This window comes from Leuresthes tenuis, unplaced genomic scaffold (genome assembly GCF_036924035.1).
Source record: "Leuresthes tenuis unplaced genomic scaffold, fLeuTen1.0.hap1 SCAF_18, whole genome shotgun sequence".
Classification (NCBI taxonomy): domain Eukaryota; kingdom Metazoa; phylum Chordata; class Actinopteri; order Atheriniformes; family Atherinopsidae; genus Leuresthes; species Leuresthes tenuis.
In genome coordinates this window covers 29,960,665-30,032,753 of record NW_027325372.1, presented here as the reverse complement: position 1 = coordinate 30,032,753, position 72,089 = coordinate 29,960,665, and the positions used below count along the sequence as shown (strand labels likewise).

Here is a 72,089-nt window from a genome sequence, read left to right as displayed (position 1 = left end):
TGCAAGAAGGTGTGAATGTCCGACTATATTTGGTGTAAAGCAGGTGAAGCAAGGTCTGAATGCCCAACCTTACATCATCAAAAGCGAGATCAGAGGTTTTTGGCTGCAAAAAGGCCATAGTTTGCCAAAAGCGGGTAAGGTGCGAATGACCGACTAAATATCATAAAAGTATGGTGGAGAGGAAGCTGTGAATGGCCGACCATAGTTTGCAAAAAGCGGGTGAGAAAAGGTGCGAATGTCCAACCATACATGATCAAAACAGGGAGCGGAGGTGTTTGGCTGCGACAAGGTGTGAATGTCCACCCATAATTAATAAAAAGCGGGCAACAAGTAGGTTCGAATGCCCAACCATACATCAACAAAAGCAGGAGTGGATGTGTTTGGCTACAAGAAGGTTTGAATGTCCGAGCATAGTTTGTAAAAAGCGGGTAAGAAAAGGTGCGACTGCCCGACAAAGTATTATCTAAAGAGGGAGTGGAGGTTTTCGGCTACAAGAAGGTTTGAATGTCCGACCATAGTTGGTAAAAAGCGGGTAAGAAAAGGTGCGAATGCCCGAACATACATCATCAAAAGAGGGAGCGGAGGTGTTACGCTGAAAGACGGTGTGAATGTCCGACCATAGTTGGTAAAAAGCGGGTAAGAAAAGGTTCGAATGCCCGAATATATACCATCAAAAGCGGAAGCGGAGGTGTTCGGCTGCAAGAAGGTGTGAACGTCCGACCATAGTTGGTAAAAAGCAGTTAAGAAAAGGTTCGAATATCCAACCAAACATAATCAAAAGTGGGAGCAGAGCTGTTCGACTGCAAGTAGGTGTGAATGTCCACCCATAATTCCTGAAAAATGGGTAAGAAAAGGTGCGAATGCCCAACCATACATCATCAAAAGAAGAACTGGATGTGTTCTGCTATAAGAAGGTTTGAATGTCCGACCATAGTTTGTAAAAAGTGGATAAGAAAAAGTTCGAATGCCCGAACATACACCATCAAAAGAGGGAGCGGAGGTGTTCCGCTGTAAGATGCTGCGAATGTCCGACCATAGTTGGTAAAAAGCGGGTAAGAAAAGGTTAAAAAACCCGACTGTACACAATCAATAGCGGGAGCGGAGTTGTTCGGCTACAAGAAGGTGTGAAAGTCCGACCATGGTTTGTAAAACGCGGGTAAGACAAGGTGTGAATGCCCGACAATGTATGATCAAAAGAGGTAGCAGAGTTGTTCGGCTGCAAGGTCTAAATTTCCAACCATAATTTGTAAACACCGTTGAAGAAAAGCCTCGAAAGCCCGACTATACACCATCAAAAGCGGGAGCGGAGGTGTTCAGCTGCAAGAAGGTCTGAATGTCCACCAATAATTACTGAAAAATGGGTAAGAAAAGGTGTGAATGCCCAACTATACATCATCAAAAGCAGAAGTGGATGTGTTCGGCCACAAGAAGGTTTGAATATCCGACCATAGTTTGTAAAAGGCGGGTAAGAAAAGGTTCGAATGCCCGAACATACACAATCAAAAGAGGGAGCGGAGGTGTTTCGCTGCAAGGTGTGAATGTCCGAGCATAGTTTGTAAAAAGTGGGTAAGAAAAGGTTCGAATGCCAGAACATACACCATCAAAAGGGGGAACGGAGGTGTTCCGCTGTAAGAAGGTGTGAATGTCCGACCATAGTTGGTAAAAAGCGGGTAAGAAAAGGTTAAAATACCCGACTCTACACAATCAATAGCGGGAGCGGAGTTGTTCGGCTAAAAGAAGTTGTGAAATTCCGACCATGGTTTGTAAAAAGCGGGTAAGAAAAGGTTTGAATGCCAAAATATACACCATCAAAAGCGGAAGCCGAGGTGTTCGGCTGCAAGTAGGTGTGAATGTCAGATCATAATTTGCAAAAAGCTGATGAGAAAGGTGTGAATGACCGACAATAATTGCTGAAAAATGTGTTAGAAAAGGTAAGAATGCCGGACCATTCATCATCAAAAGCGGGAGAAGAGGTGTTCGGCTGCAAGAAGCTGTGAATGTCCAGCCACAATTACTCAAAAACGGGTAAGAAAAGGTAGTATTGCCAGACCATAAATGATCAAAACAGGGAGCGGAGGTGTTCCGCTGTAAGAAGGTGTGAATGTCCGACCATAATTGGTAAAAAGCGGGTAAGAAAAGGTTAAAATACCCGACTGTACACAATCAATAGCGGTAGCGGAGTTGTTTGGCTAAAAGAAGGTGTGAAAGTCCGACCATGGTTTGTAAAAAGCGGGTAAGAAAAGGTGTGAATGCCCAACTATACATCATCACAAGCAGAAGTGGATGTGTTCGGCCACAAGAAGGTTTGAATGTCCGACCATAGTTTGTAAAAGGCGGGTAAGAAAAGGTTCGAATGCCCGAACATACACAATCAAAAGAGGGAGCGGAGGTGTTTCGCTGCAAGAAGGTGTGAATGTCCAAGCATAGTTTGTAAAAAGTGGGTAAGAAAAGGTTCGAATGCCAGAACATACACCATCAAAAGAAGTAGCGGAGGTGTTCCGCTGTAAGAAGGTGTGAATGTCCGACCATAGTTTGTAAAAAGCGGGTAAGAAAAGGTTGAAATACCCGACTCTACACAATCAATAGCGGGAGCGGAGTTGTTTGGCTAAAAGAAGGTGTGAAAGTCCGACCATGGTTTGTAAAAAGCGGGTAAGAAAAGGTGCAATTGCTGGACAATGTATGATCAAAAGAGGGAACGGAGGTGTTCAGCTGCAAGAAGGTGTGAATGTCCACCCATAATTCCTCAAAAATGGGTAAAAAAAGGTGCGAATGCCCAACCATACAACATCAAAAGCAGGTGTGAATGTCAGATCATAATTTGTAAAAACCTGATGAGAAATGGTGAGAATGCCCGACTATACACCATCAAATGCGGGAGCGGAGGTGTTCGGCTGTGAGTAGGTGTGAATGTCCGACCATACTTGCTGAAAAATATGACAAAGCAGTTTTCACTTGGTTTGAGTGAAGGAATTCATTTTATATCAAAATCCGAAATTGTGTAGAACTCGTGGAAATAAGTTTATTCTCGGATTTCTAAAGGTTTAGTGTTGTTCTTTGGTATACTGCAAAGTAATACTTTCTTTTTTGTTGAAACCGATTCAGACATGGATAAATATGAAGGACAAAGCAGTTTTAACTTGGTTTGAGTGAAGGAATTCATTTTATATCAAAATCCGAAATTGTGTAGAACTGGTGAAAAGAAGCTTATTCTCGGATTACTAAAGGTTTAGTGTTGTTCTTTGGTATACTGCAAAGTAATACTTTCTTTTTTGTTGAAACCTATTCAGACATGGATAAATATTAAGGACAAAGCAGTTTTAACTTGGTTTGAGTGAAGGAATTCATTTTATATCAAAATCCGGAATTGTGTAGAACTCATGAAAAGAAGCTTATTCTCGGATTCCTGAAAAAAATTAGTGTTATTCTTTCCTATCCTGCAAAGTACTACGTTCTTTTTTGTTTAAAGCTATTTAGACATGGGTAAATATGAAGGACAAAGCAGTTTTAACTTGGTTTGAGTGAAGGAATTCATTTTATATCAAAATCCGAAATTGTGTAGAACTGGTGACAAGAAGATTATTCTCGGATTCCTAAAGGTTTAGTGTTGTTCTTTGGTATACTGCAAAGTAATACTTTCTTTTTTGTTGAAACCTATTCAGACATGGATAAATATGAAGGAAAAAGCAGTTTTAACTTGGTTTGAGTGAAGGAATTCATTTTATATCAAAATCCGAAATTGTGTAGAACTCGTCAATCGACGCTTATTCTCGGATTCCTGAAAAGATTTAGAATTGTTCTTTCCTATCCTGCAAAGTACAACGTTCTTTTTTTGTTTAAAGCTATTTAGACTTGGATAAATATGAAGGACAAAGCAGTTTTAACTTGGTTTGAGTGAAGGAATTAATTTTATATCAAAATCCGAAATTGTGTAGAACTCGTGAAAATAAGATTATTCTCGGATTCCTAAAGGTTTAGTGTTGTTCTTTCCTATCCTGCAAAGTACAACGTTCTTTTTTTCTTTAAAGCTATTATGACATGGATAAATATGAAGGACAAAGCAGTTTTAACTTGGTTTGAGTGAAGGAATTCATTTTATATCAAAATCCAGAGTTGTGCATTATGGCAGCAGAATTGTAGTCTGCATACCTTTTATGCCAAACAGATTTGCCTTGCCAAGGGAAGTTTTATAAATGTTTATTGTTTATGTTTAAAATATATAAACTAGCAGAATAATTAATTCATCCGCCTGGTCCCTCCCACCCCGGAGAGGGCAGCCAGAGACTGGCTGCAATAGGCATCCCCGCAACCTGGGACCCAACACAGGGCAGGAGGGCCTTATGTTCACCAGGCTCAGGGCCCGCAGTCACCATATTCCGGGAGCTACTGTACCCACAGAAGGAACTGCTTTGTCCTTCATATTTATCCATGTCTAAATAGCTTTAAACAAAAAAAGAACGTTGTACTTTGCAGGATAGGAAAGAACAACTCTAAACCTTTTCAGGAATCCGAGAATATTTTCGGATTTTGATATAAAATTGAATTCCTTCACTCAAACCAAGTTAAAACTGCTTTGTCCTTGATATTTATCCATGTCTGAATCGGTTTCAACAAAATAGAAAGTATTACTTTGCAGTATACCAAAGAACAACACTAAACCTTTAGGAATCCGAGAATAAACTTATTTCCACGAGTTCTACACAATTTCGGATTTTGATATAAAATGAATTCCTTCACTAGAACCAAGTGAAAACTGCTTTGTCATATTTTTCAGCAAGTATGGTCGGACATTCACACCTACTCACAGCCGAACACCTCCGCTCCCGCATTTGATGGTGTATAGTCGGGCATTCTCACCATTTCTCATCAGGTTTTTGCAAATTATGATCTGACATTCACACCGGCTTTTGATGATGTATGGTTGGGCATTCGCACCTTTTTTTACAACACCTACTCTCTCGCATATGATCATGTGCGGTTTGATATTCGAAAATTTTCTTTCATGTTTTTTAGCAATTATTGATGGACATTGAGACCTTCTTGCAGCTGAACACCTCTGCTCCCGCTTTTGATTGTGTATAGTCGGGCTTTCGAGCCTTTTCTTCCCCGGTTTTTACAAATTATGGTTGGACATTCAGACCTTCTTGCAGCCGAAAACCTCCGTTCCCTCTTTTGATCATACATTGTCCGGCATTTACACCTTTTCTTACCCGCTTTTTACAAACCATGGTCGGACTTTCACACCTTTTAGTAGCCAAACAACTCCGCTACCGCTATTGATTGTGTAGAGTCGGGTATTTTAACCTTTTCTTACCCGCTTTTTACCAATTATGGTCGGACATTCAAACCTTCTTGTAGCAGAACACATCCACTTCTTCTTTTGATTGTGTATCTTCGGGCATTCGAACCTTTTCTTACCCGCCTTTTACAAACTATGGTCGGACATTCAAACCTTCTTGTGGCCGAACACATCCACTTCTGCTTTTGATGATGTATAGTTGGGCATTCACACCTTTACTTACCCCTTTTCCAGTAATTATTGATGGACATTCAGACCTTCTTGCAGCTGAACACCTCTGCTCCCGCTTTTGATGGTGTATAGTCGGGCTTTCGAGGCTTTTCTTCAACGGTGTTTACAAATTATGGTTGGAAATTCAGACCTTGCAGCCGAACACCTCCGCTCCCTCTTTTGATCATACATTGTCGGGCATTCGAACCTTTTCTTACCCGCCTTTTACAAACTATGGTCAGACATTCAAACCTTCTTGTGGCTGAACACCTCCGCTCCCTCTTTTGATCATACATTGTCGGGCATTCGAACCTTGTCTTACCCGCGTTTTACAAACCATGGTTGGACTTTCACACCTTCTTGTAGCCGAAAAACTCCGCTCCCACTATTGATTATGTACAGTCGGGTATTTTAACCTTTTCTTACCCGCTTTTTACCAACTATGGTCGGACATTGGCACCATCTTACAGCGGAACACCTCCGCTCCCTCTTTTGATGGTGTATGTTCGGGGATTCGCACCTTTTCTTACCCGCTTTTTACAAACTATGGTCGGACATTCAAACCTTCTTGTAGCCGAAAACCTCCACTCCCTCTTTTGATAATACATTGTCGGGCATTCGAACCTTTTCTTACCCACTTTTTACCAACTATGCTCGGACATTCAAACCTTCTTGTAGCCAAACACATCCACTCCTGCTTTTGTTGATGTATAGTTGGGCATTCGAACCTACTTGTTGCCCGCTTTTCATTAATTATGGGTGGACATTCACACCTTGTCGCAGCCAAACACCTCCGCTCCCTGTTTTGATCATGTATGGTTGGACATTCGCACCTTTTCTCACCCGCTTTTTGCAAACTATGGTCGGCCATTCACAGCTTCCTCTCCACCATACTTGTATGGTGGGATATTCACACCCACTTGCATCCGAAGACCTCCGCCCCCACTTTTGTTGATATTTAGTCGGTCATTCACACCTTACCCGTTTTCTTGCAGCCAAACACCTCTGATCTCGCTTTTGATGATGTAAGATTGGGCATTAAGACCTTGCTTTTCCTGCTTTTCACCAACTATAGACGGACATTCACACCTTCTTGCAGCCGAACACTTCCGCTCCACCTTTTAGGTTTCTATCACACCTTTTTTTTCACCGCATTTTATAGATTATGGTTGGAAATTCTCAACCACTCATCCGAAGACCTCTCCTCCCGCTTTTGTTAATATATTTGAACTTTAGTCAGACATTCACACCTACTTGCAGCCGAACACCACCTCTCTAGCTTTTGATGATGTATGGTCCGGCATTCTTACCGTTTCTAACACATTTTTCAGCAATTATGGTAGGACAGTCACACCTTCTTGCAGCTGAACACCTCCTCTCCCACTTATGATCATGTGCGGATTGATTTTCGAAAATTTTCCTTCATGTTTTCTAGCAATTAATGATGGACATTTAGACCTTCTTGCAGCTGAACACCTCCGCTCCCGCTTTTGATCATACATTGTCAAGCATTCGCACCTTGTCTTACCCGCTTTTTACAAACTTTTTGTCAAACATTCACACCTTTTTGCAGCCGAACACAGTTTTTTTCAGCCGAATTTGGGCATTCGAACCTTTTCATACCCACTTTTTACCAACTATGGTCGGACATTCACACCGTCTTACAGCGGAACACCTCCGCTCCCTCTTTTGATGGTGTATGTTCGGGCATTCGAACCTTTTCTTACCCGCTTTTTGCAAACTATGGTCGGCGATTCACAGCTTCCTCTCCACCATACTTGTATGGTGGGATATTCACACCCACTTGCATCCGAAGACCTCCGCCCCCACTTTTGTTGATATTTAGTCGGTCATTCGCACCTTACCCGCTTTTGGCAAACTATGGCCTTCTTGCGGCCAAAAACCTCTGATCTCGCTTTTGATGATGTAAGGTTGGGCATTCAGACCTTGCTTCACCTGCTTTTCACCAAATGTAGTCAGACATTCACACCTTCTTGCAGCCGAACACTTCCGCTCCACCTTTTAGTTTTCTATGGGGCATTCACACCTTTTTTTTCACCGCATTTTATAAAAACACCACAGGAATACCGTATTGAGGCTTTGTTCTGACCGCTCATTCGGTGTCGCGTTTCTTTCAAGCAATTCTCCTGGTTAGCCCGCACTCGGCTCGCTCCCAGAGCCGTGTTAAAGTCTACTTCGCATTCCGCACCTCCGCCCACCCGCTGCACTGAGCACTCTTCAGCCCTTTTAAATGGTATAACTTTACACTATCGCACGCTCCAGCGAGCACCATTCAAGCAACAACTTTGCACTCCAGCTTCGAACATCGGCACAGTCGCAACAAGTAAGGCGACTCTACTCAGAGAAGTCACTCTGCACAGTAACAAGATTTCTTTTGCACAGACAGAAAGGGCTTCATCCGCAAAGGTAAAGCCTGCCAAAAATAGAAACAACTCATTAGTGCTGCTCAACGTTGTACTTTGCAGTAAAAGAAAGAGCAAATCTAAAGATTCAGGAATCCGAGAATAAGCTTACTTCCATGAGTTCTTCACGATTTCGGATTTTGCTATAAAATGAATTCCTTCACTCAAACTAAATTAAAACTGCTAAACCGCTAATCTGTTACATGCAAGGCAGATGTCAAATTCACCGAAATAGGATCTAAGGGTATTTGGCCAATCGAGCTGTAGCAGCTTCTGTAAAAGAGTATAAGTTGAAGAGTTTGTGAATAAAGGTGTGCGCACACATAGTGAGTTGTAGGAAAATAGGCAGGGAGCAATGCCGGCTGGGGTATAGGTTCTTGTATGTTGTCTGACTGTTTGATTTGAATGTGTTGTGTAAGTGTCCTGTTGAATGTTACATGTTTGGGCTTTGACACGCTTCACTGTGGTTGTTAACTGTGTGGTGTGTCCTGAAATGTTATATGTTTGGGCTGTGTGACATGCTTAATGCTTTTCAGTAGCAACCCACTTATTCATATATAGCAACTGACAACATAAGAAGTCCGAACATACTTTGATAGTAGTTGTAGAAGTATCCTTATTGATAATAGATAAACTAATTCATAGTGATAGAACAGTAGATGAACAGGTGCCTGCACATGTCTCATGAAAATAAAATGGGTGTATGATTGCTGACGGCAGAGCAATACTGCCAAACTTATGAGTTCTTGTGGCAAACTTGATTCAGTGTCTTGACGTGTATACGCTGTTTCGCTGACTTGTCACAAGAAACAAAGTGTGTTTGATAAGATGCGACCATTTTATTACGGGAGGATCAGTATGTATGGATTCTGATGTGACTGATAAACCCATTCGTATCTTAAGCATAATCTAATACGTGAGACAACGCCCTGGCACACAATCAAAAAAAAAAAAAAAGAGAGAGCGGTTTTGTGTCCCCACAGTCCATAATGTAGAAAAGAGAGAAAAAAGCCTTTCTGATTTGTTGTGTGTGCTCACAGTGCAGAGTGTAGAGAAAAGAGAGAAAAGAAAGCCGTTTTGGTGTCACGGGTGTTGTGACTTACACACACACATTTCTGAATTGAGAAAGGAAATTATTTTAGAGGAAGCACTAGAGTTTAGATCCCACATTTGTTGATAGGCATTCATTTGATTTTTCTTTTAATCAGTTTTAAAGTGAATACTAACTGAGAAATGAAAAAGGTGAAGAGTTTAGAAGCTTGGTTCAAGAGCAAAACTTGGTTTATGATCAGCTGAGTCTCTAAACAGAACAGCAAAGGGCTTCATCGAACATTTAAAAAAGATTCAGATTGTTAGAATATCCAGAATTTATAGAAATGGTGGTGATTACTCTTATTTTCTAGAATGGAAATAACTGCACCATGTCTGTTTTATGAATTTAAGGGGCTAAAAAGTTTTGTTCCCGTTTTTCTATGATTAACCGAATGTATGTGAGAGTCCAAACAGACAGAAGGGTTACGGCCGAGCGCTGGACCTTCCAAAAAAGATGAGACAGGCTGGACCCGTGCCATACTAGTTAAGACCTGCCTGTGGATAACAGATTCTTTAAACTCTCACAAACTCACACACGTTCGCACACATACACCCATACACACACACATTCTTGAACTTGCTGCAAGATTAAACCTTTGCATTAACTGACTCCAGCAACTCTGAGTCTCATTGAGAGACTTTTCTCAACAATTGGGTCCTCAAACCAGATCTCAACGTTTTTTCCGCTTTCCAGGGTCGGAGCTGAAACCGTGCACGGGGGAGTCCAGTACTCCTAATGAAAGACCCCCTGCTGAATTGCGGTAATTAGGGGCCAGTGTCCACTGAAAGGGGGAAAAAGGGACGAGATCGTACTTTTGAATCAATGGCCAGAAGCCATTGGCAGTGCAGGCATCAACAATAATGGTGTTATTTCACCCATTAACACTTAAGGTACCTCATGCAGTGGCTGTGATATGGTTACTTAACAAAATATCTTTACCAGACATCTCTCCTACATAACAGTTCTTCTTTCACAGCCACACCTTGTTGTCGAGAGATGTGCTACACTTAATCCATCCACACTGCTACCTACCCCACAGATGGAAAGCCTCATGATTGCATGTCAGAAATAACCATCAGTGTTTTACCCAGGCCAGACTTAACTGATATACGTTATGAAAATGCAGAAATAACTATATTTATTCAACAGGTCAAGCAAAAAACCCTGATGGCACAAATGCTACAGGATTTGCAGTAGTAACAGAAACTGAAGTTTTCTTAAAACAACCACTACCAAAAAATAACTCTGTTCAAGCAGTCGAATTGGTAGCTTTAACTGAAGCTTGTAAATTAAATAACAAAAAGGTTGTTAACGTTTACACTGACAGTCAGTATGCCTTCTCAACTGTACATGTGTTAACACAGCATTGGAAAAACAGGTATGTTGACATCCACAGCTAAATGTATAAACTACAAATATTTTAGCATTATTAGATGTTATTCAATTGCCATCTACAATAGACTCGTATGAATGACCGGAAGGAAAACCATACTGCCAAAGAATTTGTTTAAATATGCTGCAGTATTGAGCCAGAGACCATGTCATGTCTCAACAGGAGGGATGGAAGCAATAATGAACAAGGTTTTTACAGCATATGGTTTTACTAATTATTGAAATTTTTTTTTTAGAATAAATAAATGAATAAAGTTTTGTCTAGCAGGTCAAATATGTGCAAAATACATTCCACAGGGCAATCTAAGACCAAAACGAAGATAATTCCCTAAGCCAGTGTATCTTTTTCAACATATTTGTTTGGATTTCATTATTTCATTATTGTGTAGATTTCATTGAACTAGATTAATGTTAAGGGAAACGATTCTGCTCAGTGACAACAGAGGTTTTTACCAAATGGTCTGAAATATTTCCACGTGCACAAGCAGATGCACATTGTGCCAGGAAGGGCCCTCGGACGTGAACCAGTGGACAGATATCGCTTATCGGCCTTTTGGCTAAGATCAAGTGTAGTATCTGTACTTATCAGTTTAATATGTGATATGTCTATGCAAGGACTACATATTAAATGGATTTGTATCAATAGGAGTTGAAAAAGGAGCTTGCTCCGTTCACTCCAAGCATCGACCCGGTACTGCAGTGCCGCTGGGAACGGTGCGCTCTCCTCTGCTCTTGTGAAAAAGCAAACAGTGGTACAGGATGGAAGTTTCAGGGAGCCCAAGATGAAACTTTCTTTTAGTCTGCTGAGAAAAGAGAGTGAATGCGAAGCAGACTTTAACACGGCTCTGGGAGCGAGCCGAGTGCGGGCTAACCAGGAGAATTGCTTGAAAGAAACGCGACACCGAATGAGCGTTCAGAACAAAGCCTCAATACGGTGTTCCTGTGGTGTTTTTATAAAATGCGGTGAAAAAAAAGGTGTGAATGCCCCATAGAAAACTAAAAGGTGGAGCGGAAGTGTTCGGCTGCAAGAAGGTGTGAATGTCCGACTATATTTGGTGAAAAGCAGGTGAAGCAAGGTCTGAATGCCCAACCTTACATCATCAAAAGCGAGATCAGAGGTTTTTGACTGCAAGAAGGCCATAGTTTGCCAAAAGCGGGTAAGGTGCGAATGACCGACTAAATATCAACAAAAGTGGGGGCGGAGGTCTTCGGATGCAAGTGGGTGTGAATATCCCACCATACAAGTATGGTGGAGAGGAAGCTGTGAATGGCCGACCATAGTTTGCAAAAAGGGGGTGAGAAAAGGTTCGAATGTCCAACCATACATGATCAAAACAGGGAGCGGAGGTGTTTGGCTGCGACGAGGTGTGAATGTCCACCCATAATTAATGAAAAGTGGGCCACAAGTAGGTTCGAATGCCCAACCATACATCATCAAAAGCAGGAGTGGATGTGTTCGGCTACAAGAAGGTTTGAATGTCCGACCATAGTTGGTAAAAAGTGGGTATGAAAAGGTTCGAATGCCCAAATTCGGCTGCAAAAAACTGTGTTCGACTGCAAAAAGGTGTGAATGTTTGACTAAAGTTTGTAAAAAGCGGGTAAGACAAGGTGCGAATGCCTGACAATGTATGATCAAAAGCGGGAGCGGAGATGTTCAGCTGCAAGAAGGTCTAAATGTCCATCATTAATTGCTAGAAAACATGAAAGAAAATTTTCGAAAATCAATCCGCACATGATCATAAGTTGGAGAGGAGGTGTTCAGCTGCAAGAAGGTGTGAATGTCCTACCATAATTGCTGAAAAATGTGTTAGAAACGGTAAGAATGCCGGACCATACATCATCAAAAGCTAGAGAGGTGGTGTTCGGCTGCAAGTAGGTGTGAATGTCTGACTAAAGTTCAAATATATTAACAAAAGCGGGAGGAGAGGTCTTCGGATGAGTGGTTGAGAATTTCCAACCATAATCTATAAAATGCGGTGAAAAAAAAGGTGTGATAGAAACCTAAAAGGTGGAGAGGAAGTGTTCGGCTGCAAGAAGATGTGAATGTCCGTCTATAGTTGGTGAAAAGCAGGAAAAGCAAGGTCTGAATGCCCAATCTTACATCATCAAAAGCGAGATCAGAGGTGTTTGGCTGCAAGAAAACGGGTAAGGTGTGAATGACCGACTAAATATCAACAAAAGTGGGGGCGGAGGTCTTCGGATGCAAGTGGGTGTGAATATCTCACCATACAAGTATGGTGGAGAGGAAGCTGTGAATGTCCGACCATGGTTTGTAAAACGCGGGTAAGACAAGGTGCGAATGCCCGACAATGTATGATCAAAAGAGGGAGCGGAGGTGTTCGGCTGCAAGGTCTGAATTTCCAACCATAATTTGTAAACACCGTTGAAGAAAAGCCTCGAAAGCCCGACTATTACACCATCAAAAGCGGGAGCAGAGGTGTTCAGCTGCAAGAAGGTCTGAATGTCCACCAATAATTACTGAAAAATGGGTAAGAAAAGGTGTGAATGCCCAACTATACATCATCAAAAGCAGAAGTGGATGTGTTCGGCCACAAGAAGGTTTGAATGTCCGACCATAGTTTGTAAAGGCGGGTAAGAAAAGGTTTGAATGCCCGAACATACACAATCAAAAGAGGAAACGGAGGTGTTTCGCTGCAAGAAGGTGTGAATGTCCGAGCATAGTTTGTAAAAAGTGGGTAAGAAAAGGTTCGAATGCCAGAACATACACCATTAAAAGAGGGAGCGGAGGTGTTCCGCTGTAAGAAGGTGTGAATGTCCGACCATAGTTGGTAAAAAGTGGGTAAGAAAAGGTTAAAATACCCGACTTTACACAATCAATAGCGGGAGCGGAGTTTTTCGGCTAAAACAAGGTGTGAAAGTCCGACCATGGTTTGTAAAAAGCGGGTAAGAAAAGGTTCAAATGCCAAAATATACACCATCAAAAGCGGAAGCCGAGGTGTTCGGCTGCAAGTAGGTGTGAATGTCAGATCATAATTTGCAAAAAGCTGATGAGAAAGGTGTGAATGACCGACAATAATTGCTGAAAAATGTGTTAGAAAAGGTAAGAATGCCGGACCATTCATCATCAAAAGCGGAGAAGAGTTGTTCGGCTGCAAGAAGCTGTGAATGTCCAGCCATAATTACTCAAAAACGGGTAAGAAAAGGTAGTATTGCCAGACCAGAAATGATCAAAACAGGGAGCGGAGGTGTTCCGCTGTAAGAAGGTGTGAATGTCCGACCATAATTGGTAAAAAGCGGGTAAGAAAAGGTTAAAATACCCGACTGTACACAATCAATACCGGGAGCTGAGTTGTTTGGCTACTAAAAGATGTGAAAGTCCGACCATACATCATCCAAAGCAGGACTGGATGTGTTCGGCTACAAGAAGGTTTGAATGTCCGACCATAGTTTGTAAAAAGCGGGTAAGAAAAGGTTCGAATGCCCAAACATACACCATCAAAAGAGGGAGCGGGGGTGTTCCGCCAAAAGAAGGTGTGAATGTCCGACCGTAGTTGGTAAAAAGTGGGTAAGAAAAGGTTAAAATACCCGACTGTACACAATCAATAGCGGGAGCGAATGTGTTCGGCTACAAGAAGGTGTGAAAGTCCGACCATGTTTTGTAAATAGCGGGTAAGAAAAGGTGCGAATGCCCGACAATGTATGATCAAAAGAGGGAGCGGAGGTGTTCCGCCATAAGAAGGTGTGAATGTCCGACCGTAGTTGGTAAAAAGCGGTTAAGAAAAGGTGCGAATGCCCGACAATGTATGATCAAAAGAGGGAGTGGAGGTTTTCGGCTGCAAGAAGGTCTGAATGTCCAACCATAATTTGTAAAAACCGGGGAAGAAAAGGCTCGGAAGCCCGACTATACACCATCAAAAGCGGGAGCAGAGGTGTTCAGCTGCAAGAAGGTCTCAATGTCCATCAATAATTGCTAAAAAACATGAAAGAAAATTTTCGAATATCAAACCGCACATGATCATATGCGGGAGAGGAGGTGTTCAGCTGCAAGAAGGTGTGAATGTCCACCCATAATTCCTGAAAAATGGGTAAAAAAAGGTGCGAATGCCCAACCATACAACATCAAAAGCAGGTGTGAATGTCAGATCATAATTTGCAAAAACCTGATGAGAAATGGTGAGAATGCCCGACTATACACCATCAAATGCGGGAGCGGAGGTGTTCGGCTGTGAGTAGGTGTGAATGTCCGACCATACTTGTTGAAAAATATGACAAAGCAGTTTTCACTTGGTTTGAGTGAAGGAATTCATTTTATATCAAAATCCGAAATTGTGTAGAACTCGTGGAAATAAGTTTATTCTCGGATTCCTAAAGGTTTAGTGTTGTTCTTTGGTATACTGCAAAGTAATACTTTCTATTTTGTTGAAACCGATTCAGACATGGATAAATATCAAGGACAAAGCAGTTTTAACTTGGTTTTAGTGAAGGAATTCATTTTATATCAAAATCCGGAATTGTGTAGAACTCGTGAAAAGAAGCTTATTCTCGGATTCCTGAAAAGGTTTAGAGTTGTTCTTTCCTATCCTGCAAAGTACAACGTTCTTTTTTTGTTTAAAGCTATTTAGACATGGATAAATATGAAGGACAAAGCAGTTCCTTCTGTGGGTACAGTAGCTCCCGGAATATGGTGACTGCAGGCCCTGAGCCTGGTGGACATAAGGCCCTCTTGCCCTGTGTTGGGTCCCAGGTTGCGGGGATGCCTATTGCAGCCAGTCTCTGGCTGCCCTCTCCGGGGTGGGAGGGACCAGGCGGATGAATTATTTATTCTACTAGTTTATATATTTTAAACATAAACAATAAACATTTATAAAACTTCCCTTGGCAAGGCAAATCTGTTTGGCATAAAAGGTGTTCAGACTAAAATTCTGCTGCCATAATGCACAACTCTGGATTTTGATATAAAATGAATTCCTTCACTCAAACCAAGTTAAAACTGCTTTGTCCTTCATATTTATCCATGTCATAATAGCTTTAAACAAAAAAAGAACGTTGTACTTTGCAGGAAAGGAAAGAACAACACTACACCTTTAGGAATCCGAGAATAATCTTATTTTCACGAGTTCTACACAATTTCGGATTTTGATATAAAATGAATTCCTTCACTCAATCCAAGTTAAAACTGCTTTGTCCTTAATATTTATCCATGTCTGAATAGGTTTGAACAAAAAAGAAAGTATTACTTTGCAGTATACCAAAGAACAACACTAAACCTTTAGTAATCCGAGAATAAGCTTCTTTTCACCAGTTCTACACAATTTCGGATTTTGATATAAAATGAATTCCTTCACTCAAACCAAGTTAAAACTGCGTTGTCCTTCATATTTATCCATGTCTGAATCGGTTTCAACAAAAAAGAATGTATTACTTTGCAGTATACCAAAGAACAACACTAAACCTTTAGGAATCCGAGAATAAGCTTCTTTTCACCAGTTCTACACAATTTCGGATTTTGATATAAAATGAATTCCTTCACTCAAACCAAGTTAAAACTGCTTTGTCCTTCATATTTACCCATGTCTAAATAGCTTTAAACAAAAAAGAACGTAGTACTTTGCAGGATAGGAAAGAACAACACTATTTTTTTTTCAGGAATCCGAGAATAAGCTTCTTTTCACGAGTTCTACACAATTCCGGATTTTGATATAAAATGAATTCCTTCACTCAAACCAAGTTAAAACTGCTTTGTCCTTCATATTTATCCATGTCTGAATAGGTTTCAACAAAAAAGAAAGTATTACTTTGCAGTATACCAAAGAACAACACTAAACCTTTAGGAATCCGAGAATAAGCTTCTTTTCACCAGTTCTACACAATTTCGGATTTTGATATAAAATGAATTCCTTCACTCAAACCAAGTTAAAACTGCTTTGTCCTTCATATTTATCCATGTCTGAATCGGTTTCAACAAAATAGAAAGTATTACTTTGCAGTATACCAAAGAACATCACTAAACCTTTAGGAATCCGAGAATAAGCTTCTTTTCACCAGTTCTACACAATTTCGGATTTTGATATAAAATGAATTCCTTCACTCAAACCAAGTTAAAACTGCTTTGTCCTTCATATTTATCCATGTCTGAATCGGTTTCAACAAAATAGAAAGTATTACTTTGCAGTATACCAAAGAACATCACTAAACCTTTAGGAATCCGAGAATAAACTTATTTCCACGAGTTCTACACAATTTCGGATTTTGATATAAAATGAATTCCTTCACTCAAACCAAGTGAAAACTGCTTTGTCATATTTTTCAGCAAGTATGGTCGGACATTCACACCTACTCACAGCCGAACACATCTGCTCCCGCATTTGATGGTGTATAGTCGGGCATTCTCACCATTTCTCATCAGGTTTTTGCAAATTATGATCTGACATTCACACCTGCTTTTGATGTTGTATGGTTGGGCATTCGCACCTTTTTTTACCCATTTTTCAGGAATTATGGGTGGACATTCACACCATCTTGCAGCTGAACACCTCCTCTCCCGCATATGATCATGTGCGGTTTGATATTCGAAAATTTTCTTTCATGTTTTCTAGCAATTATTGATGGACATTGAGACCTTCTTGCAGCTGAACACCTCTGCTCCCGCTTTTGATGGTGTATAGTCGGGCTTTCGAGTCTTTTCTTCCCCGGTTTTTACAAATTATGGTTGGACATTCAGACCTTGCAGCCGAAAACCTCCGCTCCCTCTTTTGATCATACATTGTCGGGCATTCGCACCTTTTCTTAACCGCTTTTTACAAAACATGGTTGGACTTTCACACCTTCTTGTAGCCGAACACATCCCTTCCCGCTATTGATTGTGTACAGTCGGGTATTTTAACCTTTTCTTACCCGCTTTTTACCAACTACGGTCGGACATTCACACCTTCTTATGGCGGAACACCTCCTCTCCCTCTTTTGATGGTGTATGTTCGGGCATTCGAACCTTTTCTTACCCGCTTTTTACAAACTATGCTCAGACATTCAAACCTTCTTGTAGCCGAACACATCCACTCCTGCTTTTGATGATGTATGGTTGGGCATTCGCACCTTTTTTTTACCCATTTTTGAGGAATTATGGGTGGACATTCACACCTTCTTACAGCGGAACACCTCCGCTCCTTCTTTTGATGGTGTATGTTCTGGCATTCGAACCTTTTCTTACCCACTTTTTACAAACTATGCTCGGACATTCACACCTTCTTGCAGCGAAACACCTCCGCTCCCTCTTTTGATGGTGTATGTTCGGGCATTCGAACCTTTTCTTACCCGCCTTTTACAAACTATGGTCGGACATTCAAACCTTCTTGTGGCCGAACACATCCACTTCTGCTTGTGATGATGTATAGTTGGGCATTCACACCTTTTCTTACCCATTTTTCAGTAATTATTGGTGGACATTCAGACCTTCTTGCAGCTGAACACCTCCGCTCCCGCTTTTGATGGTGTATAGTCGGGCTTTCGAGCCTTTTCTTCAACGGTGTTTACAAATTATGGTTGGAAATTCAGACCTTGCAGCCGAACAACTCCGCTCCCTCTTTTGATCATACATTGTCGGGCATTCGCACCTTGTCTTACCCGCGTTTTACAAACCATGGTCGGACTTTCACACCTTCTTGTAGCCGAACAACTCCGCTCCCGCTATTGATTGTGTACAGTCGGGTTTTTTAACCTTTTCTTACCCGCTTTTTACCAACTATGGTCGGACATTCGCAGCATCTTACAGCGGAACACCTCCGCTCCCTCTTTTGATGGTGTATGTTCGGGGATTCGCACCTTTTCTTACCCGCTTTTTACAAACTATGGTCGGACATTCAAACCTTCTTGTGGCCGAACACATCCACTTCTGCTTGTGATGATGTATAGTTGGGCATTCACACCTTTTCTTACCCGCTTTTTACAAACCATGGTCGGACTTTCACACCTTTTAGTAGCCAAACAACTCCGCTCCCGCTATTGATTGTGTACAGTCGGGTATTTTAACCTTTTCTTACCCGCTTTTTACCAATTATGGTCGGACATTCACACCTTCTTACAGCGGAACACCTCCGCTCCCTCTTTTGATGGTGTATTTTCGGGCATTCGAACTTTTTCTTACCCGCTTTTTACAAACTATGGTCGGACATTCAAACCTTCTTGTAGCAGAACACATCCACTTCTTCTTTTGATGATGTATGGTTGGGCATTCGCACCTTTTCTTACCCATTTTTCAGGAATTATGGGTGGACATTCACACCTACTTGCAGTCGAACAGCTCTGCTCCCACTTTTGATTATGTTTGGTTGGATATTCGAACCTTTTCTTGCCCGCTTTTTACCAACTATGGTCGGACATTCACACCGTCTTTCAGCGTAACACCTCCGCTCCCTCTTTTGATGGTGTATGTTCGGGCATTCGCACCTTTTCTTACCCGCTTTTTACAAACTATGGTCGGACATTCAAACCTTCTTGTAGCCGAAAACCTCCACTCCCTCTTTTGATCATACTTTGTCGGGCATTCGCACCTTTTCTTACCCGCTTTTTACAAACTATGCTCGGACATTCAAACCTTCTTGTAGCCGAACACATCCACTTCTGCTTTTGATGATGTATGGTTGGGCATTCGAACTTACTTGTTGTCCGCTTTTCATTAATTATGGGTGGACATTCACACCTTGTCTTAGCCAAACACCTCCGCTCCCTGTTTTGATCATGTATGGTTGGACATTCGCACCTTTTCTCACCCGCTTTTTGCAAACTATGGTCGGCCATTCACAGCTTCCTCTCCACCATACTTGTATGGTGGGATATTCACACCCACTTGCATCCGAAGACCTCCGCCCCCACTTTTGTTGATATTTAGTCGGTCATTCGCACCTTACCCGCTTTTGGCAAACTATGGCCTTCTTGCAGCCAAAAACCTCTGATCTCGCTTTTGATGATGTAAGGTTGGGCATTCAGACCTTGCTTCACCTGCTTTTCACCAAATATAGTCCGACATTCACACCTTCTCTCAGCCAAACACTTCCGCTCCACCTTTTAGTTTTCTATGGGGCATTCACACCTTTTTTTTCACCGCATTTTATAAAAACACCACAGGAACACCGTATTGAGGCTTTGTTCTGACCGCTCATTCGGTGTCGCGTTTCATTCAAGCAATTCTCCTGGTTAGCCCGCCCTCGGCTCGCTCCCAGAGCCGTGTTAAAGTCTACTTCGCATTCACTCTCTTTTCTCAGCAGACTAAAAGAAACTTCCATCCTGCACCGCTGTTTGCTTTTTCACAAGAGCAGTGGAGAGCGCACCGTTCCCAGCGGCACTGCAGTACCGGGTTGATGCTTGGAGTGAACGGAGCAAGCTCCTTTTTCAACTCCTATTGATAAAAATCCATTTAATATGTAGTCCTTGCATAGACATATCACATATTAAACTGATAAGTACAGATACTACACTTGATCTTAGCCAAAAGGCCGATAAGCGATACCTGTCCACTGGTTCACGTCCGAGGGCCCTTCCTGGCACAATGCACACTTGTAGCGGTGTTCTTTTTATGGCCATAGTGTCACTTTGCACCTCCACCCACCCGCTGCACTGAGCACTCTTCAACCCTTTTAAATGGTATAACTTTACACTACCGCACGCTCCAGCGAGCACCATTCAAGCAACAACTTTGCACTCCAGCTTCGAACCTCGGCACAGTCGCAACAAGTAAGGCGACTCTACTCAGAGAACTCACTCTGCACAGTAACAAGATTTCTTTTGCACAGACAGAAAGGGCTTCACCCGCAAAGGTAAAGCCTGCCAAAAATAGAAACAATTCATTAGTGCTGCTCTCCACGGAAGTCTTTAGTAAAAGGCGAAAGACTTGTACATTATGAAGAGAAACCAGAGTACGATTATCCATCACTGCGGGAGCAGGGCATCAGGCTAGTTGGCATAGCCACCTTCCCCATGGTGAGCTTTGCTTGGTTGAGACGCTTGATCCCCCCCCTTGCTCCTCGGCTGACCAAGTAGGAACAATCGGGCCCTATTCGATGGCTGCCTTGTCTTTTACTCTGTGCAAAAGACAAGGCAGCCACAAACAACACGGGAACACCGTATTGAGGCTTTGTTCTGACCGCTCATTCGGTGTCGCGTTTCTTTCAAGCAATTCTCCCGGTTAGCCCGCACTCGGCTCGCTCCCAGAGCCGTGTTAAAGTCTGCTTCGCATTCACTCTCTCTTCTCAGCAGATTAAAAGAAAGTTTCATCTTGGGCTCCCTGAAACTTCCATCCTGCACCGCTGTTTGCTTTTTCACAAGAGCAGAGGAGAGCGCACCGTTCCCAGCGGCACTGCAGTACCGGGTCGATGCTTGGAGTGAACGGAGCAAGCTCCTTTTTCAACTCCTATTGATAAAAATCCATTTAATATGTAGTCCTCACATAGAGGACATATCAGACATTAAACTGATAAGAACAGATACTACACTTGATCTTAGCCAAAAGGCCGAGAAGCGATAACTGTCCACTGGTTCACGTCCGAGGGCCCTTCCTGGCACAATGTGCATCTGCTTGTGCACGTGGAAATATTTCAGACCATTTGGTAAAAACCTCTGTTGTCACTGAGCAGAATCATTTCCCTTAACATTAATTTAGTTCAATGAAATCTACACAATAATGAAATAATGAAATCCAAACAAATATTAGTTTTAAAGTGAATACTAACTGAGAAATGAAAAAGGTGAAGAGTTTAGAAGCTTGGTTCAAGAGCAAAACTTGGTTTATGATCAGCTGAGTCTCTAAACAGAACAGCAAAGGGCTTCATCGAAAATTTAAAAAATATTCAGATTGTTAGAATATCCAGAATTTATAGAAATAGTGGTGATTACTCTTATTTTCTAGATTGGAAATAACTGCACCATGTCTGTTTTATGAATTTAAGGGGCTAAAAAGTTTTGTTCTCGTTTTTCTATGATTAACCGAATGTATGTGAGAGTCCAAACAGACAGAAGGGTTACGGCCGAGCGCTGGACCTTCCAAAAAAGATGAGACAGGCTGGACCCGTGCCATACTAGTTAAGACCTGCCTGTGGATAACAGGTTCTTTAAACTCTCACAAACTCACACACGTTCGCACACATACACCCATACACACACACATTCTTGAACTTGCTGCAAGATTAAACCTTTGCATTAACTGACTCCAGCAACTCTGAGTCTCATTGAGAGACTTTTCTCAACAATTGGGTCCTCAAACCAGATCTCAACGTTTTTTCCACTTTCCAGGGTCGGAGCTGAAACCGTGCACGGGGGAGTCCAGTACTCCTAATGAAAGACCCCCTGCTGTATTGCGGTAATTAGGGGCCAGTGTCCACTGAAAGGGGGAAAAAGGGACGAGATCGTACTTTTGAATCAATGGCCAGAAGCCATTGGCAGTGCAGGCATCAACAATAATGGTGTTATTTCACCCATTAACACTTAAGGTACCTCATGCAGTGGCTGTGATATGGTTACTTAACAAAATATCTTTACCAGACATCTCTCATGTCATTTCTCATGTCAGAAATAACCATCAGTGTTTTACCCAGGCCAGACTTAACTGATATACGTTATGAAAATGCAGAAATAACTATATTTATTCAACAGATCAAGGAAAAAAACCCTGATGGCACAAATGCTACAGGATTTGCAGTAGTAACAGAAACTGAAGTTTTCTTAAAACAACCACTACCAAAAAATTACTCTGTTCAAGCAGTCGAATTGGTAGCTTTAACTGAAGCTTGTAAATTAAATAACAAATAGGTTGTTAACGTTTACACTGACAGTCAGTATGCCTTCTCAACTGTACATGTGTTAACACAGCATTGGAAAAACAGGTATGTTGACATCCACAGCTAAATGTATAAACTACAAATATTTTAGCATTATTAGATGTTATTCAATTGCCATCTACAATAGACTCGTATGAATGACCGGAAGGAAAACCATACTGCCAAAGAATTTGTTTAAATATGCTGCAGTATTGAGCCACGGACCATGTCATGTCTCAACAGGAGGGATGGAAGCAATAATGAACCAGGTTTTTACAGCATATGGTTTTACTAATTATTAAAAAAAAATTTTTAGAATAAATAAATGAATAAAGTTTTGTCTAGCAGGTCAAATATGTGCGAAATACATTCCACAGGGCAATCTAAGACCAAAACGAAGATAATTCCCTAAGCCAGTGTATCTTTTTCAACATATTTGTTTGGATTTCATTATTTCATTATTTTGTAGATTTCATTGAACTAAATTAATGTTAAGGGAAACGATTCTGCTCAGTGACAACAGAGGTTTTTCCCAAATGGTCTGAAATATTTCCATGTGCACAAGCAGATGCACTCTCAATAGCAAAATCACGAGTTAAATAACTCATTTCTAGATTTGAAATTCCTGAAAAGATCTTCAGTGATAATTTGACACACTTTGTAAACAATGTCATCTCACTGATGGCAAAGAACTTAAAATAGACCTTAGAAACCACTGTGATATAGAAGGTTTCGCTAACACATTGGAATTGTTTTACTATTTACATATGCATGTGCAGTGAAGAATTGCTTGCTGCTGATAAATGCAAAGAAGAACAGCTTACACATAAATGCTCACATATAGGCTGCTGAATGCAATGAAGACCTGCTTATCCAGTAAAGTTCAATGTCAATGTGTAATATTCAATTAGGATTTGCAAAACAGTGAAGTTAAACAATGAATGGGTCCATAGTCGGTATGAGAAGACTACAGGAATATTTACCTGGGTGTACGTTCAAACAGAGATGAGAAAATTGCGATAAATTATTGTTTGTTTGTTTGTTAGTATGTATATGAATGTTATGTGTATAAACTGTGTTGAGTTGTAGTTACTCAGTAGTGTCTCAGTGAAACAACCGACGGGGGAAGCCTTGCGGTGACAACAAAAGCAGTGTTTTACTGATCAGTCAAGTTGCTCCAGTGTACTCCATACAAACTGGTTGGCTACTGAAGGGATAGAAAATGGGGAATACTTGTTTTAAAGCAAACAAGGAATTAGATGGGAAAAATACATGTTTTAACGGGACCCAGACAATATTAAATACTCAGACAGATGGGAGAAGAAGTGTAGTTTTTTAGGAAATCACAAAATTATTACATAAAATTAGTGAAATCAATTGAAGAATGCCTTTCTGAAGAGCTGTTTACCACAGATCAGCAGCTTTGCGACCAAGCACATTGTAGATCGCTTTACTGCCAAAATGATCTAGTTTAATGGATTGGTTTAGACATGCATAACAGCATTTTAAGAACAAAGAGAGAAACAAAAAGGGACAACGCTTCATGGTGGAAGGTGATGTATAAATAACTGTGTATATGATGAAGGAGAGACCATTTGAGCAGCACAGCCATTTCGCAGCACAGGGACAGCAGTCCAAGTTAAAGGATCTCCCACGTGGTATCACCTGTCACACTGTGTCAAGGCATCAAAAGAAGAAAAAATCACCAAACTCAAGGACAAAGAGACGAAGACTCCGGTGAACGAAGAGAGAGGACTTACAAACCAGAAATACAAAAGGATGCTCGATATCAAGATCCAGAAGAAGAGGCTAACAAGGCCACGAACACTTACGATGCTGGGAATGATGCCAGCAATGAACAGAGAAGAAGATTCAGTGTCATCAATCTGCAACACGTGCCTCTAATGAGGGGGTGAATATAGAATCCTCAACGATTACAACGTCTCTGGGAACTGTGACAACAAACAAGGTTTAAACCATTTTGATATATATTCTAACCTATTGGCTAAGGAATAGTGCTGAAAATGAGGTAAATCTAATCCACCACTGTCCTTGGTCTTCTGTAGGGTTTTTAAACTAATACGTGGTGGTTTGTTTTTCCACAGAAATTTGGAGATGCATGAATCTAGTGACTTAAACCAAGTAGCAGATGGTTTTATGGGGATCATTGAGAACAAATAGTTAACTTTTGGTAGTATCATCATTTTAATGGTTGTAACTCTCCCCATAAGTGATATAGGTAAGGACTTCCAACGAGAGAGATCGTCCTCTACTCTCTTTAATAATTGCACATAATTTAGCTTTGTTAGCTCTGAGAGCCTGGAGGAAATGTTTATGCCTAAATATCTAATATTTCCTGACTGTAAAGTGATCGCAGGTATATTCTGGACCCTACAGTTAATGGGCAGAACTGTGGTCTTAGACTAGTTGATAGAGTAGTCAGAAAGTGCCGAGAATTTATTTATGAGTGTGATCGTGTGAGTGAGAGACGTCTCTGAGTTCTGAAGGAAAAATAATACATCATCAGCATAAAGACTTATTTTATGCTCAATATTTTGGGGTTGGATGCCTTTAATATTTCTATCTTGTCTGATAGCAGCTGCTAAAGGTTTGATGAAAATAGCAAAAAGTGAGGGAGAAAGTGAGCAACCCTGTCTTGTACCTCTCTGCAGACTGAAGCTTGGAGAAGTTTGATCATTTGTCCTGACACTTGCATTTGGGGAGCTATATAATATCCTTATCCAGTTGATGAAGTGTGACCCAAACCCGAATTTGTTTTATGCTGCGAATAAAAATTTCCAGTTCACTCCATTAAATGCTTTTTCTGCATCTAGAGAGTCGATTGTGGTTTCCAAGTTGTTGATGGTAGAATAGTCTATGAGATTAATGATCCGGTTTGTGAACGAACTGTTGTGCCTACTGCTCTTCAGCCTGTCAAATGAAACGTAGAATTTAAAACGTGACAAATGAACGAAGACCCAAGCAGTTGAGTCGTAAACTAATCAATACTGTTTCCTGTGCGAGGACCCGTCAGTTGAGGAGTTGAGTCATGAACGAATCAATACTGTTTCCTGTCCTGCTGACTGAGCTTATGAAGCTGCCGCCTGCCATGTGGTGAGGAAGGGTACTGCATGAAAATGAACGAATCACTCACTGAGACAACTCGTTACTCCCGAGTCATATAAAAAATTTGTTCATATCGAACGAATCGCTCACGAACGACACATCACTATCTATTTGACGAGTTATGCATGAATTCGGATTTTGGAATAAAATTAATTCCTTCTCTCAAACCAAGTTCAAACTGCTTTGTCCTTCATATTTATCTACTTCTAATCTAGTTTCAACAATAAACAACCCCACATCATATTTGCTCTTCGCCCAAAGATCATTGGGCACTTCAACCAACATGGGTATCGAAGACAAATCTTTTTCAGATAAAAAACATGCTTCAAAATTTGATTCTGTGGTAGGAATTAATTCCACAGTTCTTTGACAATGCATTGTACTCAAAAATGTTTTTTTGTATGCTGACAATCGTTCAGAAAACATCAAATTTGGATCAGCAGGTGAAACGGTCCAATCTGTTTCTTTCTGACATGTAGCAACAAACTCTCCCACACCTTGTCAATGCTAGTGTGTAGGTTTGGCCAAGGAAATGTGAGGGCAAGTACCACAAACATTAAAAAAATCGAATTGCTCTGGAGTGAGCGACACAGCCAATAAAGTAGGCGCACATATTTTTTCACTACTGTTTCCCATTCTCAGACTTGGAATGGGGAAATATATTCCTTCACTCAAAGGACGTCTCCAATGACAGTGTGAATGACCGACAATAATTGCTGAAAAATGTGTTAGAAAAGGTAAGAATGCCGGACCATTCATCATCAAAAGCGGGAGAAGAGGTGTTCCGCTGTAAGATGGTGCGAATGTCCGACCATAGTTGGTAAAAAGCGGGTAAGAAAAGGTTTGAATGCCCAAACATACACCATCAAAAGAGGGAGCGGAGGTGTTCCGCTGTAAGATGGTGCGAATGTCCGACCATAGTTGGTAAAAAGCGGGTAAGAAAAGGTTCGAATGCCCGAATATATACCATCAAAAGCGGAAGCGGAGGTGTTCGGCTGCAAGAAGGTGTGAACATCCGACCAAAGTTTGTAAAAAGCAGTTAAGAAAAGGTTCGAATATCCAACCAAACAATCAAAAGTGGGAGCAGAGCTGTTCGACTGCAAGTAGGTGTGAATGTCCACCCATAATTCTTGAAAAATGGGTAAGAAAAGGTGGGAATGCCCAACCATACATCATCAAAAGAAGAAGTGGATGTGTTCTGCTACAAGAAGGTTTGAATGTCCGACCATAGTTTGTAAAAAGCGGGTAAGAAAAGGTTCGAATGCCCGAACATACACCATCAAAAGAGGGAGCGGAGGTGTTCCGCTGTAAGACGGTGTGAATGTCCGACCATAGTTGGTAAAAAGTGGGTATGAAAAGGTTCGAATGCCCAAATTCGGCTGCAAAAAACTGTGTTCGGCTGCAAAAAGGTGTGAATGTTCGACTAAAGTTTGTAAAAAGCGGGTAAGACAAGGTGCGAATGCCTGACAATGTATGATCAAAAGCGGGAGCGGAGGTGTTCAGCTGCAAGAAGGTCTAAATATCCATTATTAATTGCTAGAAAACATGAAAGAAAATTTTCGAAAATCAATCCGCACATGATCATAAGTGGGAGAGGAGGTGTTCAGCTGCAAGAAGGTGTGAATGTCCTACCATAATTGCTGAAAAATGTGTTAGAAACGGTAAGAATGCCGGACCATACATCATCAAAAGCTAGAGAGGTGGTGTTCGGCTGCAAGTAGGTGTGAATGTCTGATTAAAGTTCAAATATATTAACAAAAGCGGGAGGAGAGGTCTTCGGATGAGTGGTTGAGAATTTCCAACCATAATCTATAAAATGCGGTGAAAAAAAAGGTGTGATAGAAACCTAAAAGGTGGAGCGGAAGTGTTCGGCTGCAAGAAGGTGTGAATGTCCATCTATAGTTGGTGAAAAGCAGGAAAAGCAAGGTCTGAATGCCCAATCTTACATCATCAAAAGCGAGATCAGAGGTGTTTGGCGGCAAGAAAACGGGTAAGGTGTGAATGACCGACTAAATATCAACAAAAGTGGGGGCGGAGATCTTCGGATGCAAGTGGGTGTGAATATCCCACCATACAAGTATGGTGGAGAGGAAGCTGTGAATGGCCGACCATAGTTTGCAAAAAGCGGGTGAGAAAAGGTGCGAATGTCCAACCATACATGATCAAAACAGGGAGCGGAGGTGTTTGGCTGCGACAAGGTGTGAATGTCCACCCATAATTAATGAAAAGCGGGCAACAAGTAGGTTCGAATGCCCAACCATACATCAACAAAAGCAGGAGTGGATGTGTTTGGCTACAAGAAGGTTTGAATGTCCGAGCATAGTTTGTAAAAAGCGGGTAAGAAAAGGTTCGAATGCCCGAACATACACCATCAAAAGAGGGAGCGGAGGTGTTCCGCCATAAGAAGGTGTGAATGTCCGACCGTAGTTGGTAAAAAGTGGGTAAGAAAAGGTTAGAATACCCGACTGTGCACAATCAATAGCGGGAGCGAATGTGTTCGGCTACAAGAAGGTGTGAAAGTCCGACCATGTTTTGTAAATAGCGGGTAAGAAAAGGTGCGAATGCCCGACAATGTATGATCAAAAGAGGGAGCGGAGGTTTTCGACTAAAAGAAGGTCTGAATGTCCAACCATAATTTGTAAAAACCGGGGAAGAAAAGGCTCGAAAGCCCGACTATACACCATCAAAAGCGGGAGCAGAGGGGTTCAGCTGCAAGAAGGTCTGAATGTTCATCAATAATTGCTAGAAAACATGAAAGAAAATTTTCGAATATCAAACCGCACATGATCATAAGTGGGAGCGGAGGTGTTCAGCTGCAAGAAGGTGTGAATGTCCACCCATAATTCCTCAAAAAAGGTGCAAATGCCCAACCATACATCATCAAAACCAGGAGTGGATGTGTTCGGCTACAAGAAGGTTTGAATGTCCGAGCATAGTTTGTAAAAAGCGGGTAAGAAAAGGTTCGAATGCCCGAACATACACCATCAAAAGAGGGAGAGGAGGTGTTCCGCCATAAGAAGGTGTGAATGTCCGACCGTAGTTGGTAAAAAGCGGGTAAGAAAAGGTTAAAATACCCGACTGTACACAATCAATAGCGGGAAGGGATGTGTTCGGCTACAAGAAGGTGCGAAAGTCCGACCATGTTTTGTAAAAAGCGGTTAAGAAAAGGTGCGAATGCCCGACAATGTATGATCAAAAGAGGGAGCGGAGGTTTTCGGCTGCAAAGTCTGAATGTCCAACCATAATTTGTAAAAACCGGGGAAGAAAAGACTCGAAAGCCCGACTATACAACATCAAAAGCGGGAGCAGAGGTGTTCAGCTGCAAGAAGGTCTCAATGTCCATCAATAATTGCTAGAAAACATGAAAGAAAATTTTCGAATATCAAACTGCACATGATCATATGCGGGAGAGGAGGTGTTCAGCTGCAAGATGGTGTGAATGTCCACCCATAATTCCTGAAAAATGGGTAAAAAAAGGTGCGATATAAAATGAATTCCTTCACTCAAACCAAGTTAAAACTGCTTTGTCCTTGATATTTATCCATGTCTGAATCGGTTTCAACAAAATAGAAAGTATTACTTTGCAGTATACCAAAGAACAACACTAAACCTTTAGGAATCCGAGAATAAACTTATTTCCACGAGTTCTACACAATTTCGGATTTTGATATAAAATGAATTCCTTCACTAGAACCAAGTGAAAACTGCTTTGTCATATTTTTAAGCAAGTACGGTCGGACATTCACACCTACTCACAGCCGAAAACCTCCGCTCCCGCATTTGATGGTGTATAGTCGGGCATTCTCACCATTTCTCATCAGGTTTTTGCAAATTATGATCTGACATTCACACCTGCTTTTGATGTTGTATGGTTGGGCATTCGCACCTTTTTTTACCCATTTTTGAGGAATTATGGGTGGACATTCACACCTTCTTGCAGCTGAACACCTCTTCTCCCGCATATGATCATGTGCGGTTTGATATTCGAAAATTTTCTTTCATCTTTTTTAGCAATTATTGATGGACATTGAGACCTTCTTGCAGCTGAACACCTCTGCTCCCGCTTTTGATGGTTTATAGTCGGGCTTCCGAGCCTTTTCTTCCCCGGTTTTTACAAATTATGGTTGGACATTCAGACCTTCTTGCAGCCGAAAACCTCCGCTCCCTCTTTTGATCATACATTGTCGGGCATTCGCACCTTTTCTTAACCGCTTTTTACAAAACATGGTCGGACTTTCACACCTTCTTGTACCCGAACACATCCCTTCCTGCTATTGATTGTGTACAGTCGGGTATTTTAACCTTTTCTTACCCGCTTTTTACCAACTACGGTCGGACATTCACACCTTCTTATGGCGGAACACCTCCTCTCCCTCTTTTGATGGTGTATGTTCGGGCATTGGAACCTTTTCTTACCCGCTTTTTACAAACTATGCTCGGACATTCAAACCTTCTTGTAGCCGAACACATCCAGTCCTGCTTTTGATGATGTATGGTTGGGCATTCGCACCTTTTTTTTTTACCCATTTTTGAGGAATTATGGGTGGACATTCACACCTTCTTGCAGCTAAACACCTCCGCTCCCACTTATGATCATGTGCGGTTTGATATTCGAAAATTTTCTTTCATGTTTTCTAGCAATTATTGATGGACATTCAGACCTTCTTGCAGCTGAAACCCTCTGCTCCCGCTTTTGATGGTGTATAGTCGGGCTTTCGAGCCTTTTCTTCCCCGGTTTTTACAAATTATGGTTGGACATTCAGACCTTCTTTTAGCCGAAAACCTCCGCTCCCTCTTTTGATCATACATTGTCGGGCATTCGCACCTTTTCTTACCCACCTTTTACAAACTATGGTCGGACATTCAAACCTTCTTGTAGCCGAACACATCCAGTCCTGCTTTGGATGATGTATGGTCGGACTTTCACACCTTTTAGTAGCCAAACAACTCCGCTCCCGCTATTGATTGTGTACAGTCGGGTATTTTAACCTTTTCTTACCCGCTTTTTACCAATTATGGTCGGATATTCACACCTTCTTACAGCGGAACACCTCCGCTCCCTGTTTTGATCATTTATAGTCTGGCAATACTACCTTTTCTTACCCGTTTTTGAGTAATTATGGCCTGACATTCACAGCTTCTTGCAGCCGAACACCTCTTCTCCGCTTTTGATGATGAATAGTCCGGCATTGTTACCTTTTCTAACACATTTTTCAGCAATTATTGTCGGTCATTCACACCTTTCTCATCAGCTTTTTGCAAATTATGATCTGACATTCACACCTACTTGCAGCCGAACACCTCGGCTTCCGTTTTTGATGGTGTATATTTTGGCATTCGAACCTTTTCTTACCCGCTTTTTACAAATCATGGTCGGACTTTCACACCTTCTTTTAGCCGAACAACTCCGCTCCCGCTATTGATTGTGTAGAGTCGGGTATTTTAACCTTTTCTTACCCGCTTTTTACCAACTATGGTCGGACATTCACACCTTCAACATGCCCTTCAATGTCCACAATTTTGGCATCACGAACAGGATCCCTCGACTGGTGTCTCTGGACCGGACCGCAGTGCATGGCCAGCCTGGACTGAAGTAGCTGTTCCAGCCTCATACCTCCAAGGCCTTTTCTGAGAGAGAGGACTGGCAGGTCCTTTTCCTGAAAACCAGCGCTGGGATCATTTTTTAAATATGATAGTCTGAGACGATAGGACTGCTTTTTAGTTTTTATTTGAATAAAAGAGGGTTTCCCGGTTGTGTCATTAGTGAGAGAGAGATTTCATGGGTAAGTGAAACTTTTGAAGCAGTCCGAAGAAGTGTGAAGTACTCCGAAGAAGTGTGAGTACAGATTAAAGGTCCTCATTGGAGACGTCCTTTGAGTTAAGGAATATATTTCCCCATTCCAAGTCTGAGAATGGGAAACAGTAGGTCTCAGACTTTTGACCCTACCGGGGGACCTAAGCATGTTGAAATGAAAAAGAAATATGGTCCAGAGGTTTTCCACCTGAAGGTTCTTTTAGTATGTTAGAAATAAGAAAATTAGAAGAAAAGTTTTGCAAATATGAGAAAGAGATGAAGCAAAAAAAAGAAAATTAAGTTTAAATAAGAAGTAAGAAAGGTATAGAATGTTGGAAAAAATAAAGTGTATTAAGAGAAAGAAAGGAAAATGTTAAACAAATGCCATGACGGAATGATGATAATAATTTAGTATATGGACGAAAAGATAATTCAGCTCTGATTAAGACTGAATCTTCTTTTAAACCACCACCATATTCCACTGATAACATTTTTTCTCCTTCTGCACCTCTTTACCCCACCCTGAGCGCTTTCGCTGTGCCAGATCCAGACCTGGACTCCTGCCCTCCACGACGCCTGCAACAACAACAGCCAGCCCTGCCACAAGCCTCTGGCTCTCGGGAAGAAGGGACTTCTTCCATCCTCCCTCGGGAAGAAATTCCATCATCCTCACAACATCAGTTACATAGGTCTGATGATGAGGAAAAGGAAGACGTTTGGTTCTCCAGCGTACCTGCCCAAGAACTTTTAACGCAAGTGACAAAAATCCTTTACCCACAATCTGGACTTCAGAGATCTAAACGTGAGAAAAAACAAAACCAGATTCAAACCATGCCTATGGTTAAAGTTGCAGTTCCCACTGGACCATTACTGGTTTATCGACCCTGGACTGAGACTGACATCATGGAAGCATAACAATGCTTACCAGATCCAGAGATTTCTGGACCCCATTTTGCTGATGAGTTGCGAGATTTCTGCGCACAATTCTGCCCGACCGGGGTTGAATTGCGTCGCATATTGGCAAAAAAGTTCAAACTGACCGACCTCTGCAAAATAGAGGCCAGTATGCTACAACTGGATTTGCGACCTACCAACAGTGAACAAGGACATAATGATAACGCTCAATATGAAGCAGCCATCCAAAGACTGTGTCAAGCCATCACCACTCAATTTCCAACCAAAATCAATATGTCCCACATTTACACCTGCAAACAGAAACCCGGTGAAGGGACTGATGATTTTGTACACCGCATCCTTGAGGAAGTCAGCAAGCACAGCGGTCATCAGAGACCAAGGGATTTGGGTAATGAATCAGGACCATGGGAGAGTATTGCATGCAATGCAATAATTAAAGGCCTCATGCCAGATGCCGCCACTGAAGTAAAGAACATTTACGTGGGATGGTGTGAGGGTCCTCGTTTGGCTGACGTTCGCCGATATGCTCGCCATGCTCAGAACCAAGTTGAGAAGCGTAAGATATAGGACAAGTGTGAAAAGGAGCTGCATTTGGCAGCCATGACCATGTATTACGCAGTTGGTGTAAACAGAGGACGAGGCCGAAGTCGAAGACGTGGACGTGTGGGAGAGGAGGTCGAAATGGGCCACGCCAGAGCTATGATCCGAATATTTGTTTTTACTGTGGCTGTGTCCACAGCTGAAAAATGATGAAATTGGGCAAAAGGCTGACTGAGGGTGGGAGGCAGGTTCTGGACGTCACGCGGCAGCGGAGCCTCCACTAATGGGTGATAGCACAAACACACTCACACATTTTTCCTGCTCTGTGTAGTGAAGAAACGCTTGCCGACTGTGATTCACGTAGTAAAGTTTTGCATGCTATTTCCGTCCTAGAGCAAAGATATTTCTCTCAGAATATAGGAACTTATGTTCATCAGTAGTGACGTCAGGGGAGTTTGATTGTCCTCCAAAGTTAAGTGGAAACCACGTTTACTCTATGTCTGCATCAGGCCAGGTTGTGAAGGAGAAAATGACATCACCCATTGCGTGTGTCACTCCCGATGGGCTCTCCTTCAAACACTCATTTTTGTTATCAGAGTTGTGTCCCATTAACCTGATGGGCTGTGATCTCATGTGTAAATTAGGCATTATTTTAACTTCTACACCAGAGGGTGTTAACGTTATGTTACAGCCTGACAAAGTTTTCACAGCAGTGCAGTTTGATTCATCTGCACTTACATATGCTTATGAGTGGAAACTTCCCAGCTCTCCTTTTTCAAAACAACTAGTGGAAGAAGCAAAAGCGTTAGTTTCACCCCTTTCTGATTTCATGCAACCTGCTGATTTGCACTGCACATCACACATTTCTTTGGGGCCTGACAATGACTATGAGAAGAAGTGAAAAAATATGTGCGCCTACTTTATTGGCTGTGTCGCTCACTCCAGACCAATTCGATTTTTTTAATGTTTGTGGTACTCGCCCTCACATTTCCTTGGCCAAACCTACACACTGGCATTGACAAGGTGTGGGAGAGTTTGTTGCTACATGTCAGAAAGAAACAGATTGGACCGTTTCACCTGCTGATCCAAATTTGATGTTTTCTGAACAATTGTCAGCATACAAAAAAACATTTTTGAGTACAATGCATTGTCAAAGAACTGTGGAATTAATTCCTACCACAGAATCACATTTTGAAGCATGTTTTTAATCTGAAAAAGATTTGTCTTCGATACCCATGTTGGCTGAAGTGCCCAATGATCTTTGGGCGAAGAGCAAATATGATGTGGGGTTGTTTATTGTTGAAACTAGATTAGAAGTAGATAAATATGAAGGACAAAGCAGTTTGAGCTTGGTTTGAGAGAAGGAATTAATTTTATTGCAAAATCCGAATTCATGCATAACTCGTCAAATAGATAGTGATGTGTCGTTCGTGAGCGATTCGTTCGATATGAACAAATTTTTTATATGACTCGGGAGTAACGAGTTATCTCAGTGAGTGATTCGTTCATTTTCATGCAGTACCCTTCCTCACCACATGGCAGGCGGCAGCTTCATAAGCTCAGTCAGCAGGACAGGAAACAGTATTGATTCGTTCATGACTCAACTCCTCGACTGACGGGTCCTCGCACAGAAAACAGTATTGATTAGTTTACGACTCAACTCCTTGCGTCTTCGTTCATTTGTCACGTTTTAAATTCTACGTTTCATTTGACAGGCTGAAGAGCAGTAGGCACAACAGTTCGTTCACAAACCGGATCATTAATCTCATAGACTATTCTACCATCAACAACTTGGAAACCACAATCGACTCTCTAGATGCAGAAAAAGCATTTAATGGAGTGAGCTGGAAATTTTTATTCGCAGCATAAAACAAATTCGGGTTTGGGTCACACTTCATCAACTGGATAAGGATATTATATAGCTCCCCAAATGCAAGTGTCAGGACAAATGATCAAACTTCTCCAAGCTTCAGTCTGCAGAGAGGTACAAGACAGGGTTGGTCACTTTCTCCCTCACTTTTTGCTATTTTCATCAAACCTTTAGCAGCTGCTATCAGATAAGATAGAAATATTAAAGGCATCCAACCCCAAAATATTGCGCATAAAATAAGTCTTTATGCTGATGATGTATTATTTTTCCTTCAGAACTCAGAGACGTCTCTCACTCACACGATCACACTCATAAATAAATTCTCGGCACTTTGTGACTACTCTATCAACTGGTCTAAGACCACAGTTCTGCCCATTAACTGTAGGGTCCAGAATATACCTGCGATCACTTTACAGTCAGGTAATATTAGATATTTAAGCATAAACATTTCCTCCAGAATCTCAGAGCTAACAAAGCTAAATTATGTGCAATTATTAAAGAGAGTAGAGGACGATCTCTCTCGTTGGAAGTCCTTACCTATATCACTTATGGGGAGAGTTACAACCATTAAAATGATGACACTACCAAAAGTTAACTATTTGTTCTCAATGATCCCCATAAAACCATCTGCTACTTGGTTTAAGTCACTAGATTCATGCATCTCCAAATTTCTGTGGAAAAACAAACCACCACGTATTAGTTTAAAAACCCTACAGAAGACCAAGGACAGTGGTGGATTAGATTTACCTCATTTTCAGCACTATTCCTTAGCCAATAGGTTAGAATATATATCAAAATGGTTTAAACCTTGTTTGTTGTCACAGTTCCCAGAGACGTTGTAATCGTTGAGGATTCTATATTCACCCCCTCATTAGAGGCACGTGTTGCAGATTGATGACACTGAATCTTCTTCTCTGTTCATTGCTGGCATCATTCCCAGCATCGTAAGTGTTCGTGGCATTGTTAGCCTCTTCTTCTGGATCTTGATATCGAGCATCCTTTTGTATTTCTGGTTTGTAAGTCCTCTCTCTTCGTTCACCGGAGTCTTCGTCTCTTTGTCCTTGAGTTTGGGGATTTTTTCTTCTTTTGATGCCTTGACACAGTGTGACAGGTGATACCACGTGGGAGATCCTTTAACTTGGACTGCTGTCCCTGTGCTGCGAAATGGCTGTGCTGCTCAAATGGTCTCTCCTTCATCATATACACAGTTATTTATACATCACCTTCCACCATGAAGCGTTGTCCCTTTTTGTTTCTCTCTTTGTTCTTAAAATGCTGTTATGCATGTCTAAACCAATCCATTAAACTAGATCATTTTGGCAGTAAAGCGATCTACAATGTGCTTGGTCGCAAAGCTGCTCATCTGTGGTAAACAGCTCTTCAGAAAGGCATTCTTCAATTGATTTCACTAATTTTATATAATAATTTTGTGATTTCCTACAAAACTACACTTCTTCTCCCATCTGTCTGAGTATTTAATATTGTCTGGGTCCCGTTAAAACATGTATTTTTCCCATCTAATTCCTTGTTTGCTTTAAAACAAGTATTCCCCATTTTCTATCCCTTCAGTAGCCAACCAGTTTGTATGGAGTACACTGGAGCAACTTGACTGATCAGTAAAACACTGCTTTTGTTGTCACCGCAAGGCTTCCCCCGTCGGTTGTTTCACTGAGACACTACTGAGTAACTACAACTCAACACAGTTTATACACATAACATTCATATACATACTAACAAACAAACAAACAATAACTTATCGCAATTTTCTCATCTCTGTTTGAACGTACACCCAGGTAAATATTCCTGTAGTCTTCTCATACCGACTATGGACCCATTCATTGTTTAACTTCACTGTTTTGCAAATCCTAATTGAATATTACACATTGACATTGAACTTTACTGGATAAGCAGGTCTTCATTGCATTCAGCAGCCTATATGTGAGCATTTATGTGTAAGCTGTTCTTCTTTGCATTTATCAGCAGCAAGCAATTCTTCACTGCACATGCATATGCAAATAGTAAAACAATTCCAATGTGTTAGCGAAACCTTCTATATCACAGTGGTTTCTAAGGTCTATTTTAAGTTCTTTGCCATCAGTGAGATGACATTGTTTACAAAGTGTGTCAAATTATCACTGAAGATCTTTTCAGGAATTTCAAATCTAGAAATGAGTTATTTTACCCGTGATTTTGCTACTGAGAGTGCATCTGCTTGTGCACGTGGAAATATTTCAGACCATTTGGTAAAAACCTCTGTTGTCACTGAGCAGAATCGTTTCCCTTAACATTAATTTAGTTCAATGAAATCTACAAAATAATGAAATAATGAAATCCAAACAAATATGTTGAAAAAGATACACTGGCTTAGGGAATTATCTTCGTTTTGGTCTTAGATTGCCCTGTGGAATGTATTTTGCACATATTTGACCTGCTAGACAAAACTTTATTCATTTATTTATTCTAAAAAAAATTTTTAATAATTAGTAAAACCATATGCTGTAAAAACCTGGTTCATTATTGCTTCCATCCCTCCTGTTGAGACATGACATGGTCCGTGGCTCAATACTGCAGCATATTTAAACAAATTCTTTGGCAGTATGGTTTTCCTTCCGGTCATTCATACGAGTCTATTGTAGATGGCAATTGAATAACATCTAATAATGCTAAAATATTTGTAGTTTATACATTTAGCTGTGGATGTCAACATACCTGTTTTTCCAATGCTGTGTTAACACATGTACAGTTGAGAAGGCATACTGACTGTCAGTGTAAACGTTAACAACCTTTTTGTTATTTAATTTACAAGCTTCAGTTAAAGCTACCAATTCGACTGCTTGAACAGAGTAATTTTTTGGTAGTGGTTGTTTTAAGAAAACTTCAGTTTCTGTTACTACTGCAAATCCTGTAGCATTTGTGCCATCAGGGTTTTTTTCCTTGATCTGTTGAATAAATATAGTTATTTCTGCATTTTCATAACGTATATCAGTTAAGTCTGGCCTGGGTAAAACACTGATGGTTATTTCTGACATGCAATCATGAGGCTTTCCATCTGTGGGGTAGGTAGCAGTGTGGATGGATTAAGTGTAGCACATCTCTCGACAACAAGGTGTGGCTGTGAAAGAAGAACTGTTATGTAGGAGAGATGTCTGGTAAAGATATTTTGTTAAGTAACCATATCACAGCCACTGCATGAGGTACCTTAAGTGTTAATGGATGAAATAACACCATTATTGTTGATGCCTGCACTGCCAATGACTTCTGGCCATTGATTCAAAAGTACGATCTCGTCCCTTTTTCCCCCTTTCAGTGGACACTGGCCCCTAATTACCGCAATTCAGCAGGGCGTCTTTCATTAGAAGTACTGGACTCCCCCGTGCACGGTTTCAGCTCCGACCCTGGAAAGTGGAAAAAACGTTGAGATCTGGTTTGAGGACCCAATTGTTGAGAAAAGTCTCTCAATGAGACTCAGAGTTGCTGGAGTCAGTTAATGCAAAGGTTTAATCTTGCAGCAAGTTCAAGAATGTGTGTGTGTATGGGTGTATGTGTGCGAACGTGTGTGAGTTTGTGTGTGTGAGAGTTTAAAGAACCTGTTATCCACAGACAGGCATTAACTAGTATGGCACGGGTCCAGCCTGTCTCATCTTTTTTGGAAGGTCCAGCGCTCGGCCGTAACCCTTCTGTCTTTTTGGACTCTCACATACATTCGGTTAATCATAGAAAAATGAGAACAAAACTTTTTAGCCCCTTAAATTCATAAAACAGACATGGTGCAGTTATTTCCATTCTAGAAAATAAGAGTAATCACCACCATTCCTATAAATTCTGGATATTCTAACAATCTGAATCTTTTTTAAATGTTCGATGAAGCCCTTTGCTGTTCTGTTTAGAGACTCAGCTGATCATAAACCAAGTTTTGCTCTTGAACCAAGCTTCTAAACTCTTCACCTTTTTCATTTCTCAGTTAGTATTCACTTTAAAACTGATTAAAAGAAAAATTAAATGAATGCCTATCAACAAATGTGGGATCTAAACTCTAGTGCTTCCTCTAAAATAATTTCCTTTCTCAATTCAGAAATGTGTGTGTGTAAGTCCCAACACCCGTGATATCAAAACGGCTTTCTTTTCTCTCTTTTCTCTACACTCTGCACTGTGAGCACACACAACAAATCAGAAAGGCTTTTTTCTCTCTTTTCTACGTTATGGACTGTGGGGACACAAAACCGCTCTCTCTTTTTTTTTTTTTGATTGTGTGCCAGGGCGTTGTCTCACGTATTAGATTATGCTTAAGATACGAATGGGTTTATCAGTCACATCAGAATCCATACATACTGATCCTCCCGTAATAAAATGGTCGGATCTTATCAAACACACTTTGTTTCTTGTGACAAGTCAGCGAAACAGCGTATACACGTCAAGACACTGAATCAAGTTTGCCACAAGAACTCATAAGTTTGGCAGTATTGCTCTGCCGTCAGCAATCATACACCCATTTTATTTTCATGAGATATGTGCAGGCACCTGTTCATCTACTGTTCTATCACTATGAATTAGTTTATCTATTATCAATAAGGATACTTCTACAACTACTATCAAAGTATGTCCGGACTTCTTATGTTGTCATTTGCTATATATGAATAAGTGGGTTGCTACTGAAAAGCATTAAGCATGTCACACAGCCCAAACATATAACATTTCAGGACACACCACACAGTTAACAACCACAGTGAAGCGTGTCAAAGCCCAAACATGTAACATTCAACAGGACACTTACACAACACATTCAAATCAAACAGTCAGACAACATACAAGAACCTATACCCCAGCCGGCATTGCTCCCTGCCTATTTTCCTACAACTCACTATGTGTGCGCACACCTTTATTCACAAACTCTTCAACTTATACTCTTTTACCGAAGCTGCTACAGCTCGATTGGCCAAATACCCTTAGATCCTATTTCGGTGAATTTGACATCTGCCTTGCATGTAACAGATTAGCGGTTTAGCAGTTTTAATTTAGTTTGAGTGAAGGAATTCATTTTATAGCAAAATCCGAAATCGTGAAGAACTCAGTGAAGTAAGCTTATTCTCGGATTCCTGAATCTTTAGATTTGCTCTTTCTTTTACTGCAAAGTACAACGTTGAGCAGCACTAATGAGTTGTTTCTATTTTTGGCAGGCTTTACCTTTGCGGATGAGCCCTTTCTGTCTGTGCAAAAGAAATCTTGTTACTGTGCAGAGTGACTTCTCTGAGTAGAGTCGCCTTACTTGTTGCGACTGTGCCGATGTTCGAAGCTGGAGTGCAAAGTTGTTGCTTGAATGGTGCTCGTTGGAGCGTGCGGTAGTGTAAAGTTATACCATTTAAAAGGGCTGAAGAGTGCTCAGTGCAGCGGGTGGGCGGAGGTGCAAAGTGACACTATGGCCATAAAAAGAACACCGCTACAAGTGCGCATTGTGCCAGAAAGGGCCCTCGGACGTGAACCAGTGGACAGTTATCGCTTCTCGGCCTTTTGGCTAAGATCAAGTGTAGTATCTGTTCTTATAAGTTTAATGTCTGAGCTTGCTCCGTTCACTCCAAGCATCGACCCGGAACTGCAGTGCCGCTGGGAACGGTGCGCTCTCCTCTGCTCTTGTGAAAAAGCAAACAGCGGTGCAGGATGGAAGTTTCAGGGAGCCCAAGATGAAACTTTCTTTTAATCTGCTGAGAAAAGAGAGTGAATGCGAAGCAGACTTTAACACGGCTCTGGGAGCGAGCCGAGTGCGGGCTAACCGGGAGAATTGCTTGAAAGAAACGCGACACCGAATGAGCGGTCAGAACAAAGCCTCAATACGGTGTTCCCGTGTTGTTTTGTGGCTGCCTTGTCTTTTGCACAGAGTAAAAGACAAGGCAGCCATCGAATAGGGCCCGATTGTTCCTACTTGGTCAGCCGAGGAGCAAGGGGGGGGAGCAAGCGTCTCAACCAAGCAAAGCTCACCATGGGGAAGGTGGCTATGCCAACTAGCCTGATGCCCTGCTCCCGCAGTGATGGATAATCGTACTCTGGTTTCTCTTCATAACGTACAAGTCCTTCGCCTTTTACTAAAGACTTCTGTGGAGAGCAGCACTAATGAATTGTTTCTATTTTTGGCAGGCTTTACCTTTGGGGGTGAAGCCCTTTCTGTCTGTGCAAAAGAAATCTTGTTACTGTGCGGAGTGACTTCGCTGAGTAGAGTCGCCTTACTTGTTGCGACTGTGCCGATGTTCAAAGCTGGAGTCCAAAGTTGTTGCTTGAATGGTGCTCGCTGGAGCGTGCGGTAGTGTAAAGTTATACCATTTAAAAGGGCTGAAGAGTGCTCAGTGCAGCGGGTGGGCGGAGGTGCAAAGTGACACTATGGCCATAAAAAGAACACCGCTACAAGTGCGCATTGTGCCAGGAAGGGCCCTCGGACGTGAACCAGTGGACAGATATCGCTTATCGGCCTTTTGGCTAAGATCAAGTGTAGTATCTGTACTTATCAGTTTAATATGTGATATGTCTATGCAAGGACTACATATTAAATGGATTTGTATCAATAGGAGTTGAAAAAGGAGCTTGCTCCGTTCACTCCAAGCATCGACCCGGTACTGCAGTGCCGCTGGGAACGGTGCGCTCTCCTCTGCTCTTGTGAAAAAGCAAACAGTGGTACAGGATGGAAGTTTCAGGGAGCCCAAGATGAAACTTTCTTTTAATCTGCTGAGAAAAGAGAGTGAATGCGAAGCAGACTTTAACACGGCTCTGGGAGCGAGCCGAGTGCGGGCTAACCAGGAGAATTGCTTGAAAGAAACGCGACACCGAATGAGCGTTCAGAACAAAGCCTCAATACGGTGTTCCTGTGGTGTTTTTATAAAATGCGGTGAAAAAAAAGGTGGGAATGCCCCATAGAAAACTAAAAGGTGGAGCGGAAGTGTTCGGCTGCAAGAAGGTGTGAATGTCCGACTATATTTGGTGAAAAGCAGGTGAAGCAAGGTCTGAATGCCCAACCTTACATCATCAAAAGCGAGATCAGAGGTTTTTGACTGCAAGAAGGCCATAGTTTGCCAAAAGCGGGTAAGGTGCGAATGACCGACTAAATATCAACAAAAGTGGGGGCGGAGGTCTTCGGATGCAAGTGGGTGTGAATATCCCACCATACAAGTATGGTGGAGAGGAAGCTGTGAATGGCCGACCATGGTTTGCAAAAAGCGGGTGAGAAAAGGTTCGAATGTCCAACCATACATGATCAAAACAGGGAGCGGAGGTGTTTGGCTGCGACAAGGTGTGGATGTCCACCCATAATTAATGAAAAGCGGGCCACACGTAGGTTCGAATGCCCAACCATACATCATCAAAAGCAGGAGTGGATGTGTTCGGCTACAAGAAGGTTTGAATGTCCGAGCATAGTTTGTAAAAAGCGGGTAAGAAAAGGTTCGAATGCCCGAACATACACCATCAAAAGAGGTAGCGGAGGTGTTCCGCTGTAAGACGGTGTGAATGTCCGACCATAGTTGGTAAAAAGTGGGTATGAAAAGGTTCGAATGCCCAAATTCGGCTGTGTTCGGCTGCAAAAAGGTGTGAATGTTTGACTAAAGTTTGTAAAAAGCGGGTAAGACAAGGTGCGAATGCCTGACAATGTATGATCAAAAGCGGGAGCGGAGATGTTCAGCTGCAAGAAGGTCTAAATGTCCATCATTAATTGCTAGAAAACATGAAAGAAAATTTTCGATAATCAATCCGCACATGATCATAAGTGGGAGAGGAGGTGTTCAGCTGCAAGAAGGTGTGAATGTCCTACCATAATTGCTGAAAAATGTGTTAGAAACGGTAAGAATGCCGGACCATACATCATCAAAAGCTAGAGAGGTGGTATTCGGCTGGAAGTAGGTGTGAATGTCTGACTAAAGTTCAAATATATTAACAAAAGCGGGAGGAGAGGTCTTCGGATGAGTGGTTGACAATTTCCAACCATAATCTATAAAATGCGGTGAAAAAAAAGGTGTGATAGAAACCTAAAAGGTGGAGCGGAAGTGTTCGGCTGCAAGAAGGTGTGAATGTCCGTCTATAGTTGGTGAAAAGTAGGAAAAGCAAGGTCTGAATGCCCAATCTTACATCATCAAAAGCGAGATCAGAGGTGTTTGGCTGCAATAAAACGGGTAAGGTGTGAATGACCGACTAAATATCAACAAAAGTGGGGGCGGAGGTCTTCGGATGCAAGTGGGTGTGAATATCCCACCATGCAAGTATGGTGGAGAGGAAGCTGTGAATGTCCGACCATGGTTTGTAAAACGCGGGTAAGACAAGGTGCGAATGCCCGACAATGTATGATCAAAAGAGGGAGTGGAGGTGGTCGGCTGCAAGGTCTGAATTTCCAACCATAATTTGTAAACACAGTTGAAGAAAAGCCTCGAAAGCCCGACTATACACCATCAAAAGCGGGAGTAGAGGTGTTCAGCTGCAAGAAGGTCTGAATGTCCACCAATAATTACTGAAAAATGGGTAAGAAAAGGTGTGAATGCCCAACTATACATCATCAAAAGCAGAAGTGGATGTGTTCGGCCACAAGAAGGTTTGAATGTCCGACCATAGTTTGTAAAAGGCGGGTAAGAAAAGGTTTGAATGCCCGAACATACACAATCAAAAGAGGGAGCGGAGGTGTTTCGCTGCAAGAAGGTGTGAATGTCCAAGCATAGTTTGTAAAAAGTGGGTAAGAAAAGGTTCGAATGCCAGAACATACACCATCAAAAGAGGGAGCGGAGGTGTTCCGCTGTAAGAAGGTGTGAATGTCCGACCATGGTTTGTAAAAAGCGAGTAAGAAAAGGTTCGAATGCAAAAATATACACCATCAAAAGCGTAAGCCGAGGTGTTCGGCTGCAAGTAGGTGTGAATGTCAGATCATAATTTGCAAAAAGCTGATGAGAAAGGTGTGAATGACCGACAATAATTGCTGAAAAATGTGTTAGAAAAGGTAAGAATGCCGGACCATTCATCATCAAAAGCGGGAGAAGAGGTGTTCGGCTGCAAGAAGGTGTGAATGTCCGACCATAATTGGTAAAAAGCGGGTAAGAAAAGGTTAAAATACCCGACTCTACACAATCAATAGCGGGAGCGGAGTTGTTAGGCTACTAAAAGGTGTGAAAGGCCAACCATGGTTTGTAAAAAGCGGGTAAGAAAAGGTGCGAATGCACAATGTATGATCAAAAGAGGGAGCGGAGGTTTTCGGCTGCAAGAAGGTCTAAATGTCCAACCATAATTTGTAAAAACCGGGGCAGAAAAGGCTCGGAAGCCCGACTATACACCATCAAAAGAGGGAGCGGAGGTTTTCGGCGGCAAGAAGGTCTAAATGTCCAACCATAATTTGTAAAAACCGGGGAAGAAAAGGCTCGGAAGCCCGACTATACACCATCAAAAGCGGGAGCGGAGGTGTTCAGCTGCAAGAAGGTCTGAATGTCCATCAATAATTGCTAGAAAACATGAAAAAAAAATTTCGAATATCCAACCGCACATGATCATAAGTGGGAGAGGAGGTTTTCAGCTGCAAGAAGGTGTGAATGTCCACCCATAATTCCTCAAAAATGGGTAAAAAAAAAGGTGCGAATGCCCAAATATACATCATCAAAAGCAGGACTGGATGTGTTCGGCTACAAGAAGTTTTGAATGTCCGAGCATAGTTTGTAAAAAGTGGGTAAGAAAAGGTTCAAATGCCCGAAAATACACCATCAAAAGAGGGAGCGGAGGTGTTCCGCCATAAGAAGGTGTGAATGTCCGACTGTAGTTGGTAAAAAGTGGGTAAGAAAAGGTTAAAATACCCGACTGTACACAATCAATAGCGGGAGAGAATGTGTTCGGCTACAAGAAGGTGTGAAAGTCCGACCATGTTTTGTAAATAGCGGGTAAGAAAAGGTGCGAATGCCCGACAATGTATGATAAAAAGTGGGAGCGGAGGTTTTCGGCTAAAAGAAGGTCTGAATGTCCAACCATAATTTTTAAAAACCGGGGAAGAAAAGGCTCAAAGGCCCGACTATACACCATCAAAAGCGGGAGCAGAGGGGTTCAGCTGCAAGAAGGTCTGAATGTCCATCAATAATTGCTAGAAAACATGAAAGAAAATTTTCGAATATCAAACCGCACATGATCATAAGTGGGAGCGGAGGTGTTCAGCTGCAAGAAGGTGTGAATGTCCACCCATAATTCCTCAAAAATGGGTAAAAAAAAAGGTGCGAATGCCCAACCATACATCATCAAAAGCAGGACTGGATGTGTTCGGCTACAAGAAGGTTTGAATGTCCGAGCACAGTTTGTAAAAAGCGGGTAAGAAAAGGTTTGAATGCCCGAACATACACCATCAAAAGAGGGAGCGGAGGTGTTCCGCCATAAGAAGGTGTGAATGTCCGACCGTAGTTGGTAAAAAGCGGGTAAGAAAAGGTTAAAATACCCAACTGTACACAATCAATAGCGGGAAGGGATGTGTTCGGCTACAAGAAGGTGTGAAAGTCCGACCATGTTTTGTAAAAAGTGATTAAGAAAAGGTGCGAATGCCCGACAATGTATGATCAAAAGAGGGAGCAGAGGGGTTCAGCTGCAAGAAGGTCTCAATGTCCATCAATAATTGCTAGAAAACATGAAAGAAAATTTTCGAATATCAAACCGCACATGATCATATGCGGGAGAGGAGGTGTTCAGCTGCAAGAAGGTGTGAATGTCCACCCATAATTCCTGAAAAATGGGTAAAAAAAGGTGCGAATGCCCAACCATACATCATCAAAAGCAGGTGTGAATGTCAGATCATAATTTGTAAAAACCTGATGAGAAATGGTGAGAATGCCCGACTATACACCATCAAATGCGGGAGCGGAGGTGTTCGGCTGTGAGTAGGTGTGAATGTCCGACCATACTTGCTGAAAAATATGAAAAAGCAGTTTTCACTTGGTTTGAGTGAAGGAATTCATTTTATATCAAAATCCAAAATTGTGTAGAACTCGTGGAAATAAGTTTATTCTCGGATTCCTAAAGGTTTAGTGTTGTTCTTTGGTATACTGCAAAGTAATACTTTCTTTTTTGTTGAAACCGATTCAGACATGGATAAATATGAAGGACAAAGCAGTTTTAACTTGGTTTGAGTGAAGGAATTCATTTTATATCAAAATCCGAAATTGTGTAGAACTGGTGAAAAGAAGCTTATTCTCGGATTACTAAAGGTTTAGTGTTGTTCTTTGGTATACTGCAAAGTAATACTTTCTTTTTTGTTGAAACCTATTCAGACATGGAAAAATATTAAGGACAAAGCAGTTTTAACTTGGTTTGAGTGAAGGAATTCATTTTATATCAAAATCCGAAATTGTGTAGAACTGGTGAAAAGAAGCTTATTCTCGGATTACTAAAGGTTTAGTGTTGTTCTTTGGTATACTGCAAAGTAATACTTTCTTTTTTGTTGAAACCGATTCAGACATGGATAAATATGAAGGACAAAGCAGTTTTAACTTGGTTTGAGTGAAGGAATTCATTTTATATCAAAATCCGAAATTGTGTAGAACTGGTGAAAAGAAGCTTATTCTCGGATTACTAAAGGTTTAGTGTTGTTCTTTGGTATACTGCAAAGTAATACTTTCTTTTTTGTTGAAACCTATTCAGACATGGAAAAATATTAAGGACAAAGCAGTTTTAACTTGGTTTGAGTGAAGGAATTCATTTTATATCAAAATCCGAAATTGTGTAGAACTGGTGAAAAGAAGCTTATTCTCGGATTACTAAAGGTTTAGTGTTGTTCTTTGGTATACTGCAAAGTAATACTTTCTTTTTTGTTGAAACCTATTCAGACATGGATAAATATGAAGGACAAAGCTGTTTTAACTTGGTTTGAGTGAAGGAATTCATTTTATATCAAAATCCGAAATTGTGTAGAACTCGTCAATCGACGCTTATTCTCGGATTCCTGATAGGGTTTAGAGTTGTTCTTTCCTATCCTGCAAAGTACAACGTTCTTTTTTTGTTTAAAGCTATTTAGACATTTAGACATGCCTTTTCTTCCCCGGTTTTTACAAAGTTTAGTAGACATTCAGACCTTCTTGCAGCCGAAAACCTCCGCTCCCTCTTTTGATCATACATTGTCGGGCATTCGCACATTTTCTTGACCGCTTTTTACAAAACATGGTCGGACTTTCACACCTTCTTGTAGCCGAACACATCCCTTCCCGCTATTGATTGTGTACAGTCGGCCATTTTAACCTTTTCTTACCCGCTTTTTACCAACTACGGTCGGACATTCACACCTTCTTATGGCGGAACACCTCCGCTCCCTCTTTTGATGGTGTATGTTCGGGCATTCAAACCTTTTCTTACCCGCTTTTTACAAACTATGCTCGGACATTCAAACCTTCTTGTAGCCGAACACATCCAGTCCTTCTTTTGATGATGTATGGTTGGGCATTCGCACCTTTTTTTTTTACCCATTTTTCAGCAATTATTGTCGGTCATTCACACCTTTCTCATCAGCTTTTTGCAAATTATGATCTGACATTCACACCTACTTGCAGCCGAACACCTCGGCTTCCGCTTTTGATTGTGTAAAGTCGGGTATTTTAACCTTTTCTTACCCGCTTTTTACCAACTATGGTCGGACATTCACACCTTCTTACAGCGGAACACCTCCGCTCCCTCTTTTGATGGTGTATGTTCTGGCATTCGAACCTTTTCTTACCCATTTTTTACAAACTATGCTCGGACATTCACACCTTCTTGCAGCGAAACACCTCCGCTCCCTCTTTTGATTGTGTATGTTCAGGCATTCGAACCTTTTCTTACCCACCTTTTACAAACTATGGTCGGACATTCAAACCTTCTTGTGGCCAAACACATTCACTTCTGCTTTTGATGATGTATAGTTGGGCATTCATACCTTTTCTTACCTATTTTTCAGTAATTATTGGTGGCCATTCAGACCTTCTTGCAGCTGAACACCTCTGCTCCAGCTTTTGATGGCGTATAGCCGGGCTTTCGAGGCTTTTCTTCAACGGTGTTTACAAATTATGGTTGGAAATTCAGACCTTGCAGCCGAACACCTCCGCTCCCTCTTTTGATCATACATTGTCGGGCATTCGAACCTTTTCTTACCCGCCTTTTACAAACCATGGTCGGACTTTCACACCTTCTTGTAGCCGAACAACTCCGCTCCGGCTATTGATTGTGTACAGTCGGGTATTTTAACCTTTTCTTACCCGCTTTTTAACAATTATGGTCGGACATTCACACCGTCTTACAGCGGAACACCTCCACTCCCTCTTTTGATGGTGTATGTTTGGGCATTCGAACTTTTTCTTACCCACTTTTTACAAACTATGGTCGGACATTCAAACCTTCTTGTAGCAGAACACATCCACTTCTTCTTTTGATGATGTATGGTTGGGCTTTTGCACCTTTTCTTACCCATTTTTCTGGAATTATGGGTGGACATTCACACCTACTTGCAGTCGAACAGCTCTGCTCCCACTTTTGATTATGTTTGGTTTGATATTCGAACCTTTTCTTAACCGCTTTTTACAAACTTTGGTCGAACGTTCACACCTTCTTGCAGCCGAACAACTCCGCTTCCGCTTTTGATGGTATATATTCGGGCATTCGAACCTTTTCTTACCCGCTTTTTACCAACTATGGTCGGACATTCGCACCATCTTTCAGCGGAACACCTCCGCTCCCTCTTTTGATGGTGTATGTTCGGGCATTCGCACCTTTTCTTACCTGCTTTTTACAAACTTTGGTCGGACGTTGACACCTTCTTGCAGCCGAACACCTCCGCTTCCACTTTTGATGGTATATATTCGGGCATTCGAACCTTTTCTTACCCGCTATTTACCAACTATGGTCGGACATTCGCACCATCTTACAGCGGAACACCTCTTCTCCCGCTTTTGATGATGAATGGTCCGGAATTCTTAATTATGATCTGACATTCACACCTACTTGCAGCCGAACACCTCGGCTTCCGCTTTTGATGGTGTATATTTTGGCATTCGAACCTTTTCTTACCCGCTTTTTACAAACCATGGTCGGACTTTCACACCTTCTTTTAGCCGAACAACTCCGCTCCCGCTATTGATTGTGTAGAGTCGGGTATTGTAACCTTTTCTTACCCGCTTTTTACCAACTATGGTCGGACATTCACACCTTCTTACAGCGGAACACCTCCGCTCCCTCTTTTGATTGTGTATGTTCTGGCATTTGAACCTTTTCTTACCCACTTTTTACAAACTATGCTCGGACATTCACACCTTCTTGCAGCGAAACACCTCCGCTCCCTCTTTTGATTGTGTATGTTCGGGCATTCAAACCTTTTCTTACCCGCCTTTTACAAACTATGGTCGGACATTCAAACCTTGTGGCCGAACACATCCACTCCTGCTTTTGATGATGTATAGTTGGGCATTCAAACCTTTTCTTACCCATTTTTCAGTAATTATTGGTGGACATTCAGACCTTCTTGCAGCTGAACACCTCTGCTCCCGCTTTTGATGGTGTATAGTCGGGCTTTCGATGCTTTTCTTCAACGGTGTTTACAAATTATGGTTGGAAATTCAGACCTTGCAGCCGAGCACCTCCGCTCCCTCTTTTGATCATACATTGTCGGGCATTCGCACCTTATCTTACCCGCGTTTTACAAACCATGGTCGGACTTTCACACCTTCTTGTAGCCGAACAACTCCGCTCCCACTATTGATTGTGTACAGTCGGGTGTTTTAAACTTTTCTTACCCGCTTTTTACCAATTATGGTCGGACATTCAAACCTTCTTGTAGCAGAACACATCCACTTCTTCTTTTGATGATGTATGGTTGGGCATTCGCACCTTTTCTTACCCATTGTTCTGGAATTATGGGTGGACATTCACACCTACTTGCAGTCGAACAGCTCTGCTCCCACTTTTGATTATGTTTGGTTGGATATTCGAACCTTTTCTTAACCGCTTTTTACAAACTTTGGTCGGACGTTCATACCTTCTTGCAGCCGAACAACTCCACTTCCGCTTTTGATGGTATATATTCGGGCATTCGAACCTTTTCTTACCCGCTTTTTACCAACTATGGTCGGACATTCGAACCATCTTACAGCGGAACACCTCCGCTCCCTCTTTTGATGGTGTATGTTCGGGCATTCGCAGCTTTTCTTACCTGCTTTTTACAAACTTTGGTCGGACGTTGACACCTTCTTGCAGCCAAACACCTCCGCTTCCGCTTTTGATGGTATATATTCGGGCATTCGAACCTTTTCTTACCCGCTTTTTACCAACTATGGTCGGACATTCGCACCATCTTACAGCGGAACACCTCCGCTCCCTCTTTTGATGGTGTATGTTCGGGCATTCGCACCTTTTCTTACCCGCTTTTTAAAAACTATGCTCGGACATTCACACCTTCTTTCAGCGAAACACCTCCGCTCCCTCTTTTGATTGTGTATGTTCTTGCATTCGAACCTTTTCTTACCCACTTTTTACAAACTATGCTCGGACATTCACACCTTCTTGCAGCGAAACACCTCCGCTCCCTCTTTTGATTGTGTATGTTCGGGCATTCGAACCTTTTCTTACCCGCCTTTTACAAACTATGGTCGGACATTCAAACCTTCTTGTAGCAGAACACATCCATTTCTTCTTTTGATGATGTATGGTTGGGCATTCGCACCTTTTCTTACCCATTTTTCAGGAATTATGGGTGGACATTCACACCTACTTGCAGTCGAACAGCTCTGCTCCCACTTTTGATTATGTTTGGTTGGATATTCGAACCTTTTCTTAACTGCTTTTTACAAACTTTGGTGAGACGTTCACACCTTCTTGCAGCCGAACACCTCCGCTTCCGCTTTTGATGGTATATATTCGGGCATTCGAACCTTTTCTTACCCGCTTTTTACCAACTATGGTCGGACATTCGCACCATCTTACAGCGGAACACCTCCGCTCCCTCTTTTGATGGTGTATGTTCGGGCATTCGCACCTTTTCTTACCCGCTTTTTTACAAACTATGGTCGGACATTCAAACCTTCTTGTAGCCGAAAACCTCCACTCCCTCTTTTGATCATACATTGTCGGGCATTCGCACATTTTCTTACCCGCTTTTTACAAACTATGCTCGGACATTCAAACCTTCTTGTAGCCAAACACATCCACTCCTGCTTTTGTTGATGTATGGTTGGGCATTCGAACCTACTTGTTGCCCGCTTTTCATTAAATACGGGTGGATATTCACACCTTGTCGCAGCCAAACACCTCCGCTCCCTGTTTTGATCATGTAAATTTGGACATTCGCACCTTTTCTCACCCGCTTTTTGCAAACTATGGTCGGCCATTCACAGCTTCCTCTCCACCATACTTGTATGGTGGGATATTCACACCCACTTGCATCCGAAGACCTCCGCCCCCACTTTTGTTGATATATAGTCGGTCATTCACACCTTACCCGTTTTCTTGCAGCCAAACACCTCTGATCTCGCTTTTGATGATGTAAGATTGGGCATTAAGACCTTGCTTTTCCTGCTTTTCACCAACTATAGACGGACATTCACACCTTCTTGCAGCCGAACACTTCCGCTCCACCTTTTAGGTTTCTATCACACCTTTTTTTTCACCGCATTTTATAGATTATGGTTGGAAATTGTCAACCACTCATCCGAAGACCTCTCCTCCCGCTTTTGTTAATATATTTGAACTTTAGTCAGACATTCACACCTACTTGCAGCCGAACACCACCTCTCTAGCTTTTGATGATGTATGGTCCGGCATTCTTACCGTTTCTAACACATTTTTCAGCAATTATGGTAGGACATTCACACCTTCTTGCAGCTGAACACCTCCTCTCCCACTTATGATCATGTGCGGATTGATTTTCGAAAATTTTCTTTCATGTTTTCTAGCAATTAATGATGGACATTTAGACCTTCTTGCAGCTGAACACCTCCGCTCCCGCTTTTGATCATACATTGTCAGGCATTCGCACCTTGTCTTACCCGCTTTTTACAAACTTTAGTCAAACATTCACACCTTTTTGCAGCCGAACACAGATTTTTCAGCCGAATTTGGGCATTCGAACCTTTTCATACCCACTTTTACCAACTATGGTCGGACATTCACACCGTCTTACAGCGGAACACCTCCGCTCCCTCTTTTGATGGTGTATGTTCGGGCATTCGAACCTTTTCTTACCCGCTTTTTACAAACTATGCTCGGACATTCAAACCTTCTTGTAGCCGAACACATCCACTCCTGCTTTTGATGATGTATGTTTGGGCATTCGAACCTACTTGTTGCCCGCTTTTCATTAATTATGGGCGGACATTCACACCTTGTCGCAGCCAAACACCTCCGCTCCCTGTTTTGATCATGTATGGTTGGACATTCGCACCTTTTCTCACCCGCTTTTTGCAAACTATGGTCGGCCATTCACAGCTTCCTCTCCACCATACTTGTATGGTGGGATATTCACACCCACTTGCATCCGAAGACCTCCGCCCCCACTTTTGTTGATATTTAGTCGGTCATTCGCACCTTACCCGCTTTTGGCAAACTATGGCCTTCTTGCAGCCAAAAACCTCTGATCTCGCTTTTGATGATGTAAGGTTGGGCATTCAGACCTTGCTTCAGCTGCTTTTCACCAAATATAGTCGGACATTCACACCTTCTTGCAGCCGAACACTTCCGATCCAACTTTTAGATTTCTATGGGGCATTCACACCTTTTTTTTCACCGCATTTTATAAAAACACCACAGGAACACCGTATTGAGGCTTTGTTCTGACCGCTCATTCGGTGTCGCGTTTCTTTCAAGCAATTCTCCTGGTTAGCCCGCACTCGGCTCGCTCCCAGAGCCGTGTTAAAGTCTACTTCGCATTCCGCACCTCCGCCCACCCGCTGCACTGAGCACTCTTCAGCCCTTTTAAATGGTAGAACTTTACACTACCGCACGCTCCAGCGAGCACCATTCAAGCAACAACTTTGCACTCCAGCTTCGAACATCGGCACAGTCGCAACAAGTAAGGCGACTCTACTCAGAGAAGTCACTCTGCACAGTAACAAGATTTCTTTTGCACAGACAGAAAGGGCTTCATCCGCAAAGGTAAAGCCTGACAAAAATAGAAACAACTCATTAGTGCTGCTCAACGGTGTACTTTGCAGTAAAAGAAAGAGCAAATCTAAAGATTCAGGAATCCGAGAATAAGCTTACTTCCATGAGTTCTTCACGATTTCGGATTTTGCTATAAAATGAATTCCTTCACTCAAACTAAATTAAAACTGCTAAACCGCTAATCTGTTACATGCAAGGCAGATGTCAAATTCACCGAAATAGAATCTAAGGGTATTTGGCCAATCGAGCTGTAGCAGCTTCGGTAAAAGAGTATAAGTTGAAGAGTTTGTGAATAAAGGTGTGCGCACACATAGTGAGTTGTAGGAAAATAGGCAGGGAGCAATGCCGGCTGGGGTATAGGTTCTTGTATGTTGTCTGACTGTTTGATTTGAATGTGTTGTGTAAGTGTCCTGTTGAATGTTACATGTTTGGGCTTTGACATGCTTCACTGTGGTTGTTAACTGTGTGGTGTGTCCTGAAATGTTATGTTTGGGCTGTGTGACATGCTTAATGCTTTTCAGTAGCAACCCACTTATTCATATATAGCAACTGACAACATAAGAAGTCCGGACATACTTTGATAGTAGTTGTAGAAGTATCCTTATTGATAATAGATAAACTAATTCATAGTGATAGAACAGTAGATGAACAGGTGCCTGCACATGTCTCATGAAAATAAAATGGGTGTATGATTGCTGACGGCAGAGCAATACTGCCAAACTTATGAGTTCTTGTGGCAAACTTGATTCAGTGTCTTGACGTGTATGCGCTGTTTCGCTGACTTGTCACAAGAAACAAAGTGTGTTTGATAAGATCCGACCATTTTATTACGGGAGGATCAGTATGTATGGATTCTGATGTGACTGATAAACCCATTCGTATCTTAAGCATAATCTAATACGTGAGACAACGCCCTGGCACACAATCAAAAAAAAAAAAAGAGAGAGCGGTTTTGTGTCCCCACAGTCCATAATGTAGAAAAGAGAGAAAAAAGCCTTTCTGATTTGTTGTGTGTGCTCACAGTGCAGAGTGTAGAGAAAAGAGAGAAAAGAAAGCCGTTTTGGTGTCACGGGTGTTGTGACTTACACACACACATTTCTGAATTGAGAAAGGAAATTATTTTAGAGGAAGCACTAGAGTTTAGATCCCACATTTGTTGATAGGCATTCATTTCATTTTTCTTTTAATCAGTTTTAAAGTGAATACTAACTGAGAAATGAAAAAGGTGAAGAGTTTAGAAGCTTGGTTCAAGAGCAAAACTTGGTTTATGATCAGCTGAGTCTCTAAACAGAACAGCAAAGGGCTTCATCGAACATTTAAAAAAGATTCAGATTGTTAGAATATCCAGAATTTATAGGAATGGTGGTGATTACTCTTATTTTCTAGAATGGAAATAACTGCACCATGTCTGTTTTATGAATTTAAGGGGCTAAAAAGTTTTGTTCTCGTTTTTCTATGATTAACCGAATGTATGTCAGAGTCCAAACAGACAGAAGGGTTACGGCCGAGCGCTGGACCTTCCAAAAAAGATGAGACAGGCTGGACCCGTGCCATACTAGTTAAGACCTGCCTGTGGATAACAGGTTCTTTAAACTCTCACACACACAAACTCACACACGTTCGCACACATACACCCATACACACACACATTCTTGAACTTGCTGCAAGATTAAACCTTTGCATTAACTGACTCCAGCAACTCTGAGTCTCATTGAGAGACTTTTCTCAACAATTGGGTCCTCAAACCAGATCTCAACGTTTTTTCCGCTGTCCAGGGTCGGAGCTGAAACCGTGCACGGGGGAGTCCAGTACTCCTAATGAAAGACCCCCTGCTGAATTGCGGTAATTAGGGGCCAGTGTCCACTGAAAGGGGGAAAAAGAGACGAGATCGTACTTTTGAATCAATGGCCAGAAGCCATTGGCAGTGCAGGCATCAACAATAATGGTGTTATTTCACCCATTAAAACTTAAGGTACCTCATGCAGTGGCTGTGATATGGTTACTTAACAAAATATCTTTACCAGACATCTCTCCTACATAACAGTTCTTCTTTCACAGCCACACCTTGTTGTCGAGAGATGTGCTACACTTAATCCATCCACACTGCTACATACCCCACTGATGGAAAGCCTCATGATTGCATGTCAGAAATAACCATCAGTGTTTTACCCAGGCCAGACTTAACTGATATACGTTATGAAAATGCAGAAATAACTATATTTATTCAACAGATCAAGGAAAAAAACCCTGATGGCACAAATGCTACAGGATTTGCAGTAGTAACAGAAACTGAAGTTTTCTTAAAACAACCACTACCAAAAAATTACTCTGTTCAAGCAGTCGAATTGGTAGCTTTAACTGAAGCTTGTAAATTAAATAACAAAAAGGTTGTTAACGTTTACACTGACAGTCAGTATGCCTTCTCAACTGTACATGTGTTAACACAGCATTGGAAAAACAGGTATGTTGACATCCACAGCTAAATGTATAAACTACAAATATTTTAGCATTATTAGATGTTATTCAATTGCCATCTACAATAGACTCGTATGAATGACCGGACGGAAAACCATACTGCCAAAGAATTTGTTTAAATATGCTGCAGTATTGAGCCACGGACCATGTCATGTCTCAACAGGAGGGATGGAAGCAATAATGAACCAGGTTTTTACAGCATATGGTTTTACTAATTATTAAAAAAAATTTTTTAGAATAAATAAATGAATAAAGTTTTGTCTAGCAGGTCAAATATGTGCAAAATACATTCCACAGGGCAATCTAAGACCAAAACGAAGATAATTCCCTAAGCCGGTGTATCTTTTTCAACATATTTGTTTGGATTTCATTATTTCATTATTTTGTAGATTTCATTGAACTAAATTAATGTTAAGGGAAACGATTCTGCTCAGTGACAACAGAGGTTTTTACCAAATGGTCTGAAATATTTCCATGTGCACAAGCAGATGCACTCTCAGTAGCAAAATCACGCGTAAAATAACTCATTTCTAGATTTGAAATTCCTGAAAAGATCTTCAGTGATAATTTGACACACTTTGTAAACAATGTCATCTCACTGATGGCAAAGAACTTAAAATAGACCTTAGAAACCACTGTGATATAGAAGGTTTCGCTAACACATTGGAATTGTTTTACTATTTACATATGCATGAGCAGTGAAGAATTGCTTGCTGCTGATAAATGCAAAGAAGAACAGCTTACACATAAATGCTCACATATAGGCTGCTGAATGCAATGAAGACCTGCTTATCCAGTAAAGTTCAATGTCAATGTGTAATATTCAATTAGGATTTGCAAAACAGTGAAGTTAAACAATGAATGGGTCCATAGTCGGTATGAGAAGACTACAGGAATATTTACCTGGGTGTACGTTCAAACAGAGATGAGAAAATTGCGATAAATTATTGTTTGTTTGTTTGTTAGTATGTATATGAATGTTATGTGTATAAACTGTGTTGAGTTGTAGTTACTCAGTAGTGTCTCAGTGAAACAACCGACGGGGGAAGCCTTGCGGTGACAACAAAAGCAGTGTTTTACTGATCAGTCAAGTTGCTCCAGTGTACTCCATACAAACTGGTTGGCTACTGAAGGGATAGAAAATGGGGAATACTTGTTTTAAAGCAAACAAGGAATTAGATGGGAAAAATACATGTTTTAACGGGACCCAGACAATATTAAATACTCAGACAGATGGGAGAAGAAGTGTAGTTTTGTAGGAAATCACAAAATTATTACATAAAATTAGTGAAATCAATTGAAGAATGCCTTTCTGAAGAGCTGTTTACCACAGATCAGCAGCTTTGCGACCAAGCACATTGTAGATCGCTTTACTGCCAAAATGATCTAGTTTAATGGATTGGTTTAGACATGCATAACAGCATTTTAAGAACAAAGAGAGAAACAAAAAGGGACAACGCTTCATGGTGGAAGGTGATGTATAAATAACTGTGTATATGATGAAGGAGAGACCATTTGAGCAGCACAGCCATTTCGCAGCACAGGGACAGCAGTCCAAGTTAAAGGATCTCCCACGTGGTATCACCTGTCACACTGTGTCAAGGCATCAAAAGAAGAAAAAATCACCAAACTCAAGGACAAAGAGACGAAGACTCCGGTGAACGAAGAGAGAGGACTTACAAACCAGAAATACAAAAGGATGCTCGATATCAAGATCCAGAAGAAGAGGCTAACAAGGCCACGAACACTTACGATGCTGGGAATGATGCCAGCAATGAACAGAGAAGAAGATTCAGTGTCATCAATCTGCAACACGTGCCTCTAATGAGGGGGTGAATATAGAATCCTCAACGATTACAACGTCTCTGGGAACTGTGACAACAACAAGGTTTAAACCATTTTGATATATACTGTAACCTATTGGCTAAGGAATAGTGCTGAAAATGAGGTAAATCTAATCCACCCCTTTCCTTGGTTTTCTGTAGCATTTTTAAACTAATACGTGGTGGTTTGTTTTTCCACAGAAATTTGGAGATGCATGAATCTAGTGACTTAAACCAAGTAGCAGATGGTTTTATGGGGATCATTGAGAACAAATAGTTAACTTTTGGTAGTATCATCATTTTAATGGTTGTAACTCTCCCCATAAGTGATATAGGTAAGGACTTCCAACGAGAGAGATCGTCCTCCACTCTCTTTAATAATTGCACATAATCCATCTGTACTTATCAGTTTAATATGTGATATGTCTATGCAAGGACTACATATTAAATGGATTTTTATCAATAGGAGTTGAAAAAGGAGCTTGCTCCGTTCACTCCAAGCATCGACCCGGTACTGCAGTGCCGCTGGGAACGGTGCACTCTCCTCTGCTCTTGTGAAAAAGCAAACAGCGGTGCAGGATGGAAGTTTCTTTCAGTCTGCTGAGAAAAGAGAGTGAATGCGAAGTAGACTTTAACACGGCTCTGGGAGCGAGCCGAGTGCGGGCTAACCAGGAGAATTGCTTGAAAGAAACGCGACACCGAATGAGCGGTCAGAACAAAGCCTCAATACGGTGTTCCTGTGGTGTTTTTATAAAATGCGGTGAAAAAAAAGGTGGGAATGCCCCATAGAAAACTAAAAGGTGGAGCGGAAGTGTTCGGCTGCAAGAAGGTGTGAATGTCCGACTATATTTGGTGAAAAGCAGGTGAAGCAAGGTCTGAATGCCCAACCTTACATCATCAAAAGTGAGATCAGAGGTTTTTGGCTGCAAGAAGGCCAAAGTTTGCCAAAAGCGGGTAAGGTGCGAATATAAATATCAACAAAAGTGGGGGCGGAGGTCTTCGGATGCAAGTGGGTGTGAATATCCCACCATTCAAGTGTGGTGGAGAGGAAGCTGTGAATGGCCGACCATAGTTTGCAAAAAGCGGGTGAGAAAAGGTGCGAATGTCCAACCATACATGATCAAAACAGGGAGCGGAGGTGTTTGGCTGCGACAAGGTGTGAATGTCCACCCATAATTAATGAAAAGCGGGCAACAAGTAGGTTCGAATGCCATACCATACATCATCAAAAGCAGGAGTGGATGTGTTCGGCTACAAGAAGGTTTGAATGTCCGAGCATAGTTTGTAAAAAGCGGGTAAGAAAAGGTGCGAATGCCCGACAAAGTATGATCAAAAGAGGGAGTGGAGGTTTTCGGCTACAGGAAGGTTTGAATGTCCGACCATAGTTTGTAAAAAGCGGGTAAGAAAAGGTTCGAATGCCCGATTATATACCATCAAAAGCGGAAGCGGAGGTGTTCGGCTGCAAGAAGGTGTGAACGTCCGACCAAAGTTTGTAAAAAGCAGTTAAGAAAAGGTTCGAATATCCAACCAAACATAATCAAAAGTTTGAGCAGAGCTGTTCGACTGCAAGTAGGTGTGAATGTCCACTCATAATTACTGAAAAATAGGTAAGAAAAGGTGTGAATGCCCAACTATACATCATCAAAAGCAGAAGTGGATGTGTTCGGCCACAAGAAGGTTTGAATGTCCGACCATAGTTTGTAAAAAGTGGGTAAGAAAAAGTTCGAATGCCCGAACATACACCATCAAAAGAGGGAGCGGAGGTGTTCCGCCATAAGAAGGTGTGAATGTCCGACCGTAGTTGGTAAAAAGTGGGGAAGAAAAGGTTAAAATACCCAACTGTACACAATCAATAGCGGGAGTGAATGTGTTCGGCTACAAGAAGGTGTGAAAGTCCGACCATGTTTTATAAATAGCGGGTAAGAAAAGGTGCGAATGCCCGACAATGTATGATCAAAAGAGGGAGCGGAGGTTTTCGGCTGCAAGAAGGTCTGAATGTCCAACCATAATTTGTAAAAACCGGGGAAGAAAAGACTCGAAAGCCCAACTATACACCATCAAAAGCGGGAGAGGAGGTGTTCAGCTGCAAGATGGTGTGAATGTCCACCCATAATTCCTGAAAAATGGGTAAAAAAAGGTGCGAATGCCCAACCATACAACATCAAAAGCAGGTTTGAATGTCAGATCATAATTTGCAAAAACCTGATGAGAAATGGTGAGAATGCCCGACTATACACCATCAAATGCGGGAGCGGAGGTGTTCGGCTGTGTGAGTAGGTGTGAATGTCCGACCATACTTGCTGAAAAATATGACAAAGCAGTTTTCACTTGGTTTGAGTGAAGGAATTCATTTTATATCAAAGTCCGAAATTGTGTAGAACTCGTGGAAATAAGTTTATTCTCGGATTACTAAAGGTTTAGTGTTGTTCTTTGGTATACTGCAAAGTAATACTTTCTATTTCGTTGAAACCGATTCAGACATGGATAAATATGAAGGACAAAGCAGTTTTAACTTGGTTTGAGTGAAGGAATTCATTTTATATCAAAATCCGAAATTGTGTAGAACTGGTGAAAAGAAGCTTATTCTCGGATTCCTAAAGGTTTAGTGTTGTTCTTTGGTATACTGCAAAGTAATACTTTCTTTTTTTGTTGAAACCTATTCAGACATGGATAAATATTAAGGACAAAGCAGTTTTAACTTGGTTTGAGTGAAGGAATTCATTTTATATCAAAATCCGGAATTGTGTAGAACTCGTGAAAAGAAGCTTATTCTCGGATTCCTGAAAAAAATTAGTGTTGTTCTTTCCTATCCTGCAAATTACTACGTTCTTTTTTGTTTAAAGCTTTTTAGACATGGATAAATATGAAGGACAAAGCTGTTTTAACTTGGTTTGAGTGAAGGAATTAATTTTATATCAAAATCCGAAATTGTGTAGAACTGGTGACAAGAAGCTTATTCTCGGATTCTTAAAGGTTTAGTGTTGTTCTTTGGTATACTGCAAAGTAATACATTCTATTTTGTTGAAACCGATTCAGACATGGATAAATATGAAGGACAAAGCAGTTTTAACTTGGTTTGAGTGAAGGAATTCATTTTATATCAAAATCCGAAATTGTGTAGAACTGGTGAAAATAAGCTTATTCTCGGATTACTAAAGGTTTAGTGTTGTTCTTTGGTATACTGCAAAGTAATACTTTCTTTTTTGTTGAAACCTATTCAGATATGGATAAATATCAAGGACAAAGCAGTTTTAACTTGGATTGAGTGAAGGAATTCATTTTATATCAAAATCCGGAATTGTGTAGAACTCGTGAAAAGAAGCTTATTCTCGGATTCCTGAAAAGGTTTAGAGTTGTTCTTTCCTATCCTGCAAAGTACAACGTTCTTTTTTGTTGAAACCTATTCAGACATGGATAAATATCAAGGACAAAGCAGTTTTAACTTGGTTTGAGTGAAGGAATTCATTTTATATCAAAATCCAGAGTTGTGCATTATGGCAGCAGAATTGTAGTCTGAATACCTTTTATGCCAAACAGATTTGCCTTGCCAAGGGAAGTTTTATAAATGTTTATTGTTTATGTTTAAAATATATAAACTAGCAGAATAATCAATTCATCCGCCTGGTCCCTCCCACCCCGGAGAGGGCAGCCAGAGACTGGCTGCAATAGGCATCCCCGCAACCTGGGACCCAACACAGGGCAAGAGGGCCTTATGTCCACCAGGCTCAGGGCCTGCAGTCACCATATTCCGGGAGCTACTGTACCCACAGAAGGAACTGCTTTGTCCTTCATATTTATCCATGTCTAAATAGCTTTAAACAAAAAAAGAACGTTGTACTTTGCAGGATAGGAAAGAACAACTCTAAACCTTTTCAGGAATCCGAGAATAAGCGTCGATTGACGAGTTCTACACAATTTCGGAATTTGATATAAAATTAATTCCTTCACTCAAACCAAGTTAAAACTGCTTTGTCCTTGATATTTATCCATGTCTGAATCGGTTTCAACAAAATAGAAAGTATTACTTTGCAGTATACCAAAGAACAACACTAAACCTTTAGGAATCCGAGAATAAACTTATTTCCACGAGTTCTACACAATTTCGGATTTTGATATAAAATGAATTCCTTCACTAGAACCAAGTGAAAACTGCTTTGTCATATTTTTCAGCAAGTATGGTCGGACATTCACACCTACTCACAGCCGAACACCTCCGCTCCCGCATTTGATGGTGTATAGTCGGGCATTCTCACCATTTCTCATTAGGTTTTTGCAAATTATGATCTGACATTCACACCTGCTTTTGATGTTTTATCACACTCGCACCTTTTTTTACCCATTTTTCAGGAATTATGGGTGGACATTCACACCTTCTTGCAGCTGAACACCTCCTCTCCCGCATATGATCATGTGCGGTTTGATATTCGAAAATTTTCTTTCATGTTTTTTAGCAATTATTGATGGACATTGAGACCTTCTTGCAGCTGAACACCTCTGCTCCCGCTTTTGATGGTGTATAGTCGGGCTTCCGAGCCTTTTCTTCCCGGGTTTTTAAAAATTATGGTTGGACATTCAGACCTTCTTGCAGCCGAAAACCTCCGCTCCCTCTTTTGATCATACATTGTCGGGCATTCGCACCTTTTCTTCACCGCTTTTTACAAAACTTGGTCGGACTTTCACACCTTATTTTAGCCGAACACATCCCTTCCCGCTATTGATTGTGTACAGTCGGCCATTTTAACCTTTTCTTACCCGGTTTTTACCAACTACGGTCGGACATTCACACCTTCTTATGGCGGAACACATCCGCTCCCTCTTTTGATGGTGTATGTTCGGGCATTCGAACCTTTTCTTACCCGCTTTTTACAAACTATGCTCGGACATTCAAACCTTCTTGTAGCCGAACACATCCAGTGCTGCTTTTGATGATGTATGGTTGGGCATTCGCACCTTTTTTTTTTACACATTTTTGAGGAATTATGCGTGGACATTCACACCTTCTTGCAGCTAAACACCTCCACTCCCACTTATGATCATGTGCGGTTTGATATTCGAAAATTTTCTTTCATTTTTTCTAGATATTATTGATGGACATTCAGACCTTCTTGCAGCTGAACCCCTCTGCTCCCGCTTTTGATGGTGTATAGTCGGGCTTTCGAGCCTTTTCTTCCCCGGTTTTTACAAATTATGGTTGGACATTCAAACCTTCTTTTAGCCGAAAACCTCCGCTCCCTCTTTTGATCATACATTATCGGGCATTCGCACCTTTTCTTACCCGCTATTTACAAAACATGGTCGGACTTTCACACCTTCTTGTAGCCGAACACATTCGCTCCCGCTATTGATTGTGTACAGTCGGGTATTTTAACCTTTTCTTACCCACTTTTTACCAACTACGGTCGGACATTCACACCTTCTTGTGGCGGAACACCTCCGCTCCCTCTTTTGATGGTGTATGTTTGGGCATTCGAACCTTTTCTTACCCGCTTTTTACAAACTATGTTCGGACATTCAAACCTTCTTGTAGCCGAACACATCCAGTCCTGCTTTGGATGGTGTATGGTCGGACTTTCACACCTTTTAGTAGCCAAACAACTCCACTCCCGCTATTGATTGTGTACAGTCGGGTATTTTAACCTTTTCTTACCCACTTTTTACAAACTATGCTCGGACATTCACACCTTCTTGCAGCGAAACACCTCCGCTCCCTCTTTTGATTGTGTATGTTCGGGCATTGGAACCTTTTCTTACCCGCCTTTTACAAACTATGGTCGGACATTCAAACCTTCTTGTGGCCGAAAACATCCACTTCTGCTTTTGATGATGTATAGTTGGGCATTCACACCTTTTCTTACCCATTTTTCAGTAATTATTGGTGGACATTCAGACCGTCTTGCAGCTGAACATCTCTGCTCCCGCTTTTGATGGTGTATAGTCGGGCTTTCGAGGCTTTTCTTCAACGGTGTTTACAAATTATGGTTGGAAATTCAGACCTTGCAGCTGAACACCTTCGCTCCCTCTTTTGAACATACATTGTCGGGCATTCGCACCTTGTCTTACCCGCGTTTTACAAACCATGGTCGGACTTTCACACCTTCTTGTAGCCTAACAACTCCGGTCCCGCTATTGATTGTGTACAGTCGGGTATTTTAACCTTTTCTTACCCGCTTTTTACCAATTATGGTCGGACATTCACACCGTCTTACAGCGGAACACCTCCGCTCCCTCTTTTGATGGTGTATGTTCGGGCATTCAAACTTTTTCTTACCCACTTTTTACAAACTATGGTCGGACATTCAAACCTTCTTGTAGCAGAACACATCCACTTCTTCTTTTGATGATGTATGGTTTGGCATTCGCACCTTTTCTTACCCATTTTTCAGGAATTATGGGTGGACATTCACACCTACTTGCAGTCGAACAGCTCTGCTCCCACTTTTGATTATGTTTGGTTGGATATTCGAACCTTTTCTTAACTGCTTTTTACAAACTTTGGTCGGACGTTCACACCTTCTTGCAGCCGAACACCTCCGCTTCCGCTTTTGATGGTATATATTCGGGCATTCGAACCTTTTCTTACCCGCTTTTTACCAACTATGGTCGGACATTCGCACCATCTTACAGCGGAACACCTCTTCTCCCGCTTTTGATGATGAATGGTCCGGCATTCTTACATGCACACATTTTTCAGCAATTATTGTCGGTCAGTCACACCTTTCTCATCAGCTTTTTGCAAATTATGATCTGACATTCACACCTACTTGCAGCCGAACACCTCGGCTTCCGCTTTTGATGGTGTATATTTTGGCATTCGAACCTTTTCTTACCCGCTTTTTACAAACCATGGTCGGACTTTCACACCTTCTTTTAGCCGAACAACTCCGCTCCCGCTATTGATTGTGTAGAGTCGGGTATTTTAACCCTTTCTTACCCGCTTTTTACCAACTATGGTCGGACATTCACACCTTCAACAAGCCCTTCAATGTCCACAATTTTGGCGTCACGAACAGGATCCCTCGACTGGTGTCTCTGGACCGGACCGCAGTGCATGGCCAGCCTGGACTGAAGTAGCTGTTCCAGCCTCATACCTCCAAGGCCTTTTCTGAGAGAGAGGACTGAAAGGTCCTTTTCCTGAATACCAGCGCTGGGATCATTTTTTAAATATGATAGTCTGAGACGATAGGACTGCTTTTTAGTTTTTATTTGAATAAAAGAGGGTTTCCCGGTTGTGTCATTAGTGAGACAGAGATTTCATGGGTAAGTGAAACTTTTGAAGCAGTCCGAAGAAGTGTGAAGTACTCCGAAGAAGTGTGAGTACAGATTAAGGTCCTCATTGGAGACGTCCTTTGAGTGAAGGAATGTATTTCCCCATTCCAAGTCTGAGAATGGGAAACAGTAGGTCTCAGACTTTTGACCCTACCGAGGGACCTAAGCATGTTGAAATGAAAAAGAAATATGGTCCAGAGGTTTTCCACCTGAAGGTTCTTTTAGTATGTTAGAAATAAGAAAATTAGATGAAAAGTTTTGCAAATATGAGAAAGAGATGAAGCAAAAAAAAGAAAATTAAGTTTAAATAAGAAGTAAGAAAGGTATAGAATGTTGGAAAAAATAAAGTGTATTAAGAGAAAGAAAGGAAAATGTTAAACAAATGCCATGACGGAATGATGATAATAATTTAGTATGTAGACGAAAAGATAATTCAGCTCTGATTAAGACTGAATCTTCTTTTAAACCACCACCATATTCCACTGATAACACTTTTTCTCCTTCTGCACCTCTTTACCCCACCCTGAGCGCTCTCGCTGTGCCGGATCCAGACCTGGACTCCTGCCCTCCACGACGCCTGCAACAACAACAGCCAGCCCTGCCACAAGCCTCTGGCTCTCGGGAAGAAGGGACTTGTTCCATCCTCCCTCGGGAAGAAATTCCATCATCCTCACAACATCAGTTACATAGGTCTGATGATGAGGAAAAGGAAGACGTTTGGTTCTCCAGCGTACCTGCCCAAGAACTTTTAACGCAAGTGGCAAAAATCCTTTACCCACAATCTGGACTTCAGAGATCTAAACGTGAGAAAAAACAAAACCAGATTCAAACCATGCCTATGGTTAAAGTTGCAGTTCCCACTGGACCATTACTGGTTTATCGACCCTGGACTGACACTGACATCATGGAAGCATAACAATGCTTACCAGATCCAGAGATTTCTGGACCCCATTTTGCTGACGAGTTGCGAGATTTCTGCGCACAATTCTGCCCGACCGAGGTTGAATTGCGTCGCATATTGGCAAAAAAGTTCAAACTGACTGACCTCTGCAAAATAGAGGCCAGTATGCGACAACTGGATTTGCGACCTACCAACAGTGAACGAGGACATAATGATAACGCTCAATATGAAGCAGCCATCCAAAGACTGTGTCAAGCCATCACCACTCAATTTCCAACCAAAATCAATATGTCCCACATTTACACCTGCAAACAGAAACCCGGTGAAGGGACTGATGATTTTGTACACTGCATCCTTGAGGAAGTCAGCAAGCACAGCGGTCATCAGAGACCAACGGATTTGGGTAATGAATCAGGACCATGGGAGAGTATTGCATGCAATGCAATAATTAAAGGCCTCATGCCAGATGTCGCCACTGAAGTAAAGAACATTTACGTGGGATGGTGTGAGGGTCCTCGTTTGGCTGACGTTCGCCGATATGCTCGCCATGCTCAGAACCAAGTTGAGACGCGTAAGATATAGGACAAGTGTGAAAAGGAGCTGCATTTGGCAGCCATGACCATGTATTACGCAGTTGGTGTAAACAGAGGACGAGGCCGAAGTCGAAGACGTGGACGTGTGGGAGAGGAGGTCGAAATGGGCCACGCCAGAGCTATGATCCGAATATTTGTTTTTACTGTGGCTGTGTCCACAGCTGAAAAGTGATGAAATTGGGCAAAAGGCTGACTGAGGGTGGGAGGCAGGTTCTGGACGTCACGCGGCAGCGGAGCCTCCACTAATGGGTGATAGCACAAACACACTCACACATTTTTCCTGCTCTGTGTAGTGAAGAAACGCTTGCCGACTGTGATTCACGTAGTAAAGTTTTGCATGCTATTTCCGTCCTAGAGCAAAGATATTTCTCTCAGAATATAGGAACTTATGTTCATCAGTAGTGACGTCAGGGGAGTTTGATTGTCCTCCAAAGTTAAGTGGAAACCACGTTTACTCTATGTCTGCATCAGGCCAGGTTGTGAAGGAGAAAATGACATCGCCCATTGCGTGTGTCACTCCCGATGGGCTCTCCTTCAAACACTCATTTTTGTTATCAGAGTTGTGTCCCATTAACCTGATGGGCTGTGATCTCATGTGTAAATTAGGCATTATTTTAACTTCTACACCAGAGGGTGTTAACGTTATGTTACAGCCTGACAAAGTTTTCACAGCAGTGCAGTTTGATTCATCTGCACTTACATATGCTTATGAGTGGAAACTTCCCAGCTCTCCTTTTTCACAACAACTAGTGGAAGAAGCAAAAGCGTTAGTTTCACCCCTTTCTGATTTCATGCAACCTGCTGATTTGCACTGCACATCACACATTTCTTTGGGGCCTGACAATGACTATGAGAAGAAGTGAAAAAATATGTGCGCCTACTTTATTGGCTGTGTCGCTCACTCCAGAGCAATTCGATTTTTTTAATGTTTGTGGTACTCGCCCTCACATTTCCTTGGCCAAACCTACACACTAGCATTGACAAGGTGTGGGAGAGTTTGTTGCTACATGTCAGAAAGAAACAGATTGGACCGTTTCACCTGCTGATCCAAATTTGATGTTTTCTGAACGATTGTCAGCATACAAAAAAACATTTTTGAGTACAATGCATTGTCAAAGAACTGTGGAATTAATTCCTACCACAGAATCACATTTTGAAGCATGTTTTTAATCTGAAAAAGATTTGTCTTCGATACCCATGTTGGCTGAAGTGCCCAATGATCTTTGGGCGAAGAGCAAATATGATGTGGGGTTGTTTATTGTTGAAATTAGATTAGAAGTAGATAAATATGAAGGACAAAGCAGTTTGAACTTGGTTTGAGAGAAGGAATTAATTTTATTGAAAAATCCGAATTCATGCATAACTCGTCAAATAGATAGTGATGTGTCGTTCGTGAGCGATTCGTTCGATATGAACAAATTTTTTATATGACTCGGGAGTAACGAGTTGTCTCAGTGAGTGATTCGTTCATTTTCATGCAGTACCCTTCCTCACCACATGGCAGGCGGCAGCTTCATAAGCTCAGTCAGCAGGACAGGAAACAGTATTGATTCGTTCATGACTCAACTCCTCGACTGACGGGTCCTCGCACAGGAAACAGTATTGATTAGTTTACGACTCAACTCCTTGGGTCTTCGTTCATTTGTCACGTTTTAAATTCTACGTTTCATTTGACAGGCTGAAGAGCAGTAGGCACAACGGTTCGTTCACAAACCGGATCATTAATCTCATAGACTATTCTACCATCAGCAACTTGGAAACCACAATCGACTCTCTAGATGCAGAAAAAGCATTTAATGGAGTGAACTGGAAATTATTATTCGCAGCATAAAACAAATTCGGGTTTGGGTCACACTTCATCAACTGGATAAGGATATTATATAGCTCCCCAAATGCAAGTGTCAGGACAAATGATCAAACTTCTCCAAGCTTCAGTCTGCAGAGAGGTACAAGACAGGGTTGCTCACTTTCTCCCTCACTTTTTGCTATTTTCATCAAACCTTTAGCAGCTGCTATCAGACAAGATAGAAATATTAAAGGCATCCAACCCCAAAATATTGAGCATAAAATAAGTCTTTATGCTGATGATGTATTATTTTTCCTTCAGAACTCAGAGACGTCTCTCACTCACACGATCACACTCATAAATAAATTCTCGGCACTTTCTGACTACTCTATCAACTGGTCTAAGACCACAGTTCTGCCCATTAACTGTAGGGTCCAGAATATACCTGCGATCACTTTACAGTCAGGAAATATTAGATATTTAGGCATAAACATTTCCTCCAGGCTCTCAGAGCTAACAAAGCTAAATTATGTGCAATTATTAAAGAGAGTAGAGGACGATCTCTCTCGTTGGAAGTCCTTACCTATATCACTTATGGGGAGAGTTACAACCATTAAAATGATGATACTACCAAAAGTTAACTATTTGTTCTCAATGATCCCCATAAAACCATCTGCTACTTGGTTTAAGTCACTAGATTCATGCATCTCCAAATTTCTGTGGAAAAACAAACCACCACGTATTAGTTTAAAAACCCTACAGAAGACCAAGGACAGTGGTGGATTAGATTTACCTCATTTTCAGCACTATTCCTTAGCCAATAGGTTACAATATATATCAAAATGGTTTAAACCTTGTTGTTGTCACAGTTCCCAGAGACGTTGTAATCGTTGAGGATTCTATATTCACCCCCTCATTAGAGGCACGTGTTGCAGATTGATGACACTGAATCTTCTTCTCTGTTCATTGCTGGCATCATTCCCAGCATCGTAAGTGTTCGTGGCATTGTTAGCCTCTTCTTCTGGATCTTGATATCGAGCATCCTTTTGTATTTCTGGTTTGTAAGTCCTCTCTCTTCGTTCACCGGAGTCTTCGTCTCTTTGTCCTTGAGTTTGGTGATTTTTTCTTCTTTTGATGCCTTGACACAGTGTGACAGGTGATACCACGTGGGAGATCCTTTAACTTGGACTGCTGTCCCTGTGCTGCGAAATGGCTGTGCTGCTCAAATGGTCTCTCCTTCATCATATACACAGTTATTTATACATCACCTTCCACCATGAAGCGTTGTCCCTTTTTGTTTCTCTCTTTGTTCTTAAAATGCTGTTATGCATGTCTAAACCAATCCATTAAACTAGATCATTTTGTCAGTAAAGCGATCTACAATGTGCTTGGTCGCAAAGCTGCTCATCTGTGGTAAACAGCTCTTCAGAAAGGCATTCTTCAATTGATTTCACTAATTTTATGTAATAATTTTGTGATTTCCTACAAAACTACACTTCTTCTCCCATCTGTCTGAATATTTAATATTGTCTGGGTCCCGTTAAAACATGTATTTTTCCCATCTAATTCCTTGTTTGCTTTAAAACAAGTATTCCCCATTTTCTATCCCTTCAGTAGCCAACCAGTTTGTATGGAGTACACTGGAGCAACTTGACTGATCAGTAAAACACTGCTTTTGTTGTCACCGCAAGGCTTCCCCCATCGGTTGTTTCACTGAGACACTACTGAGTAACTACAACTCAACACAGTTTATACACATAACATTCATATACATACTAACAAACAAACAAACAATAATTTATCGCAATTTTCTCATCTCTGTTTGAACGTACACCCAGGTAAATATTCCTGTAGTCTTCTCATACCGACTATGGACCCATTCATTGTTTCACTTCACTGTTTTGCAAATCCTAATTGAATATTACACATTGACATTTGAACTTTACTGGATAAGCAGGTCTTCATTGCATTCAGCAGCCTATATGTGAGCATTTATGTGTAAGCTGTTCTTCTTTGCATTTATCAGCAGCAAGCAATTCTTCACTGCACATGCATATGTAAATAGTAAAACAATTCCAATGTGTTAGCGAAACCTTCTATATCACAGTGGTTTCTAAGGTCTATTTTAAGTTCTTTGCCATCAGTGAGATGACATTGTTTACAAAGTGTGTCAAATTATCACTGAAGATCTTTTCAGGAATTTCAAATCTAGAAATGAGTTATTTTACGCGTGATTTTGCTACTGAGAGTGCATCTGCTTGTGCACGTGGAAATATTTCAGACCATTTGGTAAAAACCTCTGTTGTCACTGAGCAGAATCGTTTCCCTTAACATTAATTTAGTTCAATGAAATCTACAAAATAATGAAATAATGAAATCCAAACAAATATGTTGAAAAAGATACACTGGCTTAGGGAATTATCTTCGTTTTGGTCTTAGATTGCCCTGTGGAATGTATTTTGCACATATTTGACCTGCTAGACAAAACTTTATTCATTTATTTATTCTAAAAAAATTTTTTTAATAATTAGTAAAACCATATGCTGTAAAAACCTGGTTCATTATTGCTTCCATCCCTCCTGTTGAGACATGACATGGTCCGTGGCTCAATACTGCAGCATATTTAAACAAATTCTTTGGCAGTATGGTTTTCCTTCCGGTCATTCATACGAGTCTATTGTAGATGGCAATTGAATAACATCTAATAATGCTAAAATATTTGTAGTTTATACATTTAGCTGTGGATGTCAACATACCTGTTTTTCCAATGCTGTGTTAACACATGTACAGTTGAGAAGGCATACTGACTGTCAGTGTAAACGTTAACAACCTTTTTGTTATTTAATTTACAAGCTTCAGTTAAAGCTACCAATTCGACTGCTTGAACAGAGTAATTTTTTGGTAGTGGTTGTTTTAAGAAAACTTCAGTTTCTGTTACTACTGCAAATCCTGTAGCATTTGTGCCATCAGGGTTTTTTTCCTTGATCTGTTGAATAAATATAGTTATTTCTGCATTTTCATAACGTATATCAGTTAAGTCTGGCCTGGGTAAAACACTGATGGTTATTTCTGACATGCAATCATGAGGCTTTCCATCTGTGGGGTAGGTAGCAGTGTGGATGGATTAAGTGTAGCACATCTCTCGACAACAAGGTGTGGCTGTGAAAGAAGAACTGTTATGTAGGAGAGATGTCTGGTAAAGATATTTTGTTAAGTAACCATATCACAGCCACTGTATGAGGTACCTTAAGTGTTAATGGGTGAAATAACACCATTATTGTTGATGCCTGCACTGCCAATGGCTTCTGGCCATTGATTCAAAAGTACGATCTCGTCCCTTTTCCCCCCTTTCAGTGGACACTGGCCCCTAATTACCGCAATTCAGCAGGGCGTCTTTCATTAGGAGTACTGGACTCCCCCGTGCACGGTTTCAGCTCCGACCCTGGACAGCGGAAAAAACGTTGAGATCTGGTTTGAGGACCCAATTGTTGAGAAAAGTCTCTCAATGAGACTCAGAGTTGCTGGAGTCAGTTAATGCAAAGGTTTAATCTTGCAGCAAGTTCAAGAATGTGTGTGTGTATGGGTGTATGTGTGCGAACGTGTGTGAGTTTGTGTGTGTGAGAGTTTAAAGAACCTGTTATCCACAGACAGGCCTTAACTAGTATGGCACGGGTCCAGCCTGTCTCATCTTTTTTGGAAGGTCCAGCGCTCGGCCGTAACCCTTCTGTCTGTTTGGACTCTCACATACATTCGGTTAATCATAGAAAAACGAGAACAAAACTTTTTAGCCCCTTAAATTCATAAAACAGACATGGTGCAGTTATTTCCATTCTAGAAAATAAGAGTAATCACCACCATTCCTATAAATTCTGGATATTCTAACAATCTGAATCTTTTTTAAATGTTCGATGAAGCCCTTTGCTGTTCTGTTTAGAGACTCAGCTGATCATAAACCAAGTTTTGCTCTTGAACCAAGCTTCTAAACTCTTCACCTTTTTCATTTCTCAGTTAGTATTCACTTTAAAACTGATTAAAAGAAAAATGAAATGAATGCCTATCAACAAATGTGGGATCTAAACTCTAAAAGTGCTTCCTCTAAAATAATTTCCTTTCTCAATTCAGAAATGTGTGTGTGTAAGTCACAACACCCGTGACACCAAAACGGCTTTCTTTTCTCTCTTTTCTCTACACTCTGCACTGTGAGCACACACAACAAATCAGAAAGGCTTTTTTCTCTCTTTTCTACATTATGGACTGTGGGGACACAAAACCGCTCTCTCTTTTTTTTTTTTTTGATTGTGTGCCAGGGCGTTGTCTCACGTATTAGATTATGCTTAAGATACGAATGGGTTTATCAGTCACATCAGAATCCATACATACTGATCCTCCCGTAATAAAATGGTCGGATCTTATCAAACACACTTTGTTTCTTGTGACAAGTCAGCGAAACAGCGTATACACGTCAAGACACTGAATCAAGTTTGCCACAAGAACTCATAAGTTTGGCAGTATTGCTCTGCCGTCAGCAATCATACACCCATTTTATTTTCATGAGACATGTGCAGGCACCTGTTCATCTACTGTTCTATCACTATGAATTAGTTTATCTATTATCAATAAGGATACTTCTACAACTACTATCAAAGTATGTCCGGACTTCTTATGTTGTCAGTTGCTATATATGAATAAGTGGGTTGCTACTGAAAAGCATTAAGCATGTCACACAGC

At 41.4% G+C, this 72,089-nt stretch overlaps 6 non-coding genes and 2 pseudogenes across 6 annotated transcripts; 5 read left to right on the top strand and 3 right to left on the bottom strand.

The window, feature by feature from the left end:
• Positions 1–10,951: 10,951 nt before the first annotated feature.
• On the top strand, positions 10,952–11,139 carry LOC140276113 (U2 spliceosomal RNA). The gene has a single exon (XR_011908797.1). It is a non-coding gene; the product is annotated as a U2 spliceosomal RNA (small nuclear RNA).
• Positions 11,140–19,687: 8,548 nt separating this feature from the next.
• Positions 19,688–19,875, bottom strand: LOC140276123 (U2 spliceosomal RNA). The gene has a single exon (XR_011908806.1). It is a non-coding gene; the product is annotated as a U2 spliceosomal RNA (small nuclear RNA).
• Positions 19,876–20,173: 298 nt separating this feature from the next.
• On the bottom strand, positions 20,174–20,287 carry LOC140276413 (U5 spliceosomal RNA). Its single transcript, XR_011909009.1, has one exon. It is a non-coding gene; the product is annotated as a U5 spliceosomal RNA (small nuclear RNA).
• Positions 20,288–20,698: 411 nt separating this feature from the next.
• Positions 20,699–20,889, bottom strand: LOC140276254 (U2 spliceosomal RNA). The gene has a single exon (XR_011908886.1). It is a non-coding gene; the product is annotated as a U2 spliceosomal RNA (small nuclear RNA).
• Positions 20,890–39,913: 19,024 nt separating this feature from the next.
• On the top strand, positions 39,914–40,042 carry LOC140276265 (U2 spliceosomal RNA; annotated as a pseudogene).
• Positions 40,043–40,454: 412 nt separating this feature from the next.
• LOC140275877 (U5 spliceosomal RNA) lies at positions 40,455–40,568 on the top strand. The gene has a single exon (XR_011908584.1). It is a non-coding gene; the product is annotated as a U5 spliceosomal RNA (small nuclear RNA).
• A 298-nt stretch (positions 40,569–40,866) lies between these two features.
• Positions 40,867–41,054, top strand: LOC140276111 (U2 spliceosomal RNA). Its single transcript, XR_011908795.1, has one exon. It is a non-coding gene; the product is annotated as a U2 spliceosomal RNA (small nuclear RNA).
• Positions 41,055–57,183: 16,129 nt separating this feature from the next.
• LOC140276218 (U2 spliceosomal RNA) lies at positions 57,184–57,360 on the top strand (annotated as a pseudogene).
• Positions 57,361–72,089: the final 14,729 nt, after the last annotated feature.